At 50.2% G+C, this 71182-nt stretch overlaps 2 protein-coding genes, 2 pseudogenes and 3 gene segments (V, D, J or C); all 7 read left to right on the forward strand.

The window, feature by feature from the left end:
* Nucleotides 1-276: 276 nt before the first annotated feature.
* On the forward strand, nt 277-1916 carry LOC128846265 (uncharacterized). The gene is made up of 4 exons (XM_054045247.1): nt 277-322; nt 391-728; nt 1251-1583; nt 1890-1916. Exons 1-4 carry the CDS (start codon nt 277-279, stop codon nt 1914-1916), a joined length of 744 nt encoding a protein of 247 aa, XP_053901222.1.
* Nucleotides 1917-5597: 3681 nt separating this feature from the next.
* Nucleotides 5598-15153, forward strand: LOC128846266 (Ig heavy chain Mem5-like). The gene is made up of 5 exons (XM_054045249.1): nt 5598-5643; nt 5737-6043; nt 6809-6848; nt 14589-14755; nt 14931-15153. Exons 1-5 carry the CDS (start codon nt 5598-5600, stop codon nt 15151-15153), a joined length of 783 nt encoding a protein of 260 aa, XP_053901224.1.
* Nucleotides 15154-21494: 6341 nt separating this feature from the next.
* Nucleotides 21495-22273, forward strand: LOC128846267 (immunoglobulin heavy variable 3-7-like). The segment is given in 2 exon segments: nt 21495-21601; nt 21822-22273. Coding segments are annotated over 2 exon segments (498 nt in total).
* Nucleotides 22274-23498: 1225 nt separating this feature from the next.
* Nucleotides 23499-24129, forward strand: LOC128846268 (Ig heavy chain V region 914-like; annotated as a pseudogene).
* Nucleotides 24130-29085: 4956 nt separating this feature from the next.
* LOC128846269 (Ig heavy chain V region 3-like) lies at nt 29086-30110 on the forward strand (annotated as a pseudogene).
* Nucleotides 30111-41552: 11442 nt separating this feature from the next.
* On the forward strand, nt 41553-42548 carry LOC128846270 (immunoglobulin heavy variable 1-18-like). The segment is given in 2 exon segments: nt 41553-41630; nt 42112-42548. Coding segments are annotated over 2 exon segments (483 nt in total).
* A 13973-nt stretch (nt 42549-56521) lies between these two features.
* Nucleotides 56522-57300, forward strand: LOC128847061 (Ig heavy chain V region 3-like). The segment is given in 2 exon segments: nt 56522-56638; nt 56879-57300. Coding segments are annotated over 2 exon segments (255 nt in total).
* The last annotated feature ends 13882 nt before the right edge of the window (nt 57301-71182 follow it).

A 71182-nucleotide genomic window follows, 5' to 3' on the forward strand; every position in this document is an offset into this window, starting at 1 on the left:
AGATATAAAATGTAAAAATTTAAATATCTTAGAAACAGTAGCCAATCAGTTGTTTTAATTGTCATATTTGAATTCAATACACCAAAGTACATAATAAATAGCACATTTTATCTCTGAAGCAGATGACTTCTCAAAAATTGTAGACCAGTGTTATTTTGCTTCCTTTTAAGACTAGAATATTTCCATTCTTTATTTCAGCGGTCCCTGCAAAAGTCAAATCTGTGTCATTCCCTCTGGGTCTTCGTGCCTGTTCCTAGCTGATTTCCAGGAGGGAAGATGAAAACTTTGCTTCTCTCTCTCCTTCTCTTTGCTATTGCAGCATGTAAGTAGGATAGGAGGGAGCACTCGCCCCTTTCTACTGATCCCGCTGCTGTCATCTCTCTGACTGAGATTTCTCCGTGCTCTTTGCAGGTGTCCATTCCCAAGTTAAACTGCTGCAGACCGGAGCAGCCCAGGTGAAGCCCTCACAGACCCTGAGACTCACCTGCTCCGTGTCTGGATTCTCTCTCACGTCTAGCGGGTATGGGGTGAGCTGGGTTCGACAGCCCCCAGCGAAAGGCCTGGAGTGGTTATCTGCTGTGTACTGGGATGAAGACAAATACTACCAGGAGTCTCTGAAAAACGGACTGACCATCTCTAGGGACACCTCTAAAAGCGAGGTGTATTTGGAAATGAGAGGCATGGAGGCCAGAGACAGCGGCACCTATTACTGCGCCAGGAGACACACAGTGACACAGAGCAAAGCAGGGACCGGTACAAAAAGGAGAAGCGGATTCTGAGCTGTGCATTGAGGCCAGATTAACTCAGAGCAACGAGGTTCCCCAACTAAACTCCCTGTAAATGGAAAGAAAATGCATCGTAGGGAAAAACGAAAACAGAGACGTCAAAAACAGCTTCTTAATTTTTTCTCTCAACATGACACTGCAGAAAGAGGAATCGTGAGATTCAATGACACACACGAGATCCCCTGGAAAAAACAATTAGCTTAAGTAAACATATATGACTTCCAAGCGTTTCACCGTTAAACATGTGACTACATCCAGTCATTACCAAATGACAGAGATGTATTGTATTGCTGATTATGTATTGTGTGACTTTTAAACCAAACTTTGTAGTTTTGGATAATTTAAGCACTATGTCAAGATGTACAGACACTATTTCCTCAACCCGTAGAGTATATAATTTTAACATTCGCTTTAATACATTTTTTAATCCGTATCCCCTTTCTAGGTGCCCTTTCTGAAGTAAAGTTGGTTCAGTCGAGTCCTGGAACCATGAAGCCCTCAGAATCTCTCCATCTGACATGTACCGCCTCTGGTTTCTCCATTGCCAGTAGCGGTTACACTTGTCACTGGATCCGACGGGCTCCTGGCAAAGGGCTGGAATGGCTGGGCTACGTCAATGTGTATTACTCCACCTCCGGCTCCATCTCCCCCCCCCAGAGCCGAATCTCCATCACACAAGACACCTCCAAGAACGAGCTTTACCTGCGGCTCCGCTCGCTGACAGCTGCAGACACCGCTGCCTATTACTGCGCCAGGCACACAATGACACGGAGCGAAGCAGGGCCTGGCACAAAATGTGTAAGAAGAAATTGGAGCAGAGACTTGTACAAAAAAAGGGGAAGCAGATTCTCAATGGTGTCACATACATGGCCAACCCAAAAAGACTTTATACATTGACCTTTTAATTGTCTTTGAAAGAGAGAAAAAATAAGCAATCATGCCCACCTCTCTTCAGAATGGCTTTGCAAGATCATTTTCCTTGTCCTTGGTTTTCCGTTTCACCCTGATAATTTAATCCCTCCATTGGATCCCTGTTCTCTGTCTATGGCATCAAACTCAAGCTACTTGTCTGCGGGAAAAGTATCTTTCTTGAGATTTCCCCAGCAATGGGCCGCGGTGATAGAGGAGTAGCAATTAAAACCACTGAAGAAAAGTCTGAGAAATACAATGAATTTTGGGGGGTTTAAAGGATTTGTGGATCCCGGACTGTCACTTTATATTCGTCACGGTGGCAAGGCAGAGCCCCTCAGAAGACAGACTCCGCGTGTAGACGAATGTTCACTGGGTATGAGAAGAACCTCGAACTTATAGAAACACAACAAAACCCAGAGTGGATTCACAAGCAGCCTTACCAGTGCTCCACACTCTGCCTGCTGAAGAATATTTCCATTTTCTCTGCATTTGCAGTGCCTCCTGGTCCAGCATGGAGGAGCAGCACCATCCAAAAGAACCAAGCTTATGTTACCTGCTTATCCGCTGCAATTCGCACAGCTGCCATGTGGCGGCAGTGTTGAATCGTTAATTAACCAGAATCCCTCAGGAACATTCCTGAAACGGGAATAGATTAATGTTACGTGGAGAGGATGACTCTGAGACTGGGGGCAGGGCGGGCGCTTCCACTAGGCGACCCTAGGCGGTCGCGTAGGGCGGCAGGATTCGGGAGGCAGCATTTTGCTGTCCTAGGGGGCAGCTCCTCCTCTGAGCATTGGGCGTCAGGTATCCTTCCCCTCCGCGTCTTTGGGGCACTTCGGTGGCAGGTCCTCCACTCGCTCCGGGACCCGCCGCCAAAGTGCCCTGAAGATGCGGAGCAGAAGGACCCCCGCAGCCGAATGCTCAGAGAAGGAGCTGCCGCCTAGGGTGGCAAAAAGCCTGGCGCCGCTCCTGACTGGGGGATGAGTTTTTCCAAAGGGCCGAAGAAACATCTGGAAATTTGGTTACCTTATTTTAACTTCCCCAGACTTTTTAACCCCCTGGTTTCCGCTGAGTACCTAATATGCTGCAGCTAGAGAATCCTCACATTGACTTTTGTGCTTACCCAAAGTTTGTATTCCCTGACTCCAGAAAAATGTTGTTCCCCCTTAAAAGATACTAGTGTTCTTACGAGCTAGGGGGAGGGTTTTCAAAGCGCCTAAGAGAGTTAGGTGCCCACATACCATCCAAATCCAATGGGAACTGGAGATCTCATTTTCTTGGGTTTGTTTGAAGATCCCGGTCTAGAAGCTTCTCTCTTCATACATCTTATGAGAACAATTTCTGTCAGTTGAAGAAAGCAATTACAATGAGCACAAATGCTGCGAGTAGTTGTTGTTTTTAATAGGGTTACCATCCGTCCATATTTCCCCAGACATGTCCGGCTTTTGCGTCTTTAAATAGCAGTCCAGGAGGAATTGGTAACAAGGTTAAAAAGTCCGGGATTTTTCCCCCTCCGCTCCCCTCCCTTCCTCCCTTCCATGCAGAGTGTGGCGTGGCTGATTGGGCGGCTGGGCCTGATTGAGCTGCTCCCATTGGCCTCCAGCAGCCAGAGCCCCTCCCCTGCTCCCTCCGCCCTCCCCGCCCCCCCCGGCTGCCTGCAGCCTGGTATAAGGACACAAACAGCCCCACTGGCAGTGTGCTTTGCCTCCACGTGGAGGAGCCAGCATCTGACCGGCATGGGCATGGTAAGGGGAGTCCCGGGGGGCAGTCAGGGAGCAGGGGGAGGGTTGGATGGGTCGGGAGTTCTGGGGGTGGGGATGTGAATATGGGGTGGGGGGGTGGCGGGTTATATTCTTTTGTGTTGCCCGAGCTCCAGCAATATCCAGGGCCGGGGGACCTGCTCCAGCAATATTTGGAGCTGGGTCTCTCCCCCGGCCCTGCCTGGAATGGGCCCCGGCCTCCACCTGCCACCCCCCCCACGCATCCTCCCCCATGCGGGTCCCCCCATCCCTGCCTGAAAGAATGCAGCACGCGCCTCTCCCGTGCCTGCTTGTGCTGCCGGAGTAGTACATTCCTACGCCCTGCTCCCAGCAGCAACTGCTGTCTGCTGCCCCAGGTCCTAGTGCCCCCCATCCACTAATGGAAAGACAGGCTGCCCTTACCCTGCCCTTCCTTTCCACCCTAGCCCAGAGCCTCTCCAACGTCCCAAACCCCTCATCCCCAGCCCCAACCCTCATCCCCCCGCACCCTAATCCTCTGCCCCAGCCCTGAGCTTCTTCCTGCATCATGAATCCCTCATCCCCAGCCCCAGCCAGAGCCCTCATCCCCCCGCACTCTAATCCTCTGCCCCAGCCCTGAGCCCCCTCCTGCATCATGAACCCCTCATCCTCAGACCCACAGCCCTCACCCCTGCATCCCCTCCTATCCCCAAACTCCCTCCCAATCCCCCTCCCCTTCCCACACACCCACTCCCACCCCCAAACTCCATCCCAGAGCCTGCATCCCTCACCCCCTCCTGCACACCCACCCCCTGCCCCAGCCTGGAGCCTGCACCCAGTACCCAAACTCCATCCCAGAGCCTGAACCCCTCCTGCACCCTAATCCCCAGCCCAGGACCTGCACCTCAGACCTCCTCCCCCACCCAACCCCCCTCCCAGAGCCTTAGGCAGGTGGGGGAGGCAGAGTTGGGGGGAGCAGGTTCTGGACACCACCAAAATTTCTACAAACCTGCCACCCATAAGGGTTGGGGCAGTCAGGGGACGGGTAGGGTCCTAGGGGGGCAGTTAGGGTGGGGGGTACTCAGGAGGGGGCAGTCAGGGGACAAGAAGCAGGGGGGGGTGGGGGTTCTGAGGGGGGCAGTCAGGGGGTGGGAAGTGGGAGGGAGTGGATGGGGGTGGGGCGAGAGCGGGGCTCCCCCCAGTGTCCTCTTTTTTGATTGTGGAAATATGGTAACCCTATTTTTAAAGTATTATCCATCGATGTGGATATTACTGAGAATTGTTTAAACAATGTGACTATTGGGTTGGTGCTGCTGTATTGTGTCTGCATTGGGTGAGTATGCGCTTTGTGCCTGTGTTGTCAATATCTCTGTGTTTGTGAGATGTTGCTCTGGCTGTGTACATCTGTATTGTGTGGTTATCGTGAGTGTGTGGTGCAGGTGCTGTGTGTGTGGCTCTTGTTGCTGTTTTTGGGATGCAGCTGCATGTGTTGTGTGTGTGTGTGTGTGTGTGTGTGTGTGTGTGTGTGTGTGTGTGTGTGTGTGTTGGGTGATCCTGTGTGTTGGTTGGGGAAAACTGAAAACAAGAGATGGAGAGAGAGTCTAATTACTTTTTTTTTTTACCAATATTAGCCTATATTGCTGAACTTTTCTTTTGACTTTAACCTAGACACTGGGTGAATGGGATTTGGTCACGTATGCCCGGATTTTGAAAATAACACATGGGAGACAGGTTCCCAAGTGCGCCCCCTACCTTAGTCAGTGGAAAGTCATTGGGACACGTGCTCAAGAACAAGAACTGATTCCAGATGAAGTTCTGCCCCAGATATTACTATTAAATTACAACTTCCTCAGCTCAGCTCCAGTGTCCGCTAAAGTCAATGGCAGCAGTTCCTGTGAGGTTAGTGGATGCTGGATCAGACCACAGGTCATGGGCCATGTCCACCCAACACAGTCTTCACCTGTAAGGGAAGGAGTTCCCAGTAATCTCCTTTCCTCTCTTCTATACCCTGTGTGTTGAAACTTCATGTGAATTGCTGGCTGGGGCTTTCTGCTCAAATAGAAACTACTCGTTCTACTCAGACTCCGTTCCCGCATAGCTCAGCCGGGAATTTCTTTTCTAGCTGCCTCCTCCGAAACCCAACTGGAGATTTGCCGCAGAGAAAGTGTCCTTGCTAGAGACGATGACGTGTTTATGCATTTTCCTTCTCCTCCTGGCCGCCCCTTCATGTAGGTAATTACCTAAGACAGAAAGTAAAACCTCGATGTTTCCACTTTGCCTTTAAAGTGCGCAGAAATCCTTATTATTTTCCATTTTCCCAGGTGTCCCCTCAGAGATTCAGCTGGTGGAGTCCGGCCCGGGAGCGGTGAAGCCCGGAGAGACCTTCAAACTAACCTGTGCGGTGTCTGGTTACTCCATTTCCAGCGGGTACTGGTGGCACCGGATCCGGCAGCCCCCTGGCAAAGGGCTGGGATGGATGGCAGAGATATATGGAGATGGGCGCATATTGTCTGCCCAGTCTCTTAAAAGCCGATTAGCCATCTCTGTAGATGTTTCCAAAAATGAATTCTCCCTTCAGCTGAGCTCCCTGACAGCTGCAGATACTGCCATGTATTACTGTGCCAGACAGTGACACCGTGACACAGAGGAAATAAAAACTGGGGTGTTTCTCTACAGTGCAGTGAGGCGGATTGAGTGCAAGGGCCTGCCACTCCCCAAACCAGTAAATAGGAAGGTGGGGAACACCTGTGGAACAAAGTAGTTATCTTCCTGCAGGGGAAAGGAGAGGAAGTCACCCCCAATGGGTAGAGCAGTTAACAGGAGTCAGAAGATCTGTGGTCTAGTCTAGGCTTGGCACTAGAAAACAGAAGCCCTGGATTCCAGTTCTGATTCTTATATGTACATGGGGACATTAAGGAAAATCCCCCTTTAAGGGAATTCGGGCAACTTTTCTTCTAAATGAGAGCGTCCACACGCAGGGGTTTAATGCACGTTCACGTCACATCTTTAGTTAATTAATCTTAAATGTTTCTGAGTTCTAACATGTAGAAAGACCCTAGGCTCTTCTGAAAATCTCACTTTAACTTCCTAAGGGACTTGGATGTTTTGGAAAATCCCACCCTAAACAGACAATAAAAATAGGACTGAGATGCACGCAACACAGGATACAGGCTTGGATATTCAAAGCCTACGGGAATTAGGTGCCAACTGCCCTTGAAAGTCAGTTTTTTTTATTACATTCACACCCCCTCCAATCATTCTTTTTTATCTCCTTATTCTACTTCCAAGGAAAAGGTTAGTCTAAGGAGACAATTCAATTAACAGTAGGATACCAAGGGAGTACTAGAGTTGATGGGAGAGTGCTCAGTGTTTGATTTATCGCATCTTCATTAGATGTGATAAATTGACTCCTGCTGGATCCATCCCTCTGGAGGTAAGTATAGACATGCCCTCAGACTCAATTGAGAGTCTTGTTATATGCTGCACAGTGACACCCACTAACACCTAGGTCTAAGTACTAGACCTGCTTTGGGACTGTTTCTCTGATTCAAGAGACTTCCCAGTGTGCCTAAGCGGTGAGGCACCCCTACTGACAGCTAAAATCCCTGAGAGCTGTGATAAGAGGGGGACCCTGAAGACATCTTGGTGCCACCAGCAGGATGGTTAGTGAGGAGCCACGACCAGTGGGTGTTGCCACAGTAAGAGAGTGCCTGGGCAGCAGACTGTGTAGGGTGTCTCTTTATCCCCCCTTCCATCCCGGTTGGGAGGTGAACTCTGCGGATGCACCTCAGAAGTCTGAGTCTGCATGATCCAAGGACAGCAGCTGCGAGTGAGGTGCAGGGAAAGGACGTGCATGTTAATGGGACTTTTGGGTTGCTAGACTGCTTTCTTTGCTCGTGATTTACGATTATGAATCCTGTTTGTGGTGTTTCCCCAACGTAATGCCGCATTGTTTCCCTCCTTTATTAAAAGGCTTTTGCTACACCCAGACTCTGTGCTTGCGAGAGGGGAAGTATTGCCTCTTAGAGGCACCAGGTGGTATGTAATTGTCCCAGGTCACTGGGTGGGGGCTTGAGCCGGTTTTGCATTGTGTTATTGAAAAGAGACCCCCTAGATACTGAACCCGGCCCTTGTTGCTGCCAACTCTGATGGGCAGAAGAGTTACATAAATATATAAATAATTTTCTCCTGGTGTAAATGGACATAACTCCAGCAACTTCTATGCCCGTGAATTTTTTTCTATCTGGGTCATGGACTGAACATGTATATGTGTAAGTTAAGTGAAATTAATGAAACAAACGGAATCAGTGGGGAAGAAACACAGGCGTTTCTTCTTAAGATCCAAGACAGTAAATTGGCCACTTATATGACTTTCACTTGTGTATCGACCATGGGGGGATGGGGGGAGATCCATTCTGTCTCTATGCTTCTCTCTATCTCTGTCTCGCTCTCACTCTGCCAAGGTTTCCTCAACCTCCAACCTTGCATCTTGTAAAAATAACCCTAAATTACAGCAGAATTCTACTAATTTCTGTGGCTTCCGCAATGCCCATCGCTTGAGGCATTTGTACCTTCAGCTTATCCCATTACCTTAAAGCATGAAGATATCTAAACGACCACAATAGTGCTTGAATTTCCAAGGGGACAAAGGGGAGTTAGGTGCCAGGTTTCTGGGAGAACCCCCAGCCTAAAGTAATTGGAATGTTCAGCTTCTTTGAAAATCTTACTCTAAGTGACATTCACCAGGTCACAAATAAAGTCTGTGCTTCCTTCATAACTCCCCTTTTCCTATTCTAACCATTTGATCCCACTCTCCATTAAGAGTCGAGAATAGAACCCAGGAGTGCTAACTTCCAGCCCTTTCTGCTTTACTCACTAGGCACCCAGGGCCAGTGCTTCCGCTAGGCGACCCTAGGCGGTTGCCTAGAGTGGCAGGATTTGGGGGATGGCATTTTGCCATCCTCGGTGGAAATTTGGTGGCAGGGGGTCCTTCTGCTCCACATCTTTGGTGGAAATTCGGCGACGGGTCCTTCACTCGCTCCGGGACCCACCACCAAAGTGCCCCGAAGACGTGGAGAGGAAGGACCCCCGCTGCCGAATTCTCAGAGGAGGAGCGCTGCCGCCTAGGGCAGCAAAAACCCTGGCACCGCTCCTGTAGGCACCAATCTGCTCCCAAACCTGGGAGAGAACCCAGGGACTTCTGGCTTACAAAGCCCCCCTTCTATAATCTGCTGGACCCAATTCCCTTCCCAGATCTGGGCTAAAACCCAGGAGCCCTGACTCCCAGATTCTAACACACACTACACCAGGGATCGGCAACCTTTGGCATGCGGCTCACCAGGGAAAGCCCCTGGCAGTCCGGGCCGGTTTGTTTACCTGCTGCGTCCGCAGGTTTGGCTGATCGCAGCTCCCATTGGCCGTGGTTCAACGCTCCAGGCCAATGGGGGCGGCAGGAAGCAGTGGCCAACACATCCCTCGTCCCGCGCCGCTTCCCACCGCCCCCATTGGCCTGGAGCTGCAAACCGCCGCCAATGGGAGCGGCAATCGGCTGAACCTGCCCAAGTGGCAGGTAAACAAAGTGGCCCGGCCCGCCGGGGTGCTTACCCTGGTGCTTACCCTGGTGCTTACCCTGGTGCTTACCCTGGTGCTTACCCTGGCGAGCCGCGTGCCAAAGGTTAATGATCCCTGGACTACACCATGTTCTCTTCACAGATTTGGGCATAGAAACCAGGCCCAGGCCCCACCACCTCCTTTTCTAACCACTTAGACCCCACTCTCCTCCCAGAGCTGGGAATTGAAGCCTAAATTCATGACTCTTAGCTCCTCTGCTCTAACCCACTATACCCTACTCCCCTCCCAGAGATGGGGATAGAACCCAGGAGTCCTGGCTCCCAGATCCCCCCGCTCTAACCACTAGACCCCACTCCCCTCCCAGAGATGGGGATAGAACCCAGGAGTCCTGGCTCCCAGATCCCCCCGCTCTAACCACTAGACCCCACTCCCCTCCCAGAGCTGGAAAGAGGAGCCTGAATTCCTCACTCCAAGCTCCTCTGCTCTAACCCACTGGACCACATTCCCTCTCCAAAAGTGAAAATAGAACCCAGGAGACCCCAGTGCCCCCATCTCTAATCACTGACCGCTCTGACTTCCTTTAACATTCATTTCCTGAGCTGCACAGATGCTTCCCTTAAAGAACAGAAGGGGGAGGAGAGAGGTAGCGACAAAATAACCACTTGGTTGTTTTTATATCTGCCACTGAAGCATGTACACGTCATGCACATCAGCCATCTGGGTTTCTTGTTTAAATAGAAACTCCCAGAGGTTTTTGTCCATCTGAATTCTATCATTCTTGTTAAATCTTCCCGTAAAAGAATGATTAAAGCTTTGATCATTTCCCTTGGCCTACTAATCCTGAGGCCCTGTGAGTTTTGATAGGAGGCAGTGGGACGTAGTTATTTGTCTAACACCATCTTTTTGTGTGATGGATTCCTTCTTCCTTGTATGTGGTTGCTTGTGCTTTGAACTCCCCCACCCCTGTTCTTCCCAGGTGTCCTTTCTTAGGTGCAATCAACACAGCCATGGTTGAAATCAGGCTCCCGGTTCTGAAACCTTTAGGGTCACTCCAGCTGACCTGCGCTGTGGCTCGTGTCCCCATCATTGATTCTTATGACTGAGGATGTGTCTGTCAAACTCAACAGAGACAGCTGGAATGGATTGGACACATTAATGGAGGTGGTGCTTCACACCCTGCTCCGTAGTTCCAAAACTGATTACTCATATCTAGGGACACAGAAATGAGTATTATCTCATGTTGAATGCACTGACCACTGAAGACCGTTTATTATTGTGCTGCTAATAAATACTACCACCCCACCGTGACACCAGGATTTTAGGGAGTGGCATTGTATTTTTCCACTTTACAGAGAGTGGGGTCTTGATGTATTTTAGGCTTCTCTTACTAATTTAAACAAACTACATGGATTTCAGTCTATTAATAAGATCTCTCTGCACATACTTTTAGTAGAAAAGAATGGATGGATGGATGGATGGATGGATGGATGGATGGATGGATGGATGGTCACATCATTATTTGAATTTAATATGTTGTTGGAGTGTGTGTGTTCCCGCAAATAATTTCTATGACTGTGCTTCAAGAAGAAATAGTTTCATGAGTTTTGACTGAAATACACAAGAATGACATGATGGGCGGAACAGGATAAAAGAGGGTCAGGATCTAAGTGGGTCCTAATTTGGTGTCACACCACAGGCTCAGAATTGCAAGCTTGTTCAAGCTGCTAATAGACAAACATGGGCCGCCAAGCACGTAGCACTGGCTCAATAAATATCTGTTCCCTACAACCCTGCCTGCCGGCTGCATCGCTTATTGCTAACGAAACACACATGAATGAGATGTGGGATTTTCAAAAGCGACTAAAGGCCAGAGCTACAGAGTATGTATGTACTTAGAGGATTTTGAAAATTCCCACTTGGAATACCTTTAGAAATCAGGTCCCAAGTGTTTACAGATGCATATAGATGCCTAGTAGCATTTACAACAGTACCTACTACCTAAGTACTTTAGACACCTAACTCCCAATGAAAATCAATGGGACTTAGGTACCTAATTCACTTAAAGACTTTTGTAAATCCCATTGGACATCTATCACATCTTTAGGCACCTAAATACCTTGTAAAGTATGTCTGCTAGTGATTTAGTGACATTGAAAGTCAAAGGAACTCCTCCTAAATTACTCAGGCTCTTTAGAAAATCCAATATGGAGAAGTTATATCCTTTGTAGAAGTGCTGGTCACCCAATAAATCAAATTGAAATCAAGGTGAGCTGCACGTGCCCAATGCATTTGGGGCCACATTTGTAAAGATGGTTAGGTGCTTGGTGGAATTTTCAAAACACAAACAGGGGCCTTTTCCCCATTGAAATAAAGGGGTGTTGGGCACCTTGGATATTTTGAAGGTAACCTGCAGGCACCTTAGCACCTTTAGCCATCTGCTTCTTCCTGTCTTTCAGAATTGACTTTGCAAAACAGAATTGCCTCCATGTTTCTAAGGAAAAACAAATGAAGGAAATAATTCTAGTGATCTGTTTAAATATATCCCCCTCGTTTTATTTGTAAAAGAATAAACATAATCACACAACTAGACAGAAAGAAAAGAAAAGCCTGGACAGGAATGAATCAGCTGCATTCAGACAAAGTGATCTATAACAACAGTAATACCTCTTATAGGGCACTTTTCATGATTTCTTAGGGTAAAATTTAGATCTCAAAGTGCTTCACAAAGGAGGTGATTTTATAGATGGTGAAACAGAGGGACAGAGCAGTGACATGCCTAAGGTCACCAGCAGCGTAGACAATAATAGAATCCAGGGCCTTTACCCACTAGACCACACTGCCTCCTGTGTGGCTTTTACACTCTGACCTCTGGTCTCTGGCCAAGGCCTCGGTTAATTCAGGTGGAGCTAGTGGGAGGATGTATTTCTCAATACTCTGCTGTATGGTGTAGTCATGTCCCAGGGGGAGATCCCCAGACACACAGACAGCTCCCTGCCTTCCCTTATATCCCCCCAGTGAAACCCACATGCAAATCACTGCTTCTAGGTGGGCTCCTGTTTAAATACAAACCCCAGGTTCTCGCAGCTCAGACGATGATATCTGACTGAGTGCTGCCCTAACAAATCATGGAGTCACTATGGGTTTTCAGTTTACTGTTATCTGCCCTGACTTGTGAATATTTCTGGGGAATGCAGGGAACTTGAGGTCTATGGAGTAAAACTGGGGTAAGAATGATAAGACCCATAATCATTTTCCCCACTTCCCAGGCATCCAACATAAGAACATAAGAACGGCCATACTGGGGCAGACCAAAGGTCCATCCAGCCAAGTATCCTGTCTGCCGACAGTGGCCAATGCCAGGTGCCCCAGAGGGAGTGAACTAACAGGCAATGATCAAGTGATCTCTCTCCTGCCATCCATCTCCACCCTCTGACAGACAGAGGCTAGGGACACCATTCCTTACCCGTCCTGGCTAATAGCCATTAATGGACTTAACCTCCATGAATTTATCCAGTTCTCTTTTAAACCCTGTTATAGTCCTAGCCTACACAACCTCCTCAGGCAAGGAGTTCCACAAGTTGACTGTGCGCTGTGGGAAGAAGAATTTCCTTTTATTTGTTTTAAACCTGCTGCCTATTAATTTCATTTGGTGGCACTTGGTTCTTATATTATGGGAAAAGTAAATAACTTTTCCTTATTCACTTTCTCCACACCACTCATGATTTTATATACCTCTATCATATTCCCCCTTAGTTTCCTCTTTTCCAAGCTGAAAAGTCTAGCCTCTTTAATCTCTCCTCATATGGGACCCGTTCCAACCCCCTAATCATTTTAGTTGCCCTTTTCTGAACTTTTTCTAATGCCAGTATATCTTTTTTTAGATGAGACGACCACATCTGTACGCAGGATTCAAGATGTGGGCGTACCATGGATTTATATAAGGGTAATAAGATATTCTCAGTCTTATTCTCTATCCCCTTTTTAATGATTCCTAACATCCTGTTTGCTTTTTTGACTGTCGCTGCACACTGCGTGGACATTTTCAGAGAACTATCCACGATGACTCCAAGATCTCTTTCCTGATTAGTTGTAGCTAAATTAGCCCCCGTCATATTGTTTGTATAGTTGGGGTTATTTTTTCCAATGTGCATTACTTTACATTTATCTGCATTAAATTTCATTTGCCATTTTGTTGCCCAATCACTTAGTTTTGTGAGATCTTTTTGAAGTTCTTCACAGTCTGCTTTGGTCTTAACTATCTTGAGCAGTTTAGTATCATCTGCAAACTTTGCCACCTCACTGTCAGGGCCGGCTCCAGGCTTTTTGCCGACCCAAGCACATGCTTGGAATGCTGGTGCCTGGAGCCGGCCCTGCTCACTGTTTACCCCTTTCTCCAGATCATTTATGAATAAGTTGAATAGGATTGGTCCTAGGACTGACCCTTGGGGAACACCACTAGTTACCACTCTCCATTCTGAAAATTTACCATTTATTCCTACCCTTTGTTCCCTGTCTTTTAACCAGTTCTCAATCCATGAAAGGATCTTCCCTCTTACCCCATGACAACTTAATTTACCTAAGAGCCTTTGGTGAGGGACCTTGTCAAAGACTTTCTAGAAATCTAAGTACACTATGTCCACTGGATCCCCCTTGTCCACATGTTTGTTGACCCCTTCAAAGAATTCTAATAGATTAGTAAGACATGATTTCCCTTTACAGAAACCATGTTGACTTTTGCCCAACAATTTTTGTTCTTCTATGTGTCTATCAATTTTATTCTTTATGATTGTTTCAGCTAATTTGCCCGGTACCGACGTTAGACTTACCGGTCTGTAATTGCTGGTGTAGCAGGGTGGACACCTGCTCCGACCTGGAAGGGCCTGAGATAGCCCAGGGAGCAGGCAGCTTGAAGGCTGAGCTGATTGGGGGAAGTGGCGGCAGCTGGGGCCACGCCCCAAACAGACTCAGCAGGCCCTATAAAGGCAGGGAGCCAGGCGCTCAGACACAGTCTCTCTCTCTGCACTCAGAGAGAGAAGGGCCTGGCTGCAGGGAGCTAGAGACAGAGTACCTGCATGGAGCAGGGCTGGGGAAAGGCTGAGGAGCTCAGGAGTTCCAGCCTGGAAAGCCCCAGGCTGCGGCCTAGTGGGAGGCCAAGAGGTACTGGGGGTTGCAGAGGGCAGCCCAGAGCTAGGCCAAGGCAGCAGGTCCAAACCTCCCTTGCCTGTGATGAGTGGCCTATACTGCAGTCTGCCCCAGGGAGCGGGGGCTAGTTGGTGACTGGCAGTGGCCTTATTCTGAGGTGAGGTAGGGATAGTGGGTGGGGGTTCCCTGGGGAGGAGAAACCCAGAGAATGTGGTTCTGCCAGGGGGCAGCCCCCCCAGATAAGGGCACCGGGCTCCAGGGAGGGACACGGGGGCCAGAAGCGGTAAGATGGATCACCAGCCTACAGAGGGCGCTCTGGAGGCTGGATTGAGCTGATTCCCCCAGACGACCAGCAGGAGGCGCCGCAGGGGTGAGTCGGCACCCTTACAGCTGGGATCACCTCTAGAGCCCTTTTTAAATATTGGTGTTACATTAGCTCTCTTCCAGTCACTTCCACTAGCAAGTTCAGCTGGTCCCGTCCGGCCCAGGAGCGGCGAAGCCCCGAGTGACCCTCACCCTGACCTGTGCTGTCTCTGGAGATTGCACCGGAAACATTTCTAGTGGCTGTTGCTACTGGAACTGGATCCGGCAGAGTCCAGGGAAGGGCTGGAAAGGATGGGATATATAATTATTGTTTGCCAGAAGCTGGGAATGAGTGACAGGGGATGGATCACTTGATGATTTTCTGTTCTGTTCATTCCCTCTGGGGCACCTGGCATTGGCCACTGTCAGAAGACAGGACACTGGGCTAGATGGACCTTTGGTCTGACCCATTGGGGCCAATCTTATGTTCTTGTGTAATTAAAGATGGAGGCACAAGCTCCACCACATCCCTTCAAAGCAGGATCACCATCACGGTAGATTCCTCCAAGAACCAGGTCTCCCTGCAGCTCCGCTCCCTGACAGCTGCAGACACCGCCACCTATTACTGTGCCAGAGAGATAGTGACACAGAGCAAAGCAGGGAGCCGAACAGAAAGGGGAAGCGGAGCCTGCACAGACATTCAGGCCTCCATGACGCTGTAGTTTGTCTGTCTAGAAAAGCAGGAGACCCACCTTTCCGCTAGATGACAGAAAAGGGACAGCCTCTGTTTTCACTCGCACATGGTGAAAATTCATGACGAGGTAGAAACCAGTGAAAACTCAGGTGCTGAAACTATTTCACCCCTGACGGTTTAGTGCAGGCCGTGTAAATTCTGCTTGCGGACTTTCTCATCCCATCTTTCCACTAAAAGTAACAGGACCAACATGTGCAACACACACACCACGATCTTGTATCCCTGTAAGGAAGAGTTTGGCCTTCTACAATCTAAGTGCAGGGGATTCAGTACAGTAACCCGAAAATAATTTGACAAGCTCTCTGCCGTGATCTTTCTGTCACCAGCCACATTCATCCACATGTCAAACCCGGTCTCATTCCTTCAAGAACAGCCAAAAAGGATACATGCGCCAGCGCAAACACCCAGAGCAAGACTCAATCACTCCAGAGATACACACGCACAAATCTTCCCTGGTCTGGAGTGTGTACATTCCCTTTCCAGCTGGGAATATTGATTAACTTTCCAGCCATTGTTTCTGACTCTCCTCTGATACCAGTCAGCTCTGTGTTCTTGGGCAACCAGGGTGCACTATCCAGCCTGATTCATGAAAGACATCCCTGGCTGGGATGATTTAGTTGGGAATTGGTCCTGCTTTGAGCAGGGGGTTGGACTAGATGACTTCTTGAGGTCCCTTCCAACCCTGATATTCTATGATTCTATGACACCCCCAACCCCCAGCCTCTGCTTAAACCAAAACCCATCAGAGGAAAAAACACTTGCAGAGAGCAGTGAAGGGCGTTGGGAGACACACCTAGACCCCTCCTGACAAGGGTGACAAGATTAAGACATCTCCATTTGCATACAGAATGGAGAGCAAAGACAACTCCCCTAGCCTCATCTGCATGAGAGAATGGAGAACAGAGAACCGCACTGAACTCTGGGACCAGAAAAGCAGGGAAGCACTGCATCCTGGGAATCTCAGCTCCAGATGCTAATGACCCCACGCCTGCCCCCACCCAGCTCAGCAGTTATCAGACCAATTCTAGTCATGAATCCTTGATTGATATCCAAATACTGAAGCAGCCTAGTTGCATTGTGAGCTCCCTGGAAGAAAACCCCACCCATAACCCAGAGTGATCAGCTCCTATTATCTAGTCTAAAGAAAACCCTTGAGTCATCAGCTTACCTAGAAACAAATCTAGTGTTCTCCCTTCAACCATTGTATTTTCTCTACAAAAATCCCTACTCACTCTCTAGTCAGGATTCTGATGCTTAGATCCAAACTATGCATCAGTTCCACTGGAACTCCATCTTCTCCTGACTGATCGTGCTGGGGGCTCTGCCTGTCTCCTGCCCTCAGGACCCTCCACTACCACCATCATCTGGGAACCCTGACCAGTTCAAGCCTCATGGAGTGGATGAGATTCCCCCCTCTTTCTCTCTCTCTCTTTTCCTTTCTACCTTAGGTATTAACCTTTAATCATGTATGTTATGTTGGTTTAGCCTCCTTGTGTAGTTATCACTATTATTCAATAAATAACTTCTATGGTTTAGCTGGTTGCTTCTCTCTCTCTCACTGAACTTTACTCATTTGTGTTTTTAGCTTCCCCCATTCACTCTACAGCAACGCTTCTTTTACCTAAGCTAAAGATCCCTGCAGCGCCCAAAATACTGCGGGGTTTGCTTATCGAGTAGGTTACTGCCAGTACAATTGTGATGTGAGAGTGGGGAAAGGGACGTGCTGAATCTGGGACGCATAAGGGTAACAGCTTGAAAGTGCTGCTTGACCCAGTCCATGGCGCCATGGGGCACATAAGAAGAGGTAGCTTGAAAGTGCTGCTTCCTCCAGCTCGGTGGGTCCAAGGACAAATAAAGGGTCAGGTTCACAGTGCTGATTGACCCGGTCTGCTCAGACTTGCTTTGTTAGTGTGTGTGTTCATCCAGTTCTGGGGCTGGAGTAACCCAGTCCTGGGGAACCTAGGTCCTGCAGGATAGCTCCGCTGGGAGGGGACTTGCAGAAGGGAGAAGTAGAGCTCCATATATAAACACAAGTGACACAAGCAGTACATTGATAGGATCACAGAACCCCCACTCCCCTCCAAGAGTAACCCGAATAAATGAGCATACCCCAAGGTAACGGGCAAACTGGTAACACCTCCTCTCCCAGTCTATTGATCTCTCCTAATGCTGCCCATTACCATGCTATCTGTAACATACTGATCCTCGCAACACTTCTAGAAGGTTGGTCCATATTGGGAACTGAGGCAGGGACACACTGTGATCATGTATGTTTCTAGCTTAGGTAATTTTATGGCTCCCATCACCGCAGTAGCCAAGTCTCACCACATCCCTGTGTGGTGGGGAGTGCGGTTATTCCCATTTGACAAAGGGGGAACTGAGGCCCAGCCAGACTAAGTGACTTGTTCAGGGACACAGGGAGTGTGTGGCAGAGAAGGAAACAGAAGTGGAGTCTGTAACGTGGACCAGATTTTTGCTGGGGGTTAGAAACGACCAGACACACGCCATAGAAACTATCAATTAGGCAGCCACCACCAGTGGCGCCACAGTGAAGGTTACTCCAGGAATTGGTTCAAAGCCGAATAAAGAATCTAGGCTGAAATCCCCCATTTAGTCAGACCAGCTTCAAAGCTGGTGTGTCAGTGCAGGGGCTGGAGCAGAGATCGTGGTGCCAATTCGAGGTCATTTCACCTGGAGAGCCCTGACATAGAGCCCAGTGTCCCACCCAAAGTGACTCATCTCCAGCGCTGGAATGAAGATCTCGGAGCCTATTTAAACCCCGTGTGCTGTAGTTCGGTTGACATAACCCTCACTGCAGATGCAGCTAGGTCGATGGAGGAATTCTTCCAGCTACTGCCATTCATGGGGGTGGATTTACTAGAGCAAGGGGGAAACCCCTTGTCCCCTTTTGTCTCTGTAGTAAGTGTCTATACTATCCAGCACACCTGCAGCTGGAGCACTTGCTGCGTAGACACACACACAGAGTGAGAGACGGTCCCTGCCCAGAAGAGCTTCTAGCAGACTAGGGAGGAAGAACAGTCTAGTTCGGTTCCTTCTTCATCACTTACTGCCAGGGTGGCCCTGGGCCAGTCACTTAATCTCTCTGTACCTCAGCAGCCCCTCTGAGCCTTGGGGATGGAGCCATGGCACTGCCCTGCTTGCAGGGGTCCTGTGAGAGTTTTTAGTTGTTGGTTTTTTGACAAACCGTTTTCGGTCCCAAAACTCCAGTTTTGTCACAATCGAAATGTTTGGCAGCAGCATGTAGATTTGGGTGACATTTTTATCATGTCGGTTCCTGTGGCCAACTCAGTACTGCGTCATATTTCATAAAAGGTGACCAGCAAACCAAACTACACCTCCGGGATGAAAATGAAACAATAGGAGGGGTCTGAACTGAAGCTTTCTCAGCATTGTTGCTCCAAGAGACACTTTGAAATCTCAGCGTTTTTGTTCCCTTTTGAATTTTTTTTTTTTAATTTCAAAATTGCCAATATTCACCCAGCTCTAGTTGGGAAGTGTTCCTATTCTAAAGTCATGGGGCGCGAGACACGCAGGTGGGAAACTGAGGCACTGACTGATGGGCAGGGAATTCACAGCTGAGGCAGGAACTGACTGTGGCTCGCCAGAGCCCCAGTCCAGAGCTTCACCCACAAGCCCCCCCTTCCTATCCAGTCCTGCACCTGAAATCTCCATCTGACACGGAGCCGCTTTCAGAAGCACGGGCGCTGCGTCGCCTGGACCCAGCCCGGGGGTGGTTTCTGTGTCCGAGCTGGGGGAGCTTGTCAGCATAACTCCAAACCCAGGAGAGAAACCCTCACCCCGTGTCTGGCTCATCTGCGGGCACTGGTCTCACTTCCTGCTTTGAGATCATTTGCAGCTGCACTTTTCAAAGTCCAGCCTTGCCATTCTCAGGCTGGGTCTAGCTAGTTTAATAGGGTGATTAGCTTGTGCTGTCACTAGTTAGTGCTACATCCCTTCAGCCTAAAACAGCAGCAGAGCCTCCTTGAAAGACTAAAAACTCCTCCTGGTTCTCCCCTTGGAATCCCAACGTGGTGTTCAAAATAATGATCAGAGATTGATCACTAGCTGGGTTTTCTTAATGTTTCTTCTGCAGCAAAGGCAGACTTTGAAATGCACAAACTAGAAATGCTCCTGGCTGAAATGCTGGTTAAACAGCCGCTGCCCAGCAACTGGTGCAACCCAAATCCTGACATTAACGCTCATTCACCTCTTCCCCTGGATTCTGGTCTCACTCCACTAGTTGCCTGCCAGGGTACGGTGGCAGAAACATCATTACAAAGAAAACAAACTCAAGTCCCTTTTATTGTAAAGTAATTAGCCACTGGAACAATGTACCCGGGGTTCTGGTGGGTTCTCCCTCGCTGCCCATTATTAAATCAAGATGGGATGTTTTTCTAAAAGCTCTCTTAGGAACGATTTGGGGACAAGTCTCTAGGCTGGTCTAGAGGAGGGCAGACGAGATTATCTCTCTATGATCCCTTCTGGCCTTGGAATCTGCATTATTCTGATTTCTCCGCTTCGTGGGGTCGGACACACGGAGCGGGTCTGATCTCCGGGGGAAGCAGGAATTACACTGGTGTCCAGCAGGCAGGCGGAGCTGGGGCTGGGACTAAAAGCGATCAGGTGGATTCCCATCACAGCTCGCTCTGCCTTCCCGGCACCTGTGGAAAGCAACAGGCGCTGAGCTCCAGGTCCCCTTTCAACACCAAGGGGAGAGGAGTGGGGAGTGGGGTGGGAGGACCCCAGCCTCTCCACATATAGCTGTCGATCAGAGCGATCACACCTGTCAATCAAGTTTCACATCTCTAGCGAAGGGGTGATGGCAGTGCTGTGGGGGGACACCGGAGAGGGATTTCTGTGAGTCCAATGGATGTGAAATCAGCAGTGCACTAACGCTGATGGCTCCTGCCCCCGAAGGGCCCCTGGCAGTCCTTGCTGGTATCCGCAGGAGAGAGCGGGAAAGAGCGGGCGGGCCGGGGCCCCTTTGGAGCCGGGGCCACGCCATGGTAAACCCGGTACTGTGGAGCAGGCATGGCCACCTGGAAAGATGCTGAGAGACCACTGCCCGCATCTCCGAGCAAACAGGATGGGGGCTTTCAATTTTGCAATGCGTTGGGGTGAATTTTTTAGAGCGCTGCCGCAACGGCGCAGTTTTTGCGCACTAAGTGATTTGGCAGTGTGTACACCTGGGGAGTTACAGCGCTCAAAGATGCTTTACAGCACAGAAACTTTCCAGTGTAGTAGGGGCCACAGTGAGGAGAATCCCGATATTGCTCATACAAAAACCCAAGCTGCAGAATTGTGCTTCTCTTGTGCACCGCTTGGGGGCAGCACTTCCACAAACAATCCAGCACAAGGCACAAGAATGGGATCTACAGATAGTGAAAAAATATCTGTCAGCAGGTATCAGATCTGTATATGCACCTATGATCATGTGTCCATAATAACTGCGGAGTCTTGAATCTTCACATGTTTGAATATGGAACTTATCTGACAGTAGAGTAAAAATGCAGAAGAGGAATATTTGGGGAATCGATTGTTCAAGGTGTGACAACTAGGACTTGGATTTCAAAGGTTCCTAAAAGTGCCGGATGTCAAAATCCTATCGCAGTTTGTTGGGAAATAGGCACAAATGCTCTCAGCTTCCTCTGAAAAATAACAAAATGCAACAATAGTTCTAGCGTTCTCTTGAAAGGATACGTCAGGTCCCAAACACCTCTGCCCTGAATACAAGCACAGATTTTCACACGATGCTGCCCTGCTCACTAGCCGGATAATCTTCTCTCTAAAGGCCTGTCCCACAGTCCGCTAAAGCCAATAGTGGGTCTTTATATTCCCTTCAACAGACAGTAGATCAGCCCTTACATCTGGAGGGCTGTGACTCCAGTCCCTTCCCGGGATCCTCAACTACTTTCACCACTAGCAGAGTCTGCGCCCCTCCCCCCTATAGCCCATAGATATTAGCTGATAGAGGTAGCTTTTGGACTTCTGTCTAAACTCGTGCTGAGGGATTTGGGATCATTCAAGGCAGGTATAGATTTGTCCCTGAAGGAACAAATGAGGATATATAATGAGGATCCCACCGTAGTGTGCTAGGCGCTGTACAAACATAGCGAAAGGGCAGTCGGGTCCCCCTCTCTCAGCCCTTGTGCAAGTGATTCCGGTCTATAATGGAAGGAGTTTGTCTCTCCTTTATAATGAGGGGGATATGCAAATTGGGGTGATATTTCCCTGTTTAAATCTCCTTCTCTCGACCCAGGCTGCACCTGAAGAGACCATCCGCAATCCCCTGGGTCTGTGCAGTTACCAGACAGTCCCCCGAGAAGTTTCCCCTCCAGCACCCGGGAAAATGAGACTTTGGCTCCACTTACTTTTCATTGTAGCGGCTTTGTCAGGTATTTTCTCCACCTGAGCACATTGGGGTGCAGGAACATGTTATACTGAGATGCTGGCAGATGTTATATTATTGTCACTAATGTAGTTACATTGTAAACACGATTTTGTTTATTTGTTTGTTATTTTATTTATTTTATTCCTGATAATTGATGGAGAATGTATTTAACCTGACTGGTTCCTTCCCTGTTCCCTCTTTTCCCTCCTCCCCCCTCTCTCCAGGGGCCCGGTCACAGGTTGTTCTGACCCAGTCCGGTCCCGAAGTGAAGAAGCCCGGAGAATCCACCCAGCTGAAATGCGCCGTGAGCGGGTTTGTTCCTAACGACCGGTGGATGGATTGGGTCAGGCAGCAGCCGGGAAAGGGCCTGGAGTGGCTAGTTCACTATCACAAATCTTCAGTCACGAATTACTACTCCCCCTCCATCCAGGGGCGATTCACAGCCTCCAAGGACAGCTCCAACTTCTACCTGCAAATGACCAGCCTGAGAGCGGAGGACACCGCCGTGTATTACTGCGTGAGAGACACAGTGAGGGGAAGTGAATCTGAGCTCAGACAAAAACCTCCCCCTGCAGTAACAGCTCAATGTGTCCCTGCTGAGGGCGCGAACCAGCCCCCGACTGCCAGGGACAGGGGATGGGAGCAGCCCGAAGAAAGTCTCCCCGGCTATAAATAGCTGCAGACTGGTGCAGTTTCATAATCGGTTTAATTCACACACACACTCTCCCCGCACTCCTCTGAGCATCAGACACGGAGATGGAAAGATTTATTCTCTCTCCCTTTTTCTTCTATTCCAGACACACAAACAAAACAGACGTGCGTACAGAAAAATACACAAACACATATAAAAGCAATCACTACCACACAAAAACACATAAGTAAACATACAGAGGAAGCATGAAAACACACAGGCAAACACATAAATATTCACAATCACTCAAAAACCCCAACCAAACACACACCTAGACACACAAAAGCAAGCCCAAAGACACAAATAAACACATCCTGACAATATATACACACATAAACACACACATACAGAGATACATCCATAAACACACAGAAAACTCTCACATGAACACATATAAACCCAAACACACAAACAGACATATAAATACAATTACTGTGTGTATCAAATAGAAAGAGAATGGACCAAATTCTCCTCGCAGTCACGTTGCTTTAAATACGGAGTCTCTTCCCCGTCTTGGTCAAGCACTGGACTCGTGGGGCCTGGGTTCTAGCACCGCGTCTGCCAGGGAATCACTGCGCCGCCTTGGCTATATTCCTGGGCCCCACTCTGGGATAACGGTTTGTGTTCTGTTAAGGGTTACATTGAGGGTAAGGCTTTGCCTTTATTGTTAGGTCAGGGTCAGCTTTTAGCATTAGGTTCAGGATATAAATGTAGGGTTAGGGCTAATATTTGAAGTCAGGGTTAGAAATTACATTTCGGGTTACCATTCGGTTGAGGGGCAGAGTTAATATTATAGTTTTAAGATACACATTGAGTTTTAAAGTGAAGGTAAGTGCTCAGGTCAGGGTTAGAATTCACTCTTAGGGTTAGGACTAGGATTGGGAGCTAAAGAAGGGGATAAAGAAGGTGTGAATTTCACCTGCATAAATTCAGGTAGGAATCTCAAATGCAGTCATGCACTGCTAGCAGCCCGGCTGTGAGAAGGTCCCAGCGCTTCTCTCTCAAACTCACACGAAGAACCTGAATTCGCGCTAGGAAATACCGGGTGTCCCTTATAAGGAGGGGGATATGAAAAAAGCGGTCAGAGATTCCTGTTTAAATCTGTGCCTCTCTCTGCCCAGGCTGTACCTGGAGAGACAATCCGCAGCCCCTGGGTCTGTGCAGTGACCAGCCATTCCACTGAGAACTTTTCCCTCCAACTCCAGGGAACATGAGAGTTTGCATCCACTTAGTTTTCATTGTAACAGCCCTGGAAGGTATATTTTCCCTCTCCATGTGCTGAGGAAGCAGGGGGGTTATTGTGCTATTGCCCGAGATACGAATGTTCCCCTTAATGTGTCTTTATTCCCAGGTGCCCAGTCGCAGGTGCTGGTGGAGTCCGGAGGGGATGTGAAAAAGCCCGGAGACTTTCTCCGCCTCTCCTGCAAAACCTCCGGGTTCCCCTTCAGCAGTTATCTCATGGATTGGATCCGTCTGGCCCCTGGGAAGGGGCTGGAGTGGCTGGCCGGAGCTGCTGCCCAGGGGAGCACCTACTACGCTGATTCCGTGCAAGGGCGACTCACCATTTCCAGAGACAACGCCAACAGCCTGGTGCATTTGCAAATCAGCAGCCTGAGAGCGGAGGACACCGCCCTGTATTACTGTGTCAGAGACACACAACCAGGGACCTAGGACAAAAACCAAGCACTGTAGCCACGCTCTGGAGTTTGCTGGTTGGGGCGCTCGAGGTTTGCAAAGTTGTTGCAATCTGGGGAGAGACAATATTTAAGAACCAGACCCGCCGCATTGGGAGCACTGGCTGTGTCAATAAACTAGGGAGTTTGAGTCACATAAGGGTCTAAGGCTCCTTATTATAACGCCCGCCTAGCGGTACCTGGATCCCAGTGGAAATTACAGCCTCGAGTTAAGCACCCTGACTCTCCACCCCACTCTGCCTGAGCCAGAGACTGGAGTTCAAGGTAGATCTTGTACCGCCCAGGAGAGGGCCCAGGGACCGGCTAGAAGGTTTTCCGGGGGACTCATCTCCAGAGAGCTGCGGTCGAGGTGGTTCTACTTGCTACAGAATCCTTTAAATGTCTTTGAACGAGAGAGCAAGACAGAGTGTGAATGAGAATGTCTGGATAGCCCAGTGTTACGGGCACTCTTCTGGGATCAAGGGAGGCTCATGTTAAAGGCCTTGGCTTCACAGCCGCGGCAGCGCTGTGAAGTGCGAGTGCAGTCGCGCCGCCAGCGCTGTGAGAGCTGTAAGTACTCCACCTCTCCGAGGGGAATAGCAGCGCTGTGAGCGAGCGTGCAGTGCTGTATGTACTCCACCTCTGCGAGGGGAATAGCAGCGCTGGGAGCGAGTGTGCAGTGCTGTATGTACTCCACCTCTCCGAGGGGAATAGCAGCGCTGCGAGCGAGCGTGCAGTGCTGTATGTACTCCACCTCTCTGAGGGGAATAGCAGCGCTGCGAGCGAGCGTGCAGTGCTGTATGTACTCCACCTCTCCGAGGGGAATAGCAGCGCTGTGAGCGAGCGTGCAGTGCTGTAAGTACTCCACCTCTCCGAGGGGAATAGCAGCGCTGGGAGCGAGCGTGCAGTGCTGTATGTACTCCACCTCTCCGAGGGGAATAGCAGCGCTGTGAGCGAGCGTGCAGTGCTGTAAGTACTCCACCTCTGCGAGGGGAATAGCAGCGCTGTGAGCGAGCGTGCAGTGCTGTAAGTACTCCACCTCTGCGAGGGGAATAGCAGCGCTGCGAGCGAGCGTGCAGTGCTGTAAGTACTCCACCTCTCCGAGGGGAATAGCAGCGCTGCGAGCGAGCGTGCAGTGCTGTATGTACTCCACCTCTGCGAGGGGAATAGCAGCGCTGTGAGCGAGCGTGCAGTGCTGTAAGTACTCCACCTCTGCGAGGGGAATAGCAGCGCTGCGAGCGAGCGTGCAGTGCTGTAAGTACTCCACCTCTCCGAGGGGAATAGCAGCGCTGTGAGCGAGCGTGCAGTGCTGTAAGTACTCCACCTCTCCGAGGGGAATAGCAGCGCTGCGAGCGAGCGTGCAGTGCTGTATGTACTCCACCTCTCCGAGGGGAATAGCAGCGCTGCGAGCGAGCGTGCAGTGCTGTAAGTACTCCACCTCTCCGAGGGGAATAGCAGCGCTGCGAGCGAGCGTGCAGTGCTGTATGTACTCCACCTCTGCGAGGGGAATAGCAGCGCTGTGAGCGAGCGTGCAGTGCTGTAAGTACTCCACCTCTGCGAGGGGAATAGCAGCGCTGCGAGCGAGCGTGCAGTGCTGTAAGTACTCCACCTCTCCGAGGGGAATAGCAGCGCTGTGAGCGAGCGTGCAGTGCTGTAAGTACTCCACCTCTCCGAGGGGAATAGCAGCGCTGCGAGCGAGCGTGCAGTGCTGTATGTACTCCACCTCTCCGAGGGGAATAGCAGCGCTGCGAGCGAGCGTGCAGTGCTGTATGTACTCCACCTCTCCGAGGGGAATAGCAGCGCTGCGAGCGAGCGTGCAGTGCTGTATGTACTCCACCTCTCCGAGGGGAATAGCAGCGCTGCGAGCGAGCGTGCAGTGCTGTATGTACTCCACCTCTCCGAGGGGAATAGCAGCGCTATGAGCGAGCGTGCAGTGCTGTATGTACTCCACCTCTCCGAGGGGAATAGCAGTGCTGTGAGCGAGCGTGCAGCGCTGCAGGCACTGATTACACTGGCGCTTTCCAGCGCTGCACTCGCTGCGCTCGGGGGGGGCGTTTTCACACCCCTGGGCACAGCAACTTGCAGCACTTCCAGCGCCAAGGCCTAAGTCCCTGTGTTCTAATGAGGATTTAAGTGCTGTATTAACAGGTTCCAGGCAGTGTCGTGTGTTGGCTACAGCAATGTGCTGGCTGGGCCTCAGGGGACCTGGCTTTTCTCCCAACAGCCAACAGACCTTGGGCAAATCAGCTTCCTTCTCTGTGTCTCAGTTTATCCACCTCTACAAAGGGGACACTACAGCTCATCGTCCTTTCCCAAAGCTCTGTTACAGAGCTGAGTGTTTTCATCATCCAAGGGTGTAAGAACTCCTGGGCTAAATTTTACACCATGGATAAATTCAGTGCTTTAGATCAGTCTGAAGATGCCTCTCTTCTCTCAGGTTCTCACACAATTGTGAATAATAGAATCATAGAATCATAGAATCTCAGGGTTGGAAGGGACCTCAGGAGGTATCTAGTCCAACCCCCTGCTCAAAGCAGGACCAATTCCCAACTAAATCATCCCAGCCAGGGCTTTGTTAAGCTGGGCCTTAAAAACCTCCAAGGAAAGAGACTCCACCACCTCCCTAGCTAACCCATTCCAGTGCTTCCTAGTGAAAGAGTTTTTCCTAATATCCAACCTGGACCTCCCCCACTGCAACTTGAGACCATTGCTCCTTGTTCTGTCATCTGCCACCACTGAGAACAGCCGAGCTCCATCCTCTTTGGAACCCCCTTCAGGTAGTTGAAGGCTGCTATCAAATCCCCCCTCATTCTTCTCTTCTGGAGACTAAACAATCCCAGTTCCCTCCGCCTCTCCTCATAAGTCATGTGCTCCAGACCCCTAATCATTTTTGTTGCCCTCCGCTGGACTCTTTCCAATTTTTCCACATCTTTCTTGTAGTGTGAGGCCCAAAACTGGACACAATACTCCAGGTGAGGCCTCACCAATGTCGAATAGAGGGGAACGATCACGTCCCTCGATCTGCTGGCAATGCCCCTACTTATACAGCCCAAAATGCCATTAGCCTTCTTGGCAACAAGAGCACACTGTTGACTCATATCCAGCTTCTCGTCCACTGTGACCCCTAGGTCCTTTTCTGCAGAACTGCTACCTAGCCATTCGGTCCCTAGTCTGTAGCAGTGCATGGGATTCTTCCGTCCTAAGTGCAGGACTCTGCACTTGTCCTTGTTGAACCTCATCAGGTTTTTTTTGGCCCAATCCTCTAATTTGTCTAGGTTCCTCTGTATCCGATCCCTACCCTCCAGTGTATCTACCACTCCTCCCAGTTTAGTGTCATCTGCAAACTTGCTGAGGGTGCAGTCCATGCCATCCTCCAGATCATTAATAAAGATATTAAACAAAACCAGCCCCAGGAACGACCCTTGGGGCACTCCGCTTGAAACCGGCTGCCAACTAGACATAGAGCCATTGATCACTACCCGTTGAGCCCGACGATCTAGCCAGCTTTCTATCCACCTTACAGTCCATTCATCCAGCCCATACTTCTTTAACTTGGCGGCAAGAATACTGTGGGAGACAGTATCAAAAGCTTTGCTAAAGTCAAGGAATAACACATCCACTGCTTTCCCCTCATCCACAGAGCCAGTTATCTCATCATAGAAGGCAATTAGGTTAGTCAGGCACGACTTCCCCTTGGTGAATCCATGCTGACTGTTCCTGATCACTTTCCTCTCCTCTAAATGTTTCAGAATTGATTCCTTGAGGACCTGCTCCATGATTTTTCCAGGGACTGAGGTGAGGCTGACTGGCCTGTAGTTCCCCGGATCCTCCTTCTTCCCTTTTTTAAAGATGGGCACTACATTAGCCTTTTTCCAGTCATCCGGGACCTCCCCCGATCGCCATGAGTTTTCAAAAATAATGGCTAATGGCTCTGCAATCTCACCCGCCAACTCCTTTAGCACCCTTGGATGCAGCGCATCCAGCCCCATGGACTTGTGCACGTCCAGTTTTTCTAAATAGTCCTGAACCACTTCTTTCTCCACAGAGGGTTGGTCACCTTCTCCCCATGCTGTACTGCCCAGTGCAGCAATCTGGGAGCTGACCTTGTTCGTGAAGACAGAGGCAAAAAAATCATTGAGTACATTAGCTTTTTCCACATCCTCGGTCACTAGGTTGCCTCCCTCATTCAGTAAGGGGCCCACACTTTCCTTGATTTTCTTCTTGTTGCTAACATATCTGAAGAAACCCTTCTTGCTACTCTTAACAGCTCTTGCTAACTGCAACTCCAAGTGTGATTTGTAATAATCTCCCTTCAGTCCTGCCTGAATCCTCCCTCGACTCTCCCCTAAAGAAAAACTCCCAGACATGCCGCTCTTGGCCCACTAATCCCAGGGAGGCTCCACTGCGAAACCTTAACTCTGGCCTCAGACTCCCCCTCCCCCCCTACAGCTTCTCCCACCTGCACCCACAGACGGGCCCCAGACCTACTCCAAAGCACGAGCCAGGCTTGCTCAGATCACTTTCCTAGTGTCATGGATCATTTCAATGTAGCCGGTCACTGCCGGGAAGGGAAAGGGGCTTCCCCCAAATCCCTCCCAGCACCATGGGAAATCTTCCCTCTCCAGCGGGTGGCCCAGCCCAATGGATCCCTGGGACACGACCCCTCCCCAGACACTGACCTCCCTGACCGGACGTTGCATGGCCCTTGTGCGCGTGGAACGGGGCTCCAGAGCTGAGTCCCCCCAATCCCCAATATCCCCTCACAATAGCCAGGCCCTCAGTTCCTGGGTGAGGAAATACAGTCACTGCAGGGAGCTGGTCATTCCTCCCAGGGGTCCGAAAGTGTCAGGAGGACCCAGCGCCCTGTGCCCGGCGCTGCACAGACACACAGGACGGGACAGTCTGACTCCTGCACCCGGAGCCCTGGGGCGAGTCAGTCAGATCACTGGCAACAGGAGTGTGTGTCTCTTATAAAGCGGGGACATGCAAATGAGGGAGACAGTTTCCTGTTTAAATCTGTGCCTCTCTCTGCCCAGGCTGCATCCGGAGACACAATCCGCAGCCCCTGGGTCTGTGCAGTGACCAGCCAGACCCTGAGAACTTTCCCTTCCAGCACCAGGGAAAATGGGATTTTTCCTACTTGTAATTTTCTCTCTAGCAGCTTTGGAAGGTATTTTCCTCCTTTGAATAACTGGCAGAATTAGAAGAATATTTTGTTACCGCTGTTTTTATACTGATATTAACGGCCTGTCTCTGTTCTCAGGTGTCCGGTCCCAGGTGCAGCTGGTGGAGTCCGGAGGGGGTGTGAAAAAGCCCGGAGACTCTCTCCGCCTCTCCTGCAAAGCCTCCAGGTTCACCTTCAGCGATTACTGGATGAGCTGGGTCAGACAGGCCCCTGGGAAGGGACTGGAATGAGTCGCTAATATAAACTACGATGGGAGTACTATATACTACTTTGATTCAGTGAAAGGCCGATTCACCATTTCCCGGGACAACTCTGTCAACACGGTGTATCTGCAAATGACCGGCCTGAAGCCCGAGGACACCGCCCGCTATTACTGTGCGAGAGACACAGTGACACACAAACCGATTGATGCTCCTGCAAAAACCCAGGCTGCAGAATCCGTGCGCCACATGGGGGCAGCAGCGACATAAACAACAGGGCTTTGGGCACAGGAATGAGAACCAGCATCCAGGGGAATGAAATACAAACCAGCCACAAGGCTTTAACCCTTTCATGCCCTAGCAACGTTCCCCTTTTGCTTCACAGAGGCCCACTGGGTCTGCGCCGCAGACATTCCTCGCTGCTTCAGTCAGGTGTGAGTCCTGGTCCCACGGTCAGTCTCTCCTTGTAGATCTGGATCTTTCACTGATGTAAAATGTGGTTAATGTGACCGGTTCTCACATTGTTCCTTCGCTTGCCTGACCCCACAGGGACCCGGTCACAGATTCTTCTCACCTCTCCCAGTCCGGAAGGGAAGATGCCCAGTGTGACACTGGCAGACCAAGTGCCAGCTCATGCCAAGGCCCCCAGGCCCTACAAGTGCATAGCTGGAGCCAGCCTCGTTTACCTGTGTGCGAGCACCAGCACAACAGACGTTGTTCGAGGTTCAGTGCATAGGAATGGGTTTAATGTTTTCACTTCATGAAATGTTTGTAGGGTGTTCCCCGCACTGTTTTCACTTATGTGCACCCTGGTATACCCTGACAGCAAACATTTGCATTGTATGTACCCCTGCGACTAAAAGTAACTCTTCAAACGAAGGAGGCTTCCCTAAGAAGTTGTTACATCCTGTTCATTATACTCAAATGGACCATTGTGAGATCAAGGATCAAAACCTTCCCTAAATGCATTCTTCCCACCCCACCCCCCACTACTTGTACAGCAGTTTACAAAAACTTTTGAACTAAACCTCAGAGCATCTGAAAATCAAAACTCCCAAGGCTGAGAATAGAACCTTAAGTCCCGATTTCCTGCTCTAGTCATTTGTCTCTCCTCGCTCCAGGAGGAAACCCCAGATTCCTAGACTCCTCCTGTAGCTGGGAAGAAATAGAACCCAGGTGTTCTGGTAACGGGGTGACAAAGCCTGCCGTTGGCAGAACGGCAAATTGATTCGGAACAAACAGCCTCCCAGGTGCTCAGACTCCCAAGAAGATGCTGCAGTGTATCGCTGCTGTGACTTCTGATAGGGGTGCTGTGCGTATTACACCAATTGGGCAAAGGAGAGATGCACTATCTCCAGGGACAACAATCCCAACCATCTGTTGTGTTTACAAATGAGCAGCCCGAGAGACCTGAGGACCCCGCCCCATGTTACCGAGGTACAGATACACCGCGAGGGGAGACTCAGAGACTTTCATGTCAGAAGGGACCATCCTGGTCATCTAGTCTGACCTGCACATCACAGGCCACAGAACCTCCCCCACCCACTCCTGTAACAGACCCCTAACCTATGGCTGAGTTACCGAAGCCCCCAAATCATGGCTTAAAGACTGTCTGAGCTGAGACAAAAACTTTGTCCCTCAAGGTCTGTCTAATCTACAATAAACTGAATTGGGAGAAAAGACACAACTCCAGGAACCCGTGGATTTTATTTAATCCCGTTCCTTTCAGTTAATTGATACTGAAACCAAGTGATTAGATATAACTCCTCACAGACAGATACTATTTTAATAACAGGGAGCTTCTCTTCCCCCAACATTCACCTCCTCCTAACACACTCTGCTCCCCCAAGGGGCTCAGATGTTTTTACGCAGCCTAGTCGCCTATACCAGGAACAACGCTGCCCCCCCCCCCCCCCCCCCACAGACACAATTCCTGGGAGTTTGTTCAAGCAGAGGCACAAGATTCTAATATCGCCTAGCACTGGCTGAGATGCCCAGACCCCGATTCCCATAGAAATCAATGCCCAGAGGACTCAGTTTGAAATAATACTCTCCCTGGTTTCTTGGCCTCGATTGTATCCCCCACCCCTACAGACTCATCCATACATTTCACCATTCCCCTTATTATAACACTGATATAAAGTGAAAATGTTCCGACCTCTGCCTGACACCTCCACACCTGTTCACTGGAACCCCACAGACACCTTATCCCTACCCCCTGTCCTCCCACTGCCATGCCCACCCCACAGACACCTTATCCCTACCCCCTGTCCTCCCACTGCCATTCCCACCCCACAGACACCTTATCCCTACCCCCTGTCCTCCCACTGCCATGCCCACCCCACAGACACCTTATCCCTACCCCCTGTCCTCCCACTGCCATTCCCACCCCACAGACACCTTATCCCTACCCCCTGTCCTCCCACTGCCATGCCCACCCCACAGACACCTTATCCCTACCCCCTGTCCTCCCACTGCCATTCCCACCTCACAGACACCTTATCCCTACCCCCTGTCCTCCCACTGCCATTCCCACCCCACAGACACCTTATCCCTACCCCCTGTCCTCCCACTGCCATTCCCACCCCACAGACACCTTATCCCTACCCCCTGTCCTCCCACTGCCATTCCCACCCCACAGACACCTTATCCCTACCCCCTGTCCTCCCACTGCCATTCCCACCCCACAGACACCTTATCCCTACCCCCTGTCCTCCCACTGCCATTCCCACCCCACAGACACCTTATCCCTACCCCCTGTCCTCCCACTGCCATTCCCACCCCACAGACACCTTATCCCTACCCCCTGTCCTCCCACTGCCATTCCCACCCCACAGACACCTTATCCCTACCCCCTGTCCTCCCACTGCCATTCCCACCCCACAGACACCTTATCCCTACCCCCTGTCCTCCCACTGCCATTCCCACCCCACAGACACCTTATCCCTACCCCCTGTCCTCCCACTGCCATTCCCACCCCACAGACACCTTATCCCTACCCCCTGTCCTCCCACTGCCATTCCCACCCCACAGACACCTTATCCCTACCCCCTGTCCTCCCACTGCCATGCCCACCCCACAGACACCTTATCCCTACCCCCTGTCCTCCCACTGCCATTCCCACCCCACAGACACCTTATCCCTACCCCCTGTCCTCCCACTGCCATTCCCACCCCACAGACACCTTATCCCTACCCCCTGTCCTCCCACTGCCATTCCCACCCCACAGACACCTTATCCCTACCCCCTGTCCTCCCACTGCCATGCCCACCTCACAGACACCTTATCCCTACCCCCTGTCCTCCCACTGCCATTCGCACCTCACAGAGACCTTATCCCTACCCCCTGTCCTCCCATTGCCATTCCCACCCCACAGACACCTTATCCCTATCCCCTGTCCTCCCACTGCCATTCCCACCCCACAGACACCTTATCCCTACCCCCTGTCCTCCCACTGCCATTCCCACCTCACAGAGACCTTATCCCTACCCCCTGTCCTCCCACTGCCATGCCCACCCCACAGACACCTTATCCCTACCCCCTGTCCTCCCACTGCCATTCCCACCCCACAGACACCTTATCCCTACCCCCTGTCCTCCCACTGCCATTCCCACCTCACAGAGACCTTATCCCTACCCCGTGTCCTCCCACTGCCATTCCCACCCCACAGACACCTTATCCCTACCCCCTGTCCTCCCACTGCCATTCCCACCCCACAGACACCTTATCCCTACCCCCTGTCCTCCCACTGCCATTCCCACCCCACAGACACCTTATCCCTATCCCCTGTCCTCCCACTGCCATTCCCACCTCACAGACACCTTATCCCTACCCCCTGTCCTCCCACTGCCATTCCCACCCCACAGACACCTTATCCTTACCCCCTGTCCTCCCACTGCCATTCCCACCCCACAGACACCTTATCCCTACCCCCTGTCCTCCCACTGCCATTCCCACCTCACAGACACCTTATCCCTACCCCCTGTCCTCCCACTGCCATGCCCACCCCACAGACACCTTATCCCTACCCCCTGTCCTCCCACTGCCATTCCCACCCCACAGACACCTTATCCTTACCCCCTGTCCTCCCACTGCCATTCCCACCCCACAGACACCTTATCCCTACCCCCTGTCCTCCCACTGCCATTCCCACCCCACAGACACCTTATCCCTACCCCCTGTCCTCCCACTGCCATTCCCACCTCACAGACACCTTATCCCTACCCCCTGTCCTCCCACTGCCATTCCCACCCCACAGACACCTTATCCCTACCCCCTGTCCTCCCACTGCCATTCCCACCCCACAGACACCTTATCCCTATCCCCTGTCCTCCCACTGCCATTCCCACCCCACAGACACCTTATCCCTACCCCCTGTCCTCCCACTGCCATTCCCACCTCACAGACACCTTATCCCTACCCCCTGTCCTCCCACTGCCATTCCCACCTCACAGACACCTTATCCCTACCCCCTGTCCTCCCACTGCCATTCCCACCTCACAGACACCTTATCCCTACCCCCTGTCCTCCCACTGCCATTCCCACCCCACAGACACCTTATCCCTACCCCCTGTCCTCCCACTGCCATGCCCACCCCACAGACACCTTATCCCTACCCCCTGTCCTCCCACTGCCATTCCCACCTCACAGACACCTTATCCCTACCCCCTGTCCTCCCACTGCCATTCCCACCCCACAGACACCTTATCCTTACCCCCTGTCCTCCCACTGCCATTCCCACCCCACAGACACCTTATCCCTACCCCCTGTCCTCCCACTGCCATTCCCACCTCACAGACACCTTATCCCTACCCCCTGTCCTCCCACTGCCATTCCCACCCCACAGACACCTTATCCTTACCCCCTGTCCTCCCACTGCCATTCCCACCCCACAGACACCTTATCCCTACCCCCTGTCCTCCCACTGCCATTCCCACCTCACAGACACCTTATCCCTACCCCCTGTCCTCCCACTGCCATTCCCACCTCACAGACACCTTATCCCTACCCCCTGTCCTCCCACTGCCATTCCCACCCCACAGACACCTTATCCCTACCCCCTGTCCTCCCACTGCCATGCCCACCTCACAGACACCTTATCCCTACCCCCTGTCCTCCCACTGCCATTCGCACCTCACAGACACCTTATCCCTACCCCCTGTCCTCCCACTGCCATTCCCACCTCACAGACACCTTATCCCTACCCCCTGTCCTCCCACTGCCATTCCCACCCCACAGACACCTTATCCCTACCCCCTGTCCTCCCACTGCCATTCCCACCCCACAGACACCTTATCCCTACCCCCTGTCCTCCCACTGCCATTCCCACCTCACAGACACCTTATCCCTACCCCCTGTCCTCCCACTGCCATTCCCACCCCACAGACACCTTATCCCTACCCCCTGTCCTCCCACTGCCATTCCCACCCCACAGACACCTTATCCCTACCCCCTGTCCTCCCACTGCCATTCCCACCCCACAGACACCTTATCCCTACCCCCTGTCCTCCCACTGCCATTCCCACCTCACAGACACCTTATCCCTACCCCCTGTCCTCCCACTTCCATTCCCACCCCACAGACACCTTATCCCTACCCCCTGTCCTCCCACTGCCATTCCCACCCCACAGACACCTTATCCCTACCCCCTGTCCTCCCACTGCTATTCCCACCCCACAGACACCTTATCCCTACCCCCTGTCCTCCCACTGCCATTCCCACCCCACAGACACCTTATCCCTACCCCCTGTCCTCCCACTGCCATTCCCACCCCACAGACACCTGTGGCACCTTTGAGACTCTCACAGGCCTTAGGAGGCGGCCAGTCCTCGCCCTCAGACAACCCACCAACCTTAACCATATTCTCCCCAGCAACCACGCACCGCACCATAACCACTCTAACTCAGGAACCAACCCATGCAACAAACCTCCATGCCAACTCTGCCCACATAGCTACACCAGCAACAGCATCACAGGACCTAACCAGATCAGCTACAACATCACCGGCTCATTCACCTGCACGTCCACCAATGTTATATATGCCATCATGTGCCAGCAATGCCCCTCTGCTATGGACATTGGCCAAACTGGACAGTCACTACGCAAGAGGATAAATGGACACAAGTCAGATATTAGGAATAGCAATATATACAAAAACCTGTAGGAGAACACTTCAGCCTCCCTGGCCACACAATAGCAGATGTAAAGGTAGCCATCTTACAGCAAAAAAACTTCAGGACCAGACTCCAAAGAGAAACTGCTGAGCTCCAGTTCATTTGCAAATTTGACACCATCAGATCAGGATTAAACAAAGACTGTGAATGGCTATCCAACTACAGAAACAGTTTCTCCTCCCTTGGTGTTCACACCTCAACTGCTAGCAGAGCACCTCACCCTCCCTGATTGAACGAACCTCGTTATCTCCCTACTGATTTATACCTGCCTCTGGAAATTTCCATTACTTACATCTGACGAAGTGGGCATTCACCCACGAAAGCTTATGCTCCAATACTTCTGTTAGTCTTAAAGGTGCCACAGGACCCTCTGTTGCTTTTTACAGATTCAGACTAACACGGCTACCCCTCTGATACTCCTCACTTAAAGTTGTCCTGGTTATCGTTGTTTTGTTGTTATGTTGCTGATCAATTAGAGAAGTGGCTCTCAAACTTTTTTCCCGGGGACCACTTGAAAATTGCTGAGGGTCTTGGTGGACCACTTAATGATCTTTCAAAATGTTGTCCATTAGCTAACTATTGTAAACCGCTTTGGATAAAAGTGCTATATTAAAAAACCCTAACTAATAATTAACGTTTTTTATTCTATACATAAAAGCACACAACTCATATTTTAATATCAGTAGTCTTGGCCTTTCTAATGTGATGGATGTGCCCTCTCTCCCCGCCGCAGCAGCCCCCAAGTTGGGACTGAGAAGAAGGGGGGTTCTCTCTCTCTCTCCCCCATCGCAGTAGCCCCTGAGCTCTGGTTGGAAAGGTGGGGGATCTCTCCCCTGCCACAGCAGCCACAGAGCTGAACCTGGGAAGGAAGGGGGTCTCTCCCCTGCAGCCGCAGCCCTGAGCATCTTTCTCTGGCTGCCGTAGCCCTGCACATCCCAAATTCCCCCCACCCCCTCTTCTCACACCACTGCCCCCTCCTACCTACTCCCTATTCCCCCCAAGGCCACCACCTCACCTTACATGTGCATCTTCTCCAGGGTCCAGGCACCTAATTAGTGGAGTCATGCTTGCACAGCTCCACTAATTAGGTGGGTGGCCCTTCATTCTCTCATGTGCGTCCGCCCAGGAGTGCACCTTAGAGGGAACTATCCGTGAACCACCTGAATGGAGCTCTCAACAGCCCTGGGAAGTAGGGCAATTCTACTATCCCCATTTTATACATGGGCAAACCGAGGCGCAGAGAAAAAAAACTTTTGACATGATAATCAAGCTAGCCCAGTACAGACAGTTTGATAAGAAGTGTGAGAGTACTTACAAGGGGAGATAGATTCAACGTTTGTAATGGCTCAGCCATTCCCAGTCCTTAAACTTCAAGAACAGACTCCAACGAGAGACTGCTGAGCTGGAATTGATATGCAAACTAGATACAATCAACTCCGGTTTGAATAAGGACTGGGAATGGCTGAGCCATTACAAACATTGACTCTATCTCCCCTTGTAAGTATTCTCACACTTCTTATCAAACTGTCTGTACTGGGCTAGCTTGATTATCACTTCAAAAGTTTTTTTCCTCTTAATTAATTGGCCTCTCAGAGTTGGTAAGACAACTCCCACCTGTTCATGCTCTCTGTATGTGTGTATATATATCTCCTCATTATATGTTCCATTCTATATGCATCCGAAGAAGTGGGCTGTAGTCCACGAAAGCTTATGCTCTAATAAATTTGTTAGTCTCTAAGGTGCCCCAAGTACTCCTGTTCTTCTTTTTGAGGAAGAATAGATAGAAATACTTGTGGGAAACATTTGGAGATCCCATGGGGGACTGGGAGATATAGGAAGGCTGTGAAAGACGCCAGCAGGGCCTAGAATCCTATGTCAAGATTTCACGGTGGTGCTTTGCCTCTTCGCTTTCTGGAAGGGAGGAGAAGTCAGCAGCCCTTGACTTAGTCCAGAGATAAAGCCCTGGAAACTTGAGCTTCAATTTCCTGAGGAGCCTAAGGGTGGGAGATGCCTACCTTTGCATACGGAGTGTCTAAATCCCTTCTAGCTCTTTGAAAATTCCTCCCTCTGAAGCCAACCTGGACAGTTGAAAACTGAATCCTGAGATTTATAGATTTCAAAGCCAGAAGGAACCATTAAAATAATCTAGTCTGACCTTCTGCACAGCAAAGTCTCTTCCTGGCAAATTATTTGAATGATATAAATGATTTAAGAAGAGCCAGACTGGGTCAGACCAAAGGTCCATCTAGCCCAAAGGTCCATCTAGCATCCTGTCTCCCAACAGTGGCCAATGCCAGGTGCCCCAGAGGGAATGAACAGAACAGGTAATCACTGAGTGATCCATCTGCTGTCGCCCATTCCCAGCTTCTGGCAAACAGAGGCCAGGGACACCATCCCTGTTCTTCCTGGCTAATAGCCATTGATGGACCTATCCTCCATGAACTTATCTAGTTCTTTTTTTAACTCTGTTGTAGTCTTTGCCTTCACAACATCCTCTGGCAGAGCTCCACAGGTTGACTATGTGGTTGTGTGAAGAAATACTGCCTTTTGTTTGTTTTAAAGCTGCTGTTTATTAATTTAATTGGGTAACCCCTAGTTCTTGTGTTATGAGAAGGAATAAATAACACTTCCTTATTTACTTTCTCCACACCAGTCATGATTTTAGAGACCTTTATCAAATCCCCCCTTAGTCATCTCTTTTCCAAGTTGAAAAGTCAGCACAGGCCAGAGAACCTCACCCAGCGATTCCCATGTCAAACCCATAACTTGTGGTCGAGTTAGAGCATATGATGAACCGAGAGACAGCAGAATTTCATGGGGATGGGGCTGACGGTTATTTTGTAGTCATCCTAATGCAAATGTGAGTTCCTGTTTCTCTCTTAAAGACTGGCTGGAACAGTTTCTTTCTGAAGAAGGCTACCCACTGCTATTGCCTTCTCCCTCTGCCAAATATTTTGCTGTTGTTCGTATACACCACGATGTGTACCTTCATTTGTCTCTCCATACTGCTGAGCTGCGTTGGGGGTAGGTAGAGTTGTCTGGCACCTGGAGAAAAGTCTCTTCCTGGCAAATGATTTAAATGATATAAATGATTTATGAACTACAACACCCGAGTGGCGACAGCACCTTGAGCTCCACTAGGGTCTTCAAGGGTACGTCTACACAGCATTTTGGAGTAAGCCTTCCAGTCTGGATCCACAAACAGCCTGGGGGAGAGTGGGCTTCAAAGACTCAGCTCCGGCACACGCTGCACCTACAAAGTGCTGTTTATGCAGCGATTTTTACAGAGCTAGTGTGAACCTGGCAAGTCCTAGTCTGTAGATCTGGGCTGGGAAGCTCACTCCAAAATGCTGTGTAGATCGACCCTTAATGGATTTTCTTTAAGGAAACTTTTTTTCTGGCTTTTTTCTAGCCACATATTCACATGAACGAGCTATCCGTCCTTCTGCAGTCTCTCTCTGAAATCTTCTAAAATATCTATCTTGCTATCACTGCTTCTGCAGTGTCTGTCTACCTACAAAACATATCTTTATATCTTTAGTTATCCAGAGCCAAGTGTCCCTGATTCAACCAATTGCAGAAGTTAGAAGGCCGGGAGAGTCCCTGAAGCTGACTTGCAAGTTTTCTGGCTTCAATTTCACCAAATATTGGATGCAATGGGTCCGGCAAGCCGGTGAGATTGGACTGACCTGGATCGGAGAGGTCAGCACAAGTGGGGTCTCAACGAACATGCTGCAGTCTCTTCGGCCGCGGTTCAGTATCACGAGGGATAACACCAACAACATGGTTCACTTAGAAATGAGGAACTTGCAGGCGGATGACAGTGCAACGTATTACTGTGCTGCCCACTGTATCGCAGGCTCGTACAATAACCCAGAGGCTAATGTCACTCAATCCACAGCAACATCCTCAGCATTAGAAGCAGGACCTTCTGTTATTGAGCCGTAAGCCTGGGCCAAGGAGCGTTGAGTCACTGGGAGTCTTTCCCTTGAGTTCATTGGTCCCTGACTCAGATCCATTATGTTCGTAGATTTTTAAGACCAGAAGGAACCATTAGTTCATCCAGTCTGATCTTCTCCATAACCCAGACCAAAGAATTTCATCCAATTGCCTCTGGATTGAGCCCAGTAATTTGTGTTTGACTAAAGTATCTTCCAGAAAGGCATCCTCTCTTGATCGGAAGACCTTGAGAGATGGAGAATCTGCCATTTCCTTGTTGCAAAAGTTAATCATCCTCCCTGTCAACAATGTGGATTTCTACTTGGAATGTCTGGCTTTAAATTCCAGTCATTGGTTCTTATGTCTTTATCCAGAATGTTAAAAGATCCCTTTAGCTCCTGATATTTTCTCCCCGTGAATGTATTTAGCTTGAAACATCAGCAGTCTCTTACCACTCATAAAATTGATCCAGTGAACAGAGTACTGGAATATGAGTTGGCTTGGCAGAGTTCAATTTTTATTTTGCTATAATTTCAGATAATATTTATTTTAAGGTTTTTTTTATTTTTATCTAAATTTTCACAGTTGGGGGATTGGACACATTAAATAATGGTAGATGTCGAGATTTAAAAAGTTAAAGTGTTAAACACAAATGGTCAACATCATGTCAAAGTATACAATGTAAATATTCTTAAATCAAACTAAGTTCACAAGCAGCATTTCTCTTACTTTGTCTATCTGTAAATTTCAACTATTATCAATGGAAATATTTTTGGTCTGTGTGTGTACAGTGAAATCAACATTTACTGATAAAAGTCTAATACTTCCAAACGGAGCTAGGAGGCAGGAGAATTGACGTCTATTCTTGTCTCTGCCGTGCACGGGCTGTGTGATCTTGGGAAACTCATCGAAACGCACGGCAGGAAGGGACCTCTTGGGTCATTGGATCCAGTTCCTTCTCTCCCAGGCAATCCTGTCACATAGCCTGGCTCATAAATTCATCAAGCTCCATCTTAAAACGACTTAGTTATTTTGGCCCCACTATCTCTAGTGGGAGGCTGGGCTAGACCCTCACCCCTTCAAAGGTTAGAATCTTTATTGCCCGCAAAATGTGTCTGTGGTCAGTTTGTCTCCATTTGTTCTTTGTGCCAACATTATCCTTTAGCCTTAATAGTTCTTCCCCCGCCTCGGTGTTGACCCCCACCCCTTAATGTATTCATAAGCCACTGAACTTCTGATTTCCCTCCCATCCCTTGTCTGTTTACACCATAAACACTTTGGGAAAGGGAATATCTAGGTATATATTAGTGCCTAGGTAGAGGGGGTCCCAGTTTCTATTAGGCCCTTGGGTGCTACCATAATTCAAACTAATTCTGTGGGACAAAGCCACACCTTCTGTCTATGTGAATTATGCTAACATTTCCGTGGTGAAATCTACTATACCTCTTCCTATGGCCCTTGTTAGTTATTCCCCAGGATTATGCAGTACCTACATGGGGGTCAGGCTCAAATGTTGAGAGGAGGGTGTAAGAACCACGCCATAGGCAGATGTGGTATAACCTGTCACTAAGTAGGTCTCATCCTGGTGTCTAATAACTAGAGATTGGCTTCAACTCTGAAGCAAGAGGCTTAACAGCCCTTCCAGAGTTTCTGTTGCCATTAAGTCTGATCATTCTGGACACTTCTCTGCTTTAAGAGTTCAAGGTTGCAGTTTATGCACTGGTCTGAGAGCCAGGGGAATCCGGGTTCATTTACAAAACTCTAGTCTGACAGATACCATGTGTGGTCTTAGACGAATCATCTGTGCCTTGGCTTCACCCATCTGTCCAAAGGAGGAGAGTAGTTAATATTTGCAGCACTGCTCCAAAGATCTCTTTGTGCAGGGCAAAAGTGAAAGGGTACATTCCCTGCGCAGAAAATTTTGCTACGTCACATCTAATCTAGTGCTTTCCAGAGTGCATCAGACAAACTCCACCCTGTCACGCTCCGTGACTTTTAAGGTTACACCATTACCCATATGCAAATGAGGTAGGGCCATTTCCTCTTTAAAGCCTCAGTGGGAACTGTCACCAGCAAAAGGAATTTGCTTCCTTTTCCTCCTCAGACGCTCTTTTATCCAAGCAACCATGACCCCTTTGCTAAGCTTCCTCTTCTTAGCAGCAGTGTTATCAGGTAAGAATGAGCAAAGGCAGCTTATGCGGTTTGGAGTCAGACTTTCAAAGCTGCCCAAGGATTGAAACACTCCATTCCCATTCAAATTAGTGGGACTTGGCATTCAAATCCCCTAGGAGACATAGAAATAGCATTAGCAAAAGTAATAGTAGTGGAATTAGTATTAACTTTGACCTTACAGTTGATATTAGAACAGTAATTTTTCAAAGAGCCAGATGAGACTGGTCTCTTGTGATAGGCCCTGTACAAAGCGAGATGTAATCGCTGTTCTGAACTGCCTGGCTTTAGATTTTCAAAGCTGCCTTGGGGGTTGGCCCCACATTCCCATTTATATGAGTGGGAATTGGACAGCTGTATGCGCTACCTGGCTTTGAAAATCTCACCTTGACTAGACAAGGCAGACTAAGGATGGGTATCTGGCAAGGTGGGGGGAAATGTGGGGCACCTAAAGGACTCATTAATTCTTGCTCTTTATCAGCAGGTGTCCGGTCCCAAATCCAGTTTGTCCAGTCTGGGGCAGAAATCAAAAAGCCTGGAGAGTCTATGAAGCTGACCTGTAAAGCGTCTGGCTACACATTTAATGAGTACAGAATGAACTGGGTCCGACAGGCTCCCGGGAAAGGACTGGAGTGGGTAGCATCCATCAGGACAGATACTTTCGAGACCTTCTATCCCCAAAATCTGAAAGGGCGAGTCACCATCAGTGTGGATGTCCCCCTCAGCACAGCGTATTTCCAAATGAATGGCCTGAAATCTGAAGACACTGCTGTGTATTACTGTGCGAGACGCACAGTGAGAAAAGACACGTCCCTGCCACTCATAAACCCCGACAGAACTGGCTCACTGTTGCTGACAGTGGTATCAAAAATGCAGTGCCCCCAAAAATACCCCAATGTCACAGCAAATCTAGAGCCCTGATCCTGGAAACACTTACACACATGCTTACCTTTACTCACATGAGTAGTCACATGGGCTGGGCTTCTCTGTGGGAATTAAGGGAGTTAGGCACCCAAATCCTACTGAACTTCACAGGTAGTTAGGTGCCTAGTTCCCTTGGGTTCCTTTGCAGTTCCTAGCCCCTGAGTTCAATGGAACGATTCACCTACACAAGGGAAAGTGTTGACACCTAAGGGCTAGATTCACAAAACCCCCATTCAGCTGCTGCCCAATCCTGTAGGCAGGGCCGGCTCTAACTTTTTTGCTGCCCCAAGCGCTGCCCCGCTGTAACACCCCCCTGGTGCCACGCTGCCAAAACACCCCCCCGAGCGCCGCACCACCCCACCGAAACACCCCCGAGCGCCGCGCTGCTGTAACACACACACCCAGTGCCACGCTGCCAAAACACCCCCCTGAGCGCCGCGCCACCCCACCGAAACACCCTCGAGCGCCACGCCACCCCACCGAAGCACCCCCGAGCGCCGCGCTGCTGAAACACCCCCCCCCAGGAGCGCCGGGCCGCTGAAACAAAATCAACCCACCCCCCGAGCGCCGCGCCATCAAACACCCCCCCCGCAGCGCCACGCCACGCTGCCGAAACAAAAACAACCCACCCGCCCAGCGCCACCCGGCCAAAACAAAAACAATAGAAAAAAAACCTCGAGTGCCCCCCCCACCCCAAGATTGGCCGCCCCTTATAAGGTGCCGCCCCAAGCACATGCTTGGTCGGCTGGTGCCCAGAGCCGGGCCTGCCTGTAGGCACCTAAGCTTACCCAGTGCCTGAATTCTCACTGTGAAGTTCACTCAGCCCCAGTGTCAGGCTGGGATTGTGAAAGGAGGCTCAGGGTACCTAGCACATAAATACCATTTATTTCAGGGTCTAACATCCCTAAGCTCCTTGGTGCTCCTAGCTTTGTGATCTCTCCCTCCACCTACGCAAAAACGGATGCACAGACGCAGAACCAAGGAGGTGTTGGGAAGAAGTTTCCCTTCGTGTGCAGAGTATTCTAGAACGGGCTGCAAGAGGGTCTCATGCACTTTCCTCTGAAGCAGCTGGTGCTGGAGAAAACAGACTGAACGACATGGACCGTTGGGGTCTCCCATTTCTTGGGACATTTCTCCTGAATTCTGTAACCCCTTTTGCCCCCCATCTAGTCCATCCTCAGTGCGCCTCAGAGCTAGTTCATCTGTTCTTTACAACACAGGGCTCTTGTAAGTCTTATACTTTCCAGCCAGAAGGGCAAAGATCGAAAATGAAGCTCAAATAAGGCAAGGAGCTCTAATATGACATGTTGGAATTCAATTAAGGTAGAGTAGAGGTTCTCTTTTCGCTCCTCCAAGCACAATGAACCTAAGGGAGTTAGGTGCCCAAGTCCCATTGTAAGGCAATGGGAGTTGAGGGCCTAAAGCCCTTTACTCCCCTAGATCTCAAGAGTTGCTTTGTGTGCCAAAGGCGACCAAGCACCATGCAGAAGAACAGACGAGATGAGACGGAAGAGCAGTGGGATCACGTAACAGAAATAGACGGGCTGACAAGCTGCACTGATGCACCAAGCCAGCCCTAGCTCTTCAGACTGCAGGACTTTTAAGTCCACTGCACTGTCCACATGCAAATGAAGAAGGGGCATCGCCTGTTTAAAACCTCCGAGGAAAAACTCACCTGCAAAGGCAATTTGCTCTCTCTGGCTCCACAGAAGCTGGTGTTTGAGAACGGCAACCATGGCCCCTCTTCTCTGCTTCCTCTTCCTGCTAGCAACTCTAACAGGTGAGCATGTCCAAAAAGAGCCATGCATTTCTCAGAAGCCGTATTGTGGTAGCCCCTAGCGATCCAGACTGACACCAAAGCCCCATGCATTGGGCTCTGTACAGACAGACAGAAACTGTTCTTGCCCTAAAAAGATTAAAATCTAAACAGTCAAGGTAGATAAAGGGTGGGAGAAAGACAGGGTTACTATCAATACTTTACAGAGGGGTTTTTTTGAATTACAAGGGGAAAGGTGGAGAAGTCAAACAGATGCTTACACATTCTTCCTGTTTATCCACAGGTGTCTGGTCCCAAATCCAGTTTGTTCAGTCTGGGGCAGAAATGAAAAAGCTTGGAGAATCCGTGAAGCTCACTTGCAAAGCGTCCGGTTACACGTTTACTGACTACTCCATGAGCTGGGTCTGACAGGCTCCGGGGAAAGGCCTGGAGTGGGTAGCAACGATTAGGACTGACAATTTCAACCCTTTCTACCCTGAGGCTTTGAAAGGGTGAACCACCATCAGCGTGGACACCTCCATCAGCACAACATATCTCCAGATGAACAGCTTGAAATCTGAAGACAGCGCTGTGTATTACTGTGCAAGATACACAGTGAGAAAACACACATTCATGGCCATTCATAAACTCCCCTGAAAGAAGAAGTCATTGTTGACTGTGGCATCAAATATGCAGAGCCCTTAAAATGTCCTATTGTGTCTCAGCAAAACTCAGCCCCCAGTCCTGGAAATACTCACACCCATGCTGACCTTTACTCGCATGTGTAGCCATATTGGCTGGGATTCTCAATGGGGCTGGAAAAGCCTAGTGTAAGAGTCATGGCCTCAGAGCGGTATGTACAAGACAGCTCCTGAAATGTCCTATTCCCATGGACAATTTTAAAGAGTCACGTAGTTCCCTAACACAGGGACTCTCCAGTTGGAATCGGAGGTTATATTACCCCTGTTATTGGCACCGGTGCGACAGCTGCTGGAATGCTGTGTCCACTTCCAGTGGCTACAGGTCAAAAAGGATGTTGATAAATTGGAGACGGTTCAGAGAAGTGGCACCAGAACGATTAAAGCGTTAGACAAACCTGCTTTACAGTGAGAAACTCCAAGACCTCAATCTGTTTTATCTCAACAAAGAGAAGATTTAGGGGTGACTTGGCTGCATTCCAAGTACCTAGATGGGGACGAGAAATTGGATAACGGGCTCCTCAGTCTAGCAGACAAAGGTATAACAGGATCCAACGCTGGAAGCTGAAGCTAGACAATGTCCAGCTGGAAATAAGGTGATTTTTTAAATTGACCTTGAGGTGAATTAACCATTGGAACAACTTATCAAGGGTCATGGTGGATTCTCCATCACTAGCAATTATCGTCTCTAGGATTCTATGTCTTTTAGAACATAAATAAATGAAAAATCCAGCAAGGGAGATTTAGGTTAGATATCGGGAGGGGCGGGGGACCTTTCAAGGGCTAAGCATATCTAACTATCAGCATTTGGAACCAGTTACCTAGGGAAGTTGTGAATCCCCATCACTGGAGGTTTTTAAGAACAGACGAGGAAAGCTTCCACTAGGGGTGGTCTAGGCATGTCTAATCCTGCCTCAGTGCAGGTGGGTCAGCTAGAGGACCTCTTCAAGTCCCTCTTCCAGGCCCACCTTTCTAGGATTCTCTGTGCTTTCTCTTGTGCTCTGTGACTGAAGCAAAAGGTAGTCAGAGTATTTCACTTCCTTTAGTGACTTTCTCCACTGGAGGATCCCATTAAGGCATTTGCATTGGTCTGAATCACTGTGGGATCCCATAACTCTAGCACAGTGATACAGGCCGGTGAGTTCAGGGTTCAGGCTACTGATGTGCAAATGCCCCAGGTTATTGGAGGCGTCTCTGGAGATGGTGAATTGCCCTTTCACTGAATCGAGGTAATATGGGGTCCATGCACTATCTATACTGGAGACCCACTCCAGTCCCATCCCAGGAGCACGCGGATCCAATCCAGCCAGTTGCTACTGATGGAGAAGCCAAAAGCCTTACAGGACAGGTGTGTAGAGTCTCTGGGCTTTTTCACATCCTCTCCAGACTCTACCAGCTGGGCCTGTGACCAAACACCTGTGGGGGGGGGGGAAATGAAGTGTTGGGAATCGCATCTGGAAGTTTCAAAGGGTAAAGTCAATGGAACTAGATACCCCACTCCCTAAGTCCCCTTCGAAAAATACCAGTCAACATTCATATGAGCCCTGGTCCAAACCCCACTCAGACCATTGGAAGTCCTCCCCTTGCCTTTAGTGAACTTTGCACCAGGCCCATAATGCACAATAGTCCCAAATATCCCTGTCAAATGCAGGAACCCATAATACCTTTAAAGGCCACTAGACTGAAGAGACAATTCAGCCAAAATATGCTGTTGATGCTGGATAAAGCGCTCATGGTGTCTAGACATTAGCTGCACAGACCCCTCCTTGTGTCCTAGCCCTGCAGGTGCACAGATATTAAAGGACTCTGGCAGGGCACTAAGGATATGAATTTGCAGGTCTTCTTTTTATAAGCCATATTTTAGCTCTAGCCCTCAAGCTGTCATAGGTATTTATATTGTTCCCACATGTCGCCTGTGCTTAGACAAGTTAGATGTCCTCAAGTCAGCAGGGCCAGATGAAATACATCATAGAATACTTAGGGAACTGGCCAAAGAGATCTTCGCCATTAACCATTATCTTTGAGAACTCGGAGGAGGACAGGAGAGATCCCAGAGGACTGGAAGTGGGCAAGTGGTACCTCTCAATAAAAAGCGGAATAAGGGAAACCCGGGAATTATAAACCACTAAACTTAACTTCTGTACCCAGAAAGAATGGAGCAAATAATCAATTTGCAAGTACCTAGAAGATAAGGTGACAAGAAACAGTCAGTCATGTCAAACCCACCTCACATCCTCCTTTGCCCAAGTAAGAAGATTTGTGGATGGGGGGAGGAGCAGTAGATGTGGTATATCTCAGTTTTAGTAAGAAATGTGATACTGTCCCAGGCAGCCTTCTCATAAGCAAACCAGGGAAATATAGGCTGATGAACCTACTATAAGGTAGGTGCACAACTAGTTAGAAAATGTACTCAGATAGGAGTTATCAATGATTCACAGTCAAGCTGGAAGGGAATATCGAGTGGGGTCCCACAGGGATCTGTCCTGGGTTCTATTCAATAGCTCCATAAATGACTTGGATAATGGCAGAGAGAGTGCATTATAAAGTTTGCAGATGTTACCAATCTGGGAGGGGTTGCAAGCACTTTAGAGAACAGGATTAGAATTCAGAATGATCTTGACAAACCTGAGACATGGTCTGAAATACACAGGCGGCATCCACACTCACTGCCTGTGTAGCTAAACCCAGCAGTGAAAGGCTCTGGCAGGGGGAGGAGCAGTAAATTCCTTCATGACCCCAAATATCGGTCAGTTGGACCCTGAGCACGTGGTCGAGACCCACCAGGCAGACACCTGGGAAAGAATTCTCTGTAGTAACTCAGAGCCCTCCCCGTCTAGTGTCCCATCACTGCCCGTTGGGGATATTTGCTACCAGCAGTTGTAGAGGTGCCTGCAATGGCATGTGGCCAACTCATCATACCCCCCACACACAATAAGTTTATCAAGCTCAGTCTTGAAACCAGTTGGGTTTTTTGCCCTCCCCCCTTTCTAGTATTAATTCTGGCTGAGATTTTCAAAGCCACCTAAAGGCATTTAGCTGCCTGGTTTATATTAGGAAGAAAGGCAGTTTGGGAAATCTTAACCTAAGTACACTGGAAACCTACTCCTATTGTTACTGCCTCTTCCCGCTCTCCTACCCCTTTGTTTGCTGCCTGGCTTTAAAGACTTTTTGAACTGTCTCATGCAAATTAAGTAGGGCAACTTCTTTTTTAAGAGCCAGAGAACGTCTCCTTCTCTGGCACAGCCCAAGTACCCTACTTTGTGCTGCATATCTTCGTCTCTTCCAGTAGATTTCTGATTCAAAAATAAACATGATGTGTTTCATTTTTCTTTCCCTGCTGGGAGCTCTCTCAGGTAAGAACCTCCGAGGCACCTGGGATAAAGAAGGAAACAAATACAGCCAAAGGGAACATTCAGTTCAATCTTTGATTCTCCAGAGCACTGAAGAACGCGCTTACATGCTTTGCTGAATCACGGCCGAGATCTTTAATATTTGTCTATTTGCAGGTGTCTGGTCTCAAATCCAGTTAATCCAGTCTGGGGCAGAAGTTAAAAAGCCGGGAGACTCTGCAAAACTCTCCTGTAAAGTGTCTGGCTACACGTACACTAGCCACGGTATGCACTGGGCACGGAGGGCTCCAGGAGAAGGACTGGAATGGGTGTCTTCAATTACAAACGGGGCTGGTGACACCACATACTACACAGACTCGGTTAAAGGGCAATTCACCATCTCCAGAGACAACACCCAGAACCTGCTGTTCTTGCAAATGACTGGGCTGAAGCCTGAGGACACAGCTGTGTATTACTGTGCCAGATGGGGTGAGCACAGTGATGGAAAATGTACCCTTGTTCATTCAAAAACTCCTTAGTGGGAGATTCCAGTTCATCTCCAGGCCATCCGATGGTAGCCGGGGTCTACATTACCTGGCATCCGCTAAAGACATCGACACAGCTTAGAATAACATCTGTCCTTCATGCAAAGACATCTGCAGAGGATAAAACATCATTTGTGGGCTAATGCGAGAATGCTTTTCTCTTCTGCTGAGAATTTCAAACTTTCCTTTTATTGAAATTTTCAGCAGAAAAATTCAACTCTCCATCAATGAAAAAGTTTATTTATTTCTGAGGAAAGCGGACTCTTTCTACAAACATCTTTGTTTAGTCAAAAACCCAATTCCCTTAAAGTTTTGATGGAAAGTTTTTGCATTTTTTCCATAGAAAGGATTCTGCCTCTGTAAGGTAAGCAGCAGACAGACAGACAGACATGTTTATATTATTCTTACTCTACTTCCTACTCCCCCAGACCTACCCTTTCTTTGTGTCCTTCACCTCTTGCATCTTTCCTTTGACCAAGTCCCTGGTCCTGCAAGTGGAAGTCAACAGGGCTCCAGAATTTGGAGCATCTTGAAGGATTGAGATAAAGGCCCTGATTCAGCGAAGCACTCTGCTTAGCATTTCCAAAGGCGCCTAAGGGTCCGTCTCCAGGGGGATAAAAGCCCCAGGGCACGACCGTGGCTGCTCTGGGTCAGCTGGCCGGGGCCACAGGGCTAAGAATGGCTGTGTAGATGTTGGGGCTGGAGCCCGAGCTCTGGGACTCTCAACCTTCTCAGGGTCCCAGAGCTCAGACCCAGCCTGAGCCTCAACATCTACACAGCAATTTCTCAGCCCCAGAGCCTGAGTCAGCTGACCCAGGCCAGCAGCGGGTCTATCCCTGTGTAGACAAACCCGAAGAGAGTCAGAAACCCAGATCCTATTGACCATAAGAGCTGCCAGTCTGGTTCAGACCACGGCCCGCCTTGCCCGGTATCCTGTCTGACAGGGCCTGCACCAGAGCTTCAGGGGGAGTGTACGTAACATAGCAGTTATGCAGCGCTCCATCCCTGTCTTCCACTCCCAGCTTCAGGTTGTCGGAGATTTAGGGTCGTTGCATCCCTGAGCATCTCGGCTAAGAGCCATTGATGGACTTATCCATGAATGTATCCATTTTTAACCATGTTATAGCTTTGGCCATCACACCATCCCATGGAAATGAGTTCCACAGGTTAGCTGTGCGCTACATGAAAAAGTACTTCCTCTTCTTTAGTGTTAAACCTGCTGCTTATTGATTTCCTCTTAAATGCAATGGGATTTGGCCGTGTCCCTCCTTTCTGATCTTTTGAAAATCTCAACCGATGCTAAAATTGGTGCTTCAAAAGGAATGTACTTGTCTGTCTTGTCTCTTTAGGCATTTAGGATTTTCAAAGGTACCAAAGGGAGTTAGGCACCCTGTCCAGTTATGGGCTTTGAACACTTACCTGCCTTAGGCTTCCTTGCAAACCCTAACCTTACATTTTAAGGGGGAGAATTTCAAAGGCCCAAAGTGCATTGAAAAAATAATCCAAGTGAACTGGCTGCTTATCCCCCATTCATGCCTTTGACGATGCTCCCTAAGCTCACAGCCGGGATTGTTTCTTCTAGGGGTGCACCCAGCACTTTACACAACGGGGTCTCTGTTCTGGTTCAGGGCCCTGGGCACTATTGATCTGCCCCCTCCAAATCTTTTGTTGCTCCTCAAGTAACTTGACTTAGTACGTTATCATTGCGTTTTCTCTGCAGCACATGAGAACAGCAGAGACACCTGATGGGGGTTTAGTTCTCAAGGAAATCCCGGTCACAGGAAATCGGGTTGGGTCTGTCAAAAAGATTTAGGGATTTCAATGCTCAAACCACCTTGAAATATAAAGAAAGGTGTCTTTGAAAACCCATTCTGAACCCTGAAGTATACAAAGTTGTAAACACAGGGGGGTTGTCTACATGGTAGGCTAATGCACTCGGCGGGGGGTCATTGCTAAAGCTCACCAATGTACTGCGCGTTGGTTGGTCTGTGTAGACCCTGCTGGTGCACTGTAACATAGGAGTGTTTCAAACAGAAATCAACCCCCTGCAGAGCGCATCACTCCCCCCGGTAGACAAGCCCCTACTTACATTTACTCATACGAATAGGCCCATTTAAATGACTAAGATTACTCATGTGCACAAAGTGCAGCACATTGCTAAAGCTCTGCAGGACGGAGAAGAAGGATGGTCCAGTGGTTAGAGCTCACCTGGAATCTGGGAGATGTTACTTCAACTCCTTGCTCTGGTACCGAGTTCCTGTGTGACTTTGAGCAGGTCACTTTATCTCAGTGCCTCAGTTTCCCCACCTGTACAGTAGGAATGACCCCTCCTATTTCAAAGACGCGCTGTGCAGATAAATGCATAACAGATTGTGAGGTGATCAGATTCTACAGTGATGGGGCCATACAAGTAGTGGAGAGTGAAATTTGGGGCGCACCTCACCCCTGGCCCGGAGTGCATGGACCTCTCTGAGTTTATCATGCAAGTTCCCAGCCTTACTCCTCTGAGTATCTGGTTTTATACATTGGAGGGTGTGCCGGCTCCATATGCAAATGAGGAGGGAGCCCCTTTTCCTTTTCAAAAGGCAGTGACGGGCCCTCAGTGGATGCTCTGTGCAGCAGTCACTGTTCTGCTACTGCAGGGGTGCTGAGAAGAATAGCCATGAACTGTTGGGTCAGTTTTCTCCTCTTGTTGGCAGCTCTCCCGGGTAGGTGAATTTCACTGGGACAAGGAGTGGGGGGGAAACCAGAACTAGCCACAAGAATTCTCACCCGGCTTCTTTCTCCACAGGGGTAAAGGCTCAAATCCAGCTGGTCCAGTCTGGGGCAGAGGTGAAGAAGCCGGGGGTCTGTGAAGGTGTCCTGTAAAGGCTCTGGTTACACATTCACTAGCTATGGGACCAGCTGGGTTCAACAGATTCCCGGGAAAGGGCAGTTCGATATCGGCTGGATTAGCACCGATACAGGGGCACCAGCCTGCAGGGAGAATTTGAAAGGGAAAGTCACCATGACTCTGGACAAGCCCCTCAGCACGGCCTTTCTGCTAGTGAGAAGCCTGAAGGCTGAAGACACTGCAGTGTATTATTGTGCCAGACACACACACAGAGAAACCTCATTCGGGGTCGTTCAGAAAAGGGAACTGGATTAAATTTACAGCCAGTGGGATGGCAAGAAGCAGGTGTTTCTTCCTCCACTGAACCATCAGAGCGACATACACGGACCCGCTTCCTGTCCGCAGGGGAACAGTTACAAGCAGGATGCTGAAGAGCACAATCCAGACACACAGAACATGATCTGGGTGCTGGGAAATACCAACACAGTCACTATTTGTATCGCCACAGCACCTAGGAGCCCCAGACACGAATGAGGAGCCTTTGTGCTCAGCCCTGCACCAAGCCAGTCCCCGGAGCCGGGCAAACACTGCCAGGGGATGCAAGGGATGATTTTAGTTTCTTTTACATTGCCAGTAAAGAATAAAAACAAACAGAAACAATCCAGGGTTTAATAAACTGGTTAACAAAACACGTGACAAATAATGTAGATATTGAATAGAAACACACATCCAGAGGGTGGCAGCAACGTCCCAACAACGCTTTAAAACGCAGAATTTCTTCGGAGAGGCAACGCGAGTGAGGGGAGACCTTCGATTGCACCGAGTTCTGTGGGTGAAAAGCTGTCGGGCTACACAGAGCTGAGCTGAAGCAGGGCCCGGTGTAGCTGGGAAGCTTCTCTCTCTCGCCAACAGCAGTTGGTCCAGAAATAGGGATCACCTCACCCACCTTATGTCTCCAATGTCCTGGGACCCACATGGCTACAACAGTGCTGCACGCAATGGACTTTCTCTTTTCACATTTTATCAGCCTCTGTTCTGCACTGCGGCTCGTATCCTCAGCGCCAGATCCCACTTCCCAGGTGGCTTTTCTCTTCCTGCTTCACCCGCGAGGCAGCGCTACTGCTACGGATCCAGAGGGAAACGTTTCCCATGAATTTTCTCCCTTTACCCGGGTCAGTCCGAGCCATCGCACCAGAACTGGGGGCAGTCAATGAAATGTAAAAGGGCAGCAGGTATTTACATGTGACCCATGTAATTAAACTGTGGAATTTATTACTAAGACAAATCATCAAGACCAAGAACTTAAGAAGATTCAGAAAAGGTCTGGATAGTTATATGGGTATGGAGAATATTCAGCATTATAATAAAATTGAAAGGCTCATTAAACCTCATGCATCAAGGTTTAAGCCTGTCTGTATTGTAGATAAGGATGAGAAGTGGGGGGCAGACTGGCCCACTTCCACCTACAGAGTTATTACCTCTTGCTCTGAAGCATATTATGCACGTTGCCAGAGAAAAGGTAACAGCCTAAATGGACGTTGGATCTGATCAGTCTGGGACTTATGTCTCCCAACATCCTCTGGTATCTGAGCACCTCACAATCAAAGCTTATTTCAAGTGCCGAAGCCTCGTGCTCACCTTATGCTCAGGGGCGATCATCACCCAATGGGACCTTTTGTGTCCTTTGTGACATCAAAATGCTACATGCAAATCTCCACTCCTCATTCCCAGTTCATATACGGAGTGCTGCTCCCCTGTTCGTTCAATGAGGACATTCATCTGGTGGCTCTCTTGACTGGACTGTCACACAGCTATGAAGTTGCTACTCATCTCTCTTCTTGCTTTGCTTTTCCCTACAAGTAAGGCTACAGGGAATGATGGAATATTGTGTTCATTTAGTTAAAGGACTATACGGTGTTGAATTCATTTCTCTCTCTTTCTACAGGTGTCTCTTCTCAAGTGACACTCGTTCAATCTGGCCAGGGATTGCTGAAACCGTCAGAGTCTCTCAAACTGACCTGCACTGTTTCCGGGGTCTCCATCACTGATGGGTGCTGCTGGTGGCACTGGATAAGGCAGAGTCCAGGGAGAGCATGGGAATGGCTGGGGCTTATCAAGAATGACGGAAGTGTCGTATACTCCCAGTCCTTCCAAAGCCGGCTTACTGTCTCCAGAGACACAGCCAAGAATGCCTACTATCTACAGATCAGCTCCATGACTAATGAAGACACTGCAACGTATTACTGTATGAGAGACACACTGAATAGAAACCAGTGAGGGCTGGTACAAAAACAGGAACCTCCTCTGAGCAGCCCACCCCGCAGAGCACATGCTGCGAAACGCATCTCCACAGGAGCTGTTCAGACACCTCCATTCCCACTCACACCGACTGACGCGGGGACATTTTGACCCTTGCAGAATTGAGCCTTTTAACGCACTTGTGGGACAAACAATTACAGCCCCTCAGCTCCTCCCTGCCCCAACGCGGCGCTCCTGCAGCCTGTGCCGGGAGGCAGAGAAAGCCCAATCCACAGCCAGTGTGAATCCGCTCAGCTTTCCTGGAGCCAACGGGCCAAGTGCTCTCGTGATGTAAACAGGTGTGACTTCACTGACGGGAATGGGCCAGATCCCATTCAGCACAAGTCAGCGTAGCCAGTTACCGTCAGAGGGCTGGCCATGCAGCCAGTGTCCATCGGCCAGAGCTCCTTTGAAGTCCAGGGGGCAGTGGGGAAATCAGCAGAACTGGATTCTTGCCGGTTTTCACCGATTGAGGCACTTCTCTCAGCCTGACTTTGTGTTTCAAAATATTTTGACTGTGGGGAGAAATTAACAAGAAAGAGAAAAGAAAATCAAGATGGAGACATTTCTATCCTCCAGCCTGGCTAAGTCGGGCTCTGACCAATTTCCTGTTGCACATTGAGAAGCTGACGCAGGAAGGGAAAGAGGAAGATTGCACAAGAGTCACACAGCAGTTTGCCCAGATGCATGTTTCTGTCTGGATTTGTAGCACTGTGCAGGGGTGGGGACGGTGGTAGAGACCAAAGCCAATACCCAGAGAGACACCCTAGAGCTGCACTGACTGAAGCACTAGAAAAGCTCTGGGTATCAGTGCTCTAGGTGGAAAAGAAAAACAACTGGTCATTCCCAGGATCCTGTGCTTGTGTGTCAGATGAGAACACCACGGTACAAGGAAAGTCTGAACTCTAAATTCTCTCCCTATTGAATGAATATTAAATCCTTGGTGGAAAACCATCCCCCACCTTCACACACAGAAACCCAAATAACAGAAATGAAACCAACTGGAATTATTACAGAAAGCTATTGGCTCTCCTTGAAATTCCACTGTGTGCACTAGTGGTTAGGCAGCTGGATTGGGAGTTAGACGAGAGGGATTTTCCCCCAGCCTCTGTCACTCCCCTGTTGTTGGGCAAGTCCCTGCCATGATCTGTGCCTCTATTTCTCCCTGCCCCCTTTCCTTATTTACCGTGGGATTCTCAATTCTTATTCGTTTGGGCCTCCAAATCCCTTAGGAGGCTTTGAAAAATATCTCAGTCTGGTAAGAGCTTTGTGCAAAGGATGGTCTCACAGGGGCAAGGCCTGACACTCAGCTGGGTCCTCTTGGTGTTATTGATACCAGCGTAAACAGAGGATGACCTTCAGCAAGGCCCTTCACTGCCCCGTGCCTCAGTTTACACGTTTAGAAGCATTGGAGATAAAGACATTTCCTTTCTTTGCCTGAGAGCCATGGATGGGAAATCACTAGGGAAGAGTTGGGTGATATTATCAGTAGCAGCGGCAGAAGCTAAAACAGCAGCAGGGGTACTATACTCTCTGCTTTCCATGTCTCATTTGCCGGCAGAAAGGGCACGGACTGATGCTTTGATGAGCCAATGTCCTTACTAATCTTCTGCAAGATCCTTTATTCTTTACTCCCAGGACCGGTCCCAGTTAAATCAATGGGTTACACACACGGGGACTAAAGCCAGCAGGATGTGATTATTTCATGCACGCATACGGATCTGCACAGGAATATTTCACTAGTCTTATTGCTCACCGGGTTTGTAATTAAACCAGAATTGCTGAATGTCTGTAGGAATCACCCTCATTATCTCCAGCATTTTGATAACTCCAGTCCCTGTTTTGCAAACACTTGCACGGAAATTTCAAGCAATAGCCGCAGATTTTTCCTGACTCGGGTGTGTGAACACAGGGCATCATCCAGCGAACACGGAACTAAACAGCAGGTTGTTGTGGGTTTGTTTGTTTGTTTTCTGACTTCCATGGGTTTTCCATCAGTCTGTAGCAGTGCTACAGTATTAACAGCGCACTACCTACAACAACGCATCTTTACTCCAGTTACCCAGGTCACAAACAATCAGATTTCCCATGGTAACGAGAATCCACCCAATGTATCGCTGAGAACGTTCCAGGGAAGTATTGAAAACATTCTGGGGACTTCGTAATCTTTAATGAATTCATCCTCACAACAACACTGAGAAGCAGGAAAGTGCTGGTGTGTCCGAAGTGCAGATGGGGGCCTGAGACACAAGGGGACACGTTACACTTGCCCAGGGTAACCCAGGAAGTCTGTGGAGGGAAAAGGGGATGGAATCCCCATAGCCGTAACCCCAGCCTGGATCCCTAACCACTGACGCCTGACTCTGCCTTCCTGAATGCCCGAACCCAGATTTTCAGACGTGCTCTTAGGGAGCTTGTCTCTCTTATAAGGGGCGGGATATGCAAATAGGGGTGACAGGTTCCTGTTTAAATCTGTCCCACTCTGTGCCCAGCCTGCAGCCGGAGAGACAATCTGCAGCCCCCTGGGTCTGTGCAGTTACCGGCCAATAGTCTGAAAACTTTCCCCGACAACAACGCGGAAAATGACACTTTGGCTCCATTTGGTTTTCTTTGTAGCAGCTCTGGAAGGTAATTGATCCCCCATTAATACACAGGCGGGGCCGGGTACCTGGTATTATTGCTGCTGATATCGATGTGGTGTGTGACACGTCTCTCTTCTGTCGTCTCACCCCGACTGGTGTACAAAGTGCCCAGTGTGGCTGGTTCTCCCACTGTTCCCTGTTATTTTCCATTGAACCCGGGCTAATGACTGGTTTCATGGGGTGACTGAGCTTTATTTACAGTCTGTCATTTTCCCTTCTCCCCCAGGGACCCGCTCGCAGGTGGTTCTGACCCAGTTGGGGCCAGCACTGAAGAAGCCCGGAGAGTCCCATAAACTGCAATGTGCCACCAGCGGGTTCACTCTGAGCAGCACCACCATGGGCTGGTTCAGACAGGAGTCGGGGAAGGGGCTGGAGTGGCTGGTCAGCTACTATGATCCCTCCATCAACAATTACGCCTCCTCCGTCCAGGGCTGATTCACAGCCTCCAAGGACAGCACCAACTTCTACCTGCAAATGACCAGCCTGAGAGCAGAGGACACCGCTGTGTATTACCGCGCCAGACACAGTGAGGGGAAGTGAATCTGAGCTCAGACAAAAACCTTCCCCTGCAGTAACAGCTCAACGTGTTCGCTGCTGAGGGCGCTACCAGCCCCCGACTGCCAGGGACAGGGGATGAGAGAAGCCCAGAGAAAGTCTCCCTGGCTATAAACATTTGCAGGCTCGGACAGTTTCTCAATGGGGTTATTTCCCCCACCCCGCCCCCGCCTCTGCCCCCGGAATTCCTCTGAGCGTCACACACTGCCACTGACATGTTTATTTTCACTGGTTTCTTCTTTTCCAAGCATACAGCCAAGAATAGAAAAGCAGCACACTCACCCGTGTATCCACACGTGAACCCCCCCCCTCACCCGTGTATCCACACGTGAACACACACTCACCCGTGTATCCACAGGTGAACCCCCCCCCTCACCCGTGTATCCACACGTGAACACACACTCACCCGTGTATCCACACGTGAACCCCCCCCCTCACCCGTGTATCCACACGTGAACCCCCCCCCTCACCCGTGTATCCACACGTGAACACACACTCACCCGTGTATCCACACGTGAACACACACTCACCCGTGTATCCACACGTGAACCCCCCCCCTCACCCGTGTATCCACACGTGAACACACACTCACCCGTGTATCCACACGTGAACCCCCCCCTCACCCGTGTATCCACACGTGAACCCCCCCCTCACCCGTGTATCCACACGTGAACCCCCCCCCTCACCCGTGTATCCACACGTGAACCCCCCCCCCTCACCCGTGTATCCACACGTGAACACACACTCACCCGTGTATCCACAGGTGAACCCCCCCCTCACCCGTGTATCCACACGTGAACCCCCCCCTCACCCGTGTATCCACACGTGAACCCCCCCCCTCACCCGTGTATCCACACGTGAACACACACTCACCCGTGTATCCACACGTGAACCCCCCCCCTCACCCGTGTATCCACACGTGAACACACACTCACCCGTGTATCCACAGGTGAACCCCCCCCCTCACCCGTGTATCCACACGTGAACACACACTCACCCGTGTATCCACACGTGAACCCCCCCCTCACCCGTGTATCCACACGTGAACCCCCCCCCTCACCCGTGTATCCACACGTGAACCCCCCCCCTCACCCGTGTATCCACACGTGAACACACACTCACCCGTGTATCCACAGGTGAACCCCCCCCTCACCCGTGTATCCACACGTGAACCCCCCCCTCACCCGTGTATCCACACGTGAACCCCCCCCCCTCACCCGTGTATCCACACGTGAACACACACTCACCCGTGTATCCACACGTGAACCCCCCCCTCACCCGTGTATCCACACGTGAACCCCCCCCCTCACCCGTGTATCCACACGTGAACACACACTCACCCGTGTATCCACACGTGAACCCCCCCCCTCACCCGTGTATCCACACGTGAACACACACTCACCCGTGTATCCACAGGTGAACCCCCCCCCTCACCCGTGTATCCACACGTGAACCCCCCCCCTCACCCGTGTATCCACACGTGAACACACACTCACCCGTGTATCCACATGTGAACACACACTCACCCGTGTATCCACAGGTGAACCCCCCCCCTCACCCGTGTATCCACACGTGAACCCCCCCCCTCACCCGTGTATCCACACGTGAACACACACTCACCCGTGTATCCACAGGTGAACCCCCCCCTCACCCGTGTATCCACACGTGAACACACACTCACCCGTGTATCCACAGGTGAACCCCCCCCCTCACCCGTGTATCCACACGTGAACCCCCCCCCTCACCCGTGTATCCACACGTGAACACACACTCACCCGTGTATCCACAGGTGAACCCCCCCCCTCACCCGTGTATCCACACGTGAACACACACTCACCCGTGTATCCACAGGTGAACCCCCCCCCTCACCCGTGTATCCACACGTGAACCCCCCCCCTCACCCGTGTATCCACACGTGAACACACACTCACCCGTGTATCCACACGTGAACACACACTCACCCGTGTATCCACAGGTGAACCCCCCCCTCACCCGTGTATCCACAGGTGAACCCCCCCCTCACCCGTGTATCCACACGTGAACCCCCCCCCTCACCCGTGTATCCACACGTGAACACACACTCACCCGTGTATCCACACGTGAACACACACTCACCCGTGTATCCACAGGTGAACCCCCCCCCTCACCCGTGTATCCACACGTGAACACACACTCACCCGTGTATCCACAGGTGAACCCCCCCCCTCACCCGTGTATCCACACGTGAACACACACTCACCCGTGTATCCACACGTGAACCCCCCCCCCTCACCCGTGTATCCACACAGGAACACTCGCAGTACAACACACACAAAGGAAAGCAAGCTGCACACAGATGCAAAATTAAACCTACTGACAATCACATCCCCCGCAGGACTCAAAAACACAAACGCAGAAACACGGATACCAGCGTAAACAGAGGGTGACCTTCAGCAAGGCCCTTCACTGCCCCGTGCCTCAGTTTACACGTTTAGCAGCATTGGAGATAATGACATTTCCTTTCTTTGCTTGAGAGCCATGGCTGGGAAATCACTAGGGAAGAGTTGGGTGATATTATCAGTAGCAGCAGCAAATGCTAAAACAGCAGCAGGTGTGATATACTCTGTACTTTCCATGTCTCATCCTCCGGCTCAAAGGGCACTGCCTGATGCTTTGATGAGCCAATGTCCTTACTAATCTTCTGCAAGATCCTTTATTCTTTACTCCCAGGACCGGTCCCAGTTAAATCAATGGGGTTACACACACGGGGACTAAAGCCAGCAGGATGTGATTGTTTCATGCAGGAATATCAATCTGCACAGGAATATTTCACTAGTTTTATTGCTCCCGGGTTTGTAATTAAATCCGAATTGCTGAAGCTCTGTAGGAATCACCCTCATTATCTCCATTCCCCGTTCTGCAAACACCTGCACTGAAATTTCAAGCAATAGTCCCAGAATTTCCCTGACTCAGGTTTATAACACAGGGCGCCATCCAGCGAACACCGAACTAAACAGCAGGTCATTGCAGTATTTTCCCCTTTGACTTTCCTGGGCTTTCCATCATTACTGAGCAGTATTTACAGCATATTTCCCACAGCAATGCGTCTTTATTCAAATTACCCAGGTGAGAAAACAGTCACATTTCACATGGGAAGGAGAATCCACCAAAAGTATCCGTGGAAATGTTCCAATGAAGTACTGGAAATGCTCCTGTTCATTTCAATGATCTTTGGACGGGGACCAGGCTAAGACATTCCTGTATTTTAGGCCCTTACATGGCCACATCACATGGTATCTGGGAACTTCATAATCTGTAATGCATTTATCCTCCCAACAAGTCTGTGAGGCACAGAAATGCTGTTTATGTCCATAGGTGGACAGGGGTGGCAGGTTTGTATAATTTTTGGTGGTGCCCAGAATGGGTCCAAGTCTCCCCCACCCCTCCACACACACACCTGCCTAAGGCTCTGGGAAGGAGTTTGGGTGTGGGAGGGGTGCGGGCTCTGGGACAGAGTTTGGTGCAGGTTCTGGGCTGGAGCAGGGGGTTGGAGTGCAGGAGGGGGTGCGGGCTCTAGGAGGGAATTTGGGTGCAGGAAGTGGTTTGGGGTGCAGGTTCTGGGAGAAACTTTGGGTGCTGGATGGGGGCTCTGGGCTGGGACAGAGGGTTGGGGTGCAGGGCATGTGGCTGGGTCGGGGATGAGGAGTTTGGGGTGCAGCAGGTGGCTGTCTTGGGGTGGGAAGCCAAAGAGGAGGACTCCATAGGTGGAGATGGGGGCCCGAGACACAAGGGGAATACGTTACACTTGCCCAGGGTAACCCAGGAAGTCTGTGGAGGAAAAAGGGGAGGGAATCCCCATACCCCTAACCCCAGCCTGGATCCCTAACCACTGACTTCTGATTGCGCCTTCCTGAATGCCCGAACCTAGATTTTCAGACGCGCTCTTGGGGAGTTTGTCTCTCTTATAAGGGCGGGATATGCAAATAGGGGTGACAAGTTCCTGTTTAAATCTGCCCAGGCTGCACCCAGAGAGACCATCTGCAGCCCCCCAGGTGTCTGTGCTCAGCCAATTGCCTGAAAACTTTCCCCTCCAACATGAGGGGAAATGACTCTTTGGCTCCATTTGGTTTTCTTTCTAGCAGCTAACAAAACCTGAGCTCACTCCACGGCAGAACTTGTGTCTCTTATAAACAGGGCGATATGCAAATAAAAGTGAGAGTCTCTTCTTTAAATCTGTTCCTTTCTCTGCCCAGGCTGCACCCAGGGAGACAATCCGCAGCCCCTGGGTCTGTGCAGTGACCAGCCAGTCCCCTGAGAACTTTCCCCTCGAGCAGCGCCTGGATGTTTTGGTTCAGACGGGAGCCCGGGAAGGGGCTGGAGTGGTTGGCCAGATACTATGATCCCTCCATCCACAGTTACGCCTTGTCAAGGCTGCTTCCCCACTTTGAACTTTAGGGTATAGATGTGGGGGCCTGCATGAAAACTTCTAAGCTTAACTACCAGCTTGGATCTGGTCCGCTGCCACCACTCTCGATGCTAATTCCCTTCCCTGGGTAGCCTTGAGAGACTCTTCACCAATTCCCTGGTGAATACAGATCCAAACCCCTTGGATCTTAAAACAAGGAGAAATTAACCATTCCCCCTCCTTCCTCCCACCAACTCCTGGTGGATCAAGATCCAACCCCCTTGGATCTAAAAACAAGGAAAAATCAATCAGGTTCTTAAAAAGAAGGCTTTTAATTAAAGAAAAAGGTAAAAATCATCTATGTAAAATCAGGATGGAAAATAACTTTACAGGGTAATCAAACTTAAAGAGCTCAGAGGATCTCCCTCTAGCCTCAGGTTCAAAGTTACAGCAAACAGAGATAAATACTCTAGCAAAAAGGTACATTTACAAGTTGAGAAAACAAAGATAAACCTAACACGCCTTGCCTGGCTGTTTACTTACAAGTTTGAAATAGGAGAGACTTGTTCAGAAAGATGTGGAGAGCCTGGATTGATGTCTGGTCCCTCTCAGTCCCAAGAGCGAACAACAACCAAAACAAAGAGCACAAACAAAAGCCTTCCTCCCCCCCACCAAGATTTGAAAGTATCTTGTCCCCTTATTGGTCCTTTGGGTCAGATGCCAGCCAGGTTACCTGAGCTTCTTAACCCTTTACAGGGAAAAGGATTTTGGAGTCTCTGGCCAGGAGGGATTTTATAGTACTGTACACAGGACAGCTGTTACCCTTCCCTTTAGTTATGACATGCCTCCTCCATGCAGGGGAGATCTACAGCCTTCGAGGACAGCACCACTTTCTGCTTGCACATGAACAGCCTGAAAGCCGAGGACACCGCGGTGTAGAGACACTGACACACCCAGCGAGGGGAAGCCAGTCTGGGCTCAGACAAAACCTTCCTGGCATCTGCAGCAGAGGCGGTTCGCCGGCTGGGGGCGCTGACCAGACACAGACAGGAAGGGACACGGTGATGGGAGCAGCGGAGACACTGGTCAGGGGAAGAAATGCAGGTCCCCGCATCATAAACATGTGCAGGGCAGCAGCATTTCTAAATGGAGTTTAATTATTCACCCTGGAATTCCTCTGAACATCAGACACTGCCATGCTAAGAGCTCATCTGACCCCTTTTCTGTGCCAGAGACAGAGAAACAGAAACACACACACACAAACACAGGAACACATCTCAACACGTAAACACAGGAACACAGACATACCACAAGTATACACACAAACACATGCTTGCAAACACAAAAATATATACAAACAGATAAGAACACAACACCACTCACATGCAATCACACACACTTAGGTCTTCACCCACCCATACCAACACCTACACACAAACACACAATCACACAAGCTCCCTGTACACCCACAACTGTAACTTCAAGCACTCACACAACTGTATACACGTGAAAACACATGTGAAAATACACCCAGAAAAAGCTTTCAGACAATTTCTAAGTGTATTAAAGGTGCAGACACTGGATTTGAAAAGACTTAACAAATTCTGCTCTTAGTTACCCTGTCCTGAATCTGGAACCCATCCCCTGCACTAAATTGAATTATTGAAGATTTCTAGTGCCTAACTGAGAACAGAATCTGACCTAACATGGAGTGAGCAGTTCAACCAGTTTAGAGAGCTGGTCGACTGCCTTTATCTACCCATTACTGCGTGGTGCATGGCGGGTGTCCGTAGACCCGTTTTCCCATAGTGTTCAGCACCAAACAGAGACCCAGAATTTATTTCCAGTTATGCCACTATTTCCTCGGTGAACTTGGGCAAGTCACTTCACTTTCATGTGCCTCAGTTTCCCCTTGCAGGGCAGCCCAGAGGATTCAGGGGGCCTGGGGCAAAGCAATTTCGGAGGCCCCTTCCACAAAAATAAGTTGCAATACTCTAGTAATGTGTATTTGGAAATGTAAAAAATAACCAGTGAAATACATTCAAAAATTAATTTGTAATAATTTGAAAATACACAAAATACATTATTTAAAAACACGAAATGCTTTAATGGTATGTCTACATTTGCAATTACATAATGGGCTGTCGCTGGGTGATGGTGATGGTTGGTGCCAATGGGCTGTCGCTGCCTGGGGGTGGCGCTGCTGTTGCCCAGGGCTGGGTGGGGAGCTGGGCTCTGGGTCGGGGGGTGCCCAGCTCAGAGGGACTGGGCTCAGAGCTGGGTGTCAGGGCTGTGGGGGGATGGAGTCAGGGGTGCCCGGCTCAGAGGAGCTGGGGGTCAGCGCTGTGGTGGGATGTGGTCAGTGGGGTGCCCGGCTCAGAGGGGCTTACCATGCTGCTTATCCCCGCCGCCCCCATCCCCTGGCGCCTCAGCGCCCCTTGTCAAGGAGCAGCCCTGGACGACACTGCAGCGGCGTGGCTCCAGCAGGGCCTGAGCTCCTGCAGCTCGGCTGCAGCTCGCAGCCCAGCCCCCTTATCTTGCGGCTCCGAGCGTCTGGAGCTCAGGCCCCGCCCGAGTCACGACACTGCAGCGCTGTCCAGGGCCACTCCTGGACGCGGCGCGCTGAGGGATGGGGGAAGGCAGGGGCGGGGGGGAAGCCTCCAACATTCTCATGGGGGCCCCTGCCGGGCCTGGGGCAAATTGCCCCACTTGTCCCCCCCCCGCCCCCCGGGCGGCCCTGCATGGATCATTTCAATGTAGCCGGTCACAGCCGGGAAGGGAAAGGGGCTTCCCTCCCTGCACCCTGGGAAATTTTCCCTCTCCAGTGGGTGGCCCAGCCCAATGGATCCCTGGGACACGACCCCTCCCCAGACACTGACCCCCCTGACTGGACGTTGCATGGCCCTTGTGCGCGTGGAACAGGGCTCCAGAGCTGAGTCCCCCCAATCCCCAATATCCCCTCACACTAGCCAGGCGCTCAGTTCCTGGGTGAGGAAATACAGTCACTGCAGGGAGCTGGTCACTCCTACCAGGGGTCCAAAAGTGTCAGAAGGACCCAGCGCCCTGTGCCTGGCACTGCACAGACACACAGGACGGGACAGTCTGACTCCTGCACCCGGAGCCCTGGGGCGAGTCAGTCAGATCACTAGCAGCAAGAGAGTGGGTCTCTTATAACGCGGGGACATGCAAATGAGGGAGACAGTTTCCTGTTTAAATCTGTGCCTCTCTCTGCCCAGGCTGCACCCGGAGACACAATCCGCAGCCCCTGGGTCTGTGCAGTGACCAGCCAGTCCCCTGAGAACTTTCCCCTCCAGCACCAGGGAAAATGGGGTTTTTCCTCCTTGTAATTTTCGCTGTAGCAGCTTTGGAAGGTATTTTCCTCCTCTGAAGAACTGGCAGAGTTAGAAGACTATTGTGTTATCACTGTTTTTATACCGATATTAATGGCCTGTCTTTATTCGCAGGTGTCCGGTCCCAGGTGCTGGTGGAGTCTGGAGGGGATGTGAAAAAGCCCGGAGACTCTCTCCGCCTCTCCTGCAAAGCCTCCGGGTTCACCTTCAGCAGCTACTGGATGAGCTGGGTCCGTCAGGCTCCTGGGAAGGGACTGGAATGGGTCGCTGCTATAAACACTGGTGGGAGTAGTACATACTACCTTGATTCAGTGAAAGGCCGATTCACCATCTCCAGGGATGATTCCAAGAGTGAGCTGTATCTGCAAATGACCGGCCTGAGATCCGAGGACACCGCCCGCTATTACTGTGCTAGTTACACAGTGAAACGAAGCCAATTTGTGATCATACAAAAACCCAGGCTGCGGAATCGCCCTTCTCCCGGCAGCCGCGCGGGGGCAGCAGTGACACACACACCGCTCCGGGCTCGGACAGGAGACCCGGCAACCAGGTGAATGTAACACAAACCTCCCGTCAGTTTTAACCCTTCCATTCCCAGGCAACGTGTCTCCCCTTCCTGCCCAGAGCCCCGCTGGGCCTCCGGAGCAGAGATCCCTCGCTTCATCAGTGAACCCCAATCCGGAGTGAGTCCTGTTCTGAGTCGCTATCCCCTCGCAGACCTGGCACATTGGCTCTCCCGGGCCCGTCTCTGTGTCAGACTCACAGGACAGCGTCTGTCAGGGTAAAGGGGACAAGCACATTGGGGTTTGCATTAGACCCAGCGGATGGAGCGAATTGCTCCTGGGGCCAAATCCTCCACTAGTGTCAAATCACCACAACTGCTTCCGCTAGACTCGAGTTACTCTGGATTTACACCAGGGAGGCTCTGGCCCTTTCAGCAAACTGGGACGTTTATCGCATTAATGCAGCGGAAGGTGATTAGTTCATTATAACCGATGTGGGGCCCCTCACCGTGGTGTCTCCGCCCTTCACAAGCGGTTATTGCCTTTATCCCCACAACGCCACCGGGAGGCTGGGAACTATCCCAGCCCCTGGTTCAGAGAGGGGAGACTGAGGCACAGAGAGATGGAGGCTGGGATATGGAAATGGGCCATTCCCAGAGTCCAGGCGGGGCTGTGGGGCAGAGATCACCCAGTGCCTGAATAAACCCCACTCCGCTGAGCCTGGGAATGTGGCACCACCGGGACTTTCCATAGCGGCTCGTGGATTGTTTTCACCCCACTGCCATGTGGAAATCGCAGCCCGGCCTCTCCGCTGGTGTCAGTGGGTGGAGCTGAGACATCCCGACCCACAATGAAGTTCCATAATGTCACCGAGTCACCATGGAGATAACAGACCCGCCCCTCAGCCCGTGATGACATCACTCAGCCCAGCGCTGGCACTCAGGGCATTGGGGACAGTCACGTGACTAAGGGCTGTAGAACAGGAACACAATAGGATTTAATGGGGTAGCTCAGGGAGAGGCGGCTGCTGAGAAGCAGAGGCCCGTTGGTGGGGAACCAGGGGGGCACTAGGGTCACAGAACGCAGCTCCCCCTGAGTGAGATTTGGCCCAGAACATCCCAAAGTCTTGTGTGACATTCCCATCCTCCATTAGCTACCAGCCGATTGTCACTGTCACGTCTCCCATGGCTACAAAAAGCTGAACCTACTTCCCCTTGTACTCAGAGAGTTTCTAAGATTCTGGTCCTGCTGCCAAATCCTCGTGTCTCCCACAGTCAAACCCAAAGGCAATGAGGAATAAGGGAAGCTTTTCCCTGCCCAAGAACACGCTCTATCAGGCCAGGGAAGGATGTCTTGGGATTTTAGGTCATTTTACTTCTCCCTTAGGTAAAAGCACAAACGTGATCCCCCAGCCCAGGCACCTCACAACACAGAATAAGGGGCCTCTGTCGGGGATTTCCCTAGACCCCACCCTGAATTTCCCCAATACCCCCCACCCTCCACCAGTTTTATGCAGTGTTGCCAATTTAGTCATTGGTTGGAAATTTGAATTCAAATTGAAACATTAATACACACTTTAAAAGCATATACAGTGTATGAGAAAATACTTGTACCTGAGAAAGCCTCATGGGTTTGAAATGTACGAACAAAGACTAGCTTCCTCATAGAGCTGTTAGTTATGACAATGTCGGCACATTCATTTCGGCTATATTGGCCTATCTAATAACGTCAAATGATGATTTGTAAGCAAGGTCTGACCGAGCTCTCCTCTGACAGCTAGCGCTGAGCCGGGGTGGGGGGAAGGCTTCAGGACCAGACTGTATTTACATGAACTCACCGACTCTGCCCAGGTGTCCAGCAGACAGAGCTGTCCTGCCCAAGTGATCGATTTTGGCTGGTGTTGGGTCACAAATCACTTAAGTATTAAATGTGGGGGTCATGAAATGTTGTTCTCCTCATTGTGTGAGTAAAGGGCAGCACAACTGTACTTAGCCTGACTGAATGAGGTGGTCGCCCTCAGTGCTTAATTTCTGCTAGGACTGAGCCCGGCACCTCTAGGCTGGGCAGTTCAGAGCCCTGGGACCTCTGGGCTGGTCACATCAGTTATGAAAGTAACAAACTTGCTTGAACCCCGGCACCTCTTTCATTACAAATTAAGCCCTGGTCACCCACAACTGAACTGCCCTCGCTAAGCAGGAGGTTTGGATGCCAGATCCCAGTGGAGGGGGCGGGGAGGAGACAGGTGTTTTGCTGGGTGGTGTGGGCTCTGCCTAAGAGTCACAGGCACTATTTGACCTGCTCCTCTCACCTGTTTAGAGAGCGAGCTGATTAGGCTTCACAGAGAGTCTTTTGGTTTGTTAAGTGACCACGACAGCTGAAATCACTGGTAATCAGCTCTAAGTGCTCAGACCTGCTGTGGGACAGTGTGTCTGTGGAAGGGACCGCCCAGCCTGCCCTAGCAGTGAGGTTCCCCCCCTGAGAGCTGAAATCCCTGAGAGCCGGTGGAACCTCGAGAGACCGACTCGCAGAGGTCACAGTGGCAGGTGGCAGCAGCATTGAGGATGGAGCGGTAGAGTGAACGGAGGCACGGCAAACAACAGCGGCAAGAGCATTGGACTATGTTTTAGTCACTTTGCTCCAGAATGCTAGGTTTGTGACTGGGAAACTTCTATAAATATACATTTCCTAGTAGGCCAAGATTTTTAAAATGCATTATTTGCTAAGGTCATTATCTCAAAACATTGCAATCTCAAGAGGTCATTATCTTGGGGAGTTTATATACTAAACTTTATTATTATGATGTAAGAACGGCCATATTGGGTCAGACCAATGGTCCATCTATCCCAGTGTCCTGTCTTCCGACAGTGACTATTGCAGGTGCTTCAGAGGGAATGAACAGAACAGGGAATCATCGAGTGATCCGTCCCCTGTTGCCCATTCCCAGCTTCTGGCAAACAGAGGCTGGGACACTTCAGAGCATGGCTTTGCATCCCTGCCCATCCTGGCTAATAGCCATTGATTTCCTAACCACCATGAACTTATCTAGTTCTTTTTTGATCCCTGTTATAATTTTGGCCTTCACAACATCCCTGGCAAAAAGTTCCATGGGTGACTGTGCGTTGTGTGAAGAAATACTTTTTGTTGCCCTTCTCTGTACCTTTTCCAATTCCAATATATCTCTTTTGAGATGGGGTGACCAGAACTGCACGCAGTATTCAAGATGTGGGCATATCATGGATTTATATAGTAAAAGCGGAGGAATTGGTTTGCCTGACTGATCAGCTAAACCAATACTGACAACCTATATGAAAAGGCTGCAAACACCAGGCCTCTGGACTGCATCAACATGCTGAAATACTCATAAGCCAGTCACTGTCAAAGCCAATTTTAGAATAACTTAATAAGGCTGTTAAGTAGGGTTACCATATTTGAACATTCAAAAAAGAGGACACTCCTCAGGGCCCCCGGCCCCGCCCCAACTCCACCCCTTCCCCGTCCCCATCCCCATTCCAACCCCTTCCCCAAAGTCCCTGACCCAGCTCTGCCACCTCCCTGCCCCATTGGATCCCTTCCCCAAATCCCCAACCCGGCCCCACCTCCTCCCTTGAGTGTGCCGCATTCCCCCTCCTTCCCCATCCCTCCCAGCCATGCAAAACAGCTGTTTAGCTGTGCAAACGCTGGGAGCTGGGGGGAAAAGTGGGCACTCTCTTGAGTGATCAACATTCACTTTCTTTCTTGAATGATCAACTCTTCTTTGGGGAAAAATAATAATGGCAAAATCCCGGACATTTTTAGATATTTAAAAATTCCTCCTGGATGGCGATTTAAGAACCAAAAAGCCGAACATGTCCGGGAAAATACGGACGTATGGTAACCCTACTGTTAAGAATGCTGGTGACACAACTCAGTTTATGTGAACCAACATGGCTGTTGCATCATACTTTCTATTTCAGCAAGAAATACCACACATCACAAACTGGAGGCAGGGCCGGCTCTAGGCACCAGCAAAGCAAGCAGTTGCTTGGGGCAGCAGATTTGCAGGGTTGCAAGAATCCAGCATGGGAGCTGAGAACCGACAGGGGGCCCTGGGAGCTGTAGTTCCTTGGTTAGCTCCCTGCCTATAGAGCCAGCCCTGGAGCAGGGAAAGAACTACATTTCCCAGCATTTCCTTGGCCACTACCAACAGGAAAGGGAGGGGGAAGGAGTATGAAACTGAAACCTCGTGCTGCAGCTTGCTGTGAATGGTAGAGACAGAGCCAGCTTAGGTTTTTTGCCGCCCCCCCCACCAGCCCTGGGCTCCCCCCGCACCCCTGTGTTGCCCCAGCCCTGGGCTTCCCCCTCACCCCAGTGTTGCCCCAGCCCTGGACTCTCCCTCGCCCACACCCCCTGCTGCCCCAGCTCTGGCCCCCACCTGCACCCCGCTGCCGCCCCAGCCCTGGGCTTTCCCCCCACCCGCATCTCCTGCCGCCCCAGCCCTGGGCTCTTCCCTCCCCCCACACACTCCCTGCCGCCCCAGCTCTGCCCCCCATCCGCACCAGCCCTGGGCTTCCCACCCCACACACACCTCCTGCCACCCCAGCCCTGGGCTCTCCCCCAAAGGAAGAATTGTGTGGACTAAATGGACAGTGCACCTCTCTATCTGAAGCCTAGCAAGGGAGATCCCACTAGAATTTAAAATGAGAAGTAAGGGAGGGGAGGCTGTACTAGACTGGGCAGCTTTAGATACAGTACCAGGCACGCAGGAGGATTTCCACGTCTGAGCCATGGAAGCAGAAATTGACTTTTCCTTTCCAGATTTAGCCAATATTCGGAAAGGGAATCTAGCACCTGCCTTCCAGATTTGAACACCTCAAAATTCAGGAGTGCTCACGCTCAGTTTGGGCAGCTGTTACTTCATTTCTCCCCAATCAAATCTACTGATCCACTGGAACTTGCTGTAGAAAAAGTAGGATAAATTGAGCAAGAAATGCTTCCCAGTGGTTTTTAGGACTGGAATTGCTATTTTCAACAGCCATTGCCTTTTTTTTTTTTCAGTTTTAGTTTTGTTTGTTTAAAAGGAAGACAGTGATAGTGCATTGGCAAATTCCCCATAGAAATGAAGAGTGGAACAAAAGAATAATAAAGGCACCTCAACTTTTCCTCATTTATGTAGGACATTCTTATAATCTGCATCCAGATATCCTCCAATCACACAAGCTGAAAATGGTTCCACTTTACTGCAGTTCTGTAACCATATGGGAACCAATCCTGTCTGTGTTCTGGGCACATCCAAAATTCCTGCTGAATGACCCGCCCTGGGAGCGAGTTACCAGCGACCCAGGGCTGGGGCGTCAGGAGGGTGCAGTGTGTGTGGGTGGGGGTGGGGGGCAGCCAAAAATTTTTTTGCTTGGGACAGCAAAAAACCTAGAGCCGACCCTGGTGGGCGGACAGTGAGCCCTGGGGAAAGGGGAGGGCAGAGTGGGGGAGGAGGAGGTGCTGAAAAGAACCCCGGGTCACTATGTGCTGCCCCAGATCACACTGACTCTGGGCTCACAGGCTGGGGCTTCCCTTCTTACAGAGAACATGGACATCTCAGAGGGACAAAGACTTGACTCTCACTGAGCCCTGAACACTTATGGGGTAAGTGGGACTCAGAGCAACTGAAGAGAAATCCTAGTGGGCATTTTTAATAGATCTATTCCATCTCCGTCTTTATTTTCCCCACCACTTCTGTGGCGGGCAGGTGAGTACCTGGTGGT

Source organism: Malaclemys terrapin, chromosome 12 (genome assembly GCF_027887155.1).
Source record: "Malaclemys terrapin pileata isolate rMalTer1 chromosome 12, rMalTer1.hap1, whole genome shotgun sequence".
NCBI lineage: Eukaryota > Metazoa > Chordata > Testudines > Emydidae > Malaclemys > Malaclemys terrapin.

Excerpts from the sequence above, each read along its gene's own strand:
- LOC128846266 (XM_054045249.1), top strand. The coding sequence starts at position 5,598 with ATGACGTGTTTATGCATTTTCCTTCTCCTCCTGGCCGCCCCTTCAT. Across the intron at positions 6,044-6,808 it reads ATGTATTACTGTGCCAGACA|ATGTGATAAATTGACTCCTG; the intron begins GTGACACCGTGA and ends CATCTTCATTAG. Across the intron at positions 14,756-14,930 it reads TGGAAAGGATGGGATATATA|TAAAGATGGAGGCACAAGCT; the intron begins ATTATTGTTTGC and ends TTCTTGTGTAAT.
- LOC128846265 (XM_054045247.1), top strand. The coding sequence starts at position 277 with ATGAAAACTTTGCTTCTCTCTCTCCTTCTCTTTGCTATTGCAGCAT. Across the intron at positions 729-1,250 it reads ACTGCGCCAGGAGACACACA|TTGGTTCAGTCGAGTCCTGG; the intron begins GTGACACAGAGC and ends TCTGAAGTAAAG. Across the intron at positions 1,584-1,889 it reads CAGGGCCTGGCACAAAATGT|CAATGGGCCGCGGTGATAGA; the intron begins GTAAGAAGAAAT and ends AGATTTCCCCAG.